General features: G+C 46.5%; 3 protein-coding genes and 1 long non-coding RNA gene across 7 annotated transcripts in view; all 4 read right to left on the bottom strand.

Moving 5' to 3' along the window:
* CDHR1 (cadherin related family member 1) overlaps window positions 1-21007 on the bottom strand; it is a 22537-nt gene extending 1530 nt beyond the window's left edge. The window contains exons 1-17 of one of the 2 annotated variants that reach the window (XM_029915733.1): window positions 20871-21007; window positions 20216-20311; window positions 19103-19248; window positions 18075-18125; window positions 16804-16893; window positions 15311-15397; window positions 14059-14175; window positions 12919-13062; window positions 11069-11147; window positions 9637-9737; window positions 6857-7060; window positions 6213-6365; window positions 4212-4376; window positions 3655-3722; window positions 2936-3164; window positions 1635-1892; window positions 1-903 (exon numbers count right to left, since the gene is read on the bottom strand). The exon at window positions 1-903 is cut by the window's left edge and continues 1530 nt beyond it. In XM_029915733.1, the coding sequence (XP_029771593.1) occupies window positions 367-903; window positions 1635-1892; window positions 2936-3164; window positions 3655-3722; window positions 4212-4376; window positions 6213-6365; window positions 6857-7060; window positions 9637-9737; window positions 11069-11147; window positions 12919-13062; window positions 14059-14175; window positions 15311-15397; window positions 16804-16893; window positions 18075-18125; window positions 19103-19248; window positions 20216-20311; window positions 20871-20925 (2580 nt within the window). In that variant the 5' untranslated portion in view covers window positions 20926-21007 and the 3' untranslated portion in view covers window positions 1-366. The remainder of the gene's footprint in view (window positions 904-1634; window positions 1893-2935; window positions 3165-3654; window positions 3723-4211; window positions 4377-6212; window positions 6366-6856; window positions 7061-9636; window positions 9738-11068; window positions 11148-12918; window positions 13063-14058; window positions 14176-15310; window positions 15398-16803; window positions 16894-18074; window positions 18126-19102; window positions 19249-20215; window positions 20312-20870) is intronic. The other variant, XM_029915729.1, reaches the window with a different exon arrangement.
* An 8416-nt stretch (window positions 21008-29423) lies between these two features.
* On the bottom strand, window positions 29424-37751 carry C2H10orf99 (chromosome 2 C10orf99 homolog). Its single transcript, XM_029915720.1, has 3 exons — window positions 37576-37751; window positions 35832-35921; window positions 29424-29682 (listed from the first exon to the last, which is right to left on the bottom strand). Exons 1-3 carry the CDS (start codon window positions 37643-37645, stop codon window positions 29597-29599), a joined length of 246 nt encoding a protein of 81 aa, XP_029771580.1. The 5' UTR covers window positions 37646-37751; the 3' UTR covers window positions 29424-29596.
* A 2800-nt stretch (window positions 37752-40551) lies between these two features.
* Window positions 40552-45110, bottom strand: LOC115272726. The gene is made up of 2 exons (XR_003900428.1): window positions 44801-45110; window positions 40552-42250 (listed from the first exon to the last, which is right to left on the bottom strand). It is a non-coding gene; the product is annotated as an uncharacterized LOC115272726 (long non-coding RNA).
* A 1392-nt stretch (window positions 45111-46502) lies between these two features.
* GHITM (growth hormone inducible transmembrane protein) lies at window positions 46503-65244 on the bottom strand. Of its 3 annotated transcripts, none has more exons than XM_029932044.1 (9): window positions 65117-65244; window positions 63521-63685; window positions 62190-62289; window positions 60819-60930; window positions 60064-60205; window positions 56496-56604; window positions 50535-50723; window positions 49735-49906; window positions 46503-47933 (listed from the first exon to the last, which is right to left on the bottom strand). In XM_029932044.1, exons 2-9 carry the CDS (start codon window positions 63647-63649, stop codon window positions 47849-47851), a joined length of 1038 nt encoding a protein of 345 aa, XP_029787904.1. In that variant the 5' UTR covers window positions 63650-63685; window positions 65117-65244; the 3' UTR covers window positions 46503-47848. The 3 variants fall into 3 exon arrangements, with proteins under 3 accessions (XP_029787904.1, XP_029787905.1, XP_029787906.1); XM_029932045.1 differs by having other exon boundaries at window positions 65133-65239; XM_029932046.1 differs by having other exon boundaries at window positions 65150-65213.
* Between the last annotated feature and the right edge of the window lie 4577 nt (window positions 65245-69821).

Here is a 69821-nt window from a genome sequence, read left to right as displayed (position 1 = left end):
TTGTCACATGTGGCCAGGGCCCTCTTCCTTGACTGAGGATGCTAAATCCCCAGGAGGACCTGAGAGACTGAGGTCTGAGGTTGGTGAGTAGAAGACACCTTAGAGCTGGCTCTTTGTCGATTCCCCGCCTCGGTGGAATGGGGAGCATCACAGCTGTGCCAATGATCTGGGTGATGAGAAAGTCTTTGCTAGTTGCACCCCATAAACAGAGAAATCCCTTGTCCAAGGCATGTCCAGAGCCGTGGATATAGGGTTTATATCATTATACAAAACAGAGGTGACCCTAGGGAGCAGACAGATGGTGGGGAGCATGGCCCAAGTAGTAGGACAGTTGGGGCTGGGAAATCAGGGTCCACAGGACACATGCTAGAAGTAAGCCTTGTTACCCACACTCTTCTTCTCAAACTTCTGCCTGAGCTCAGAGACCAGAGCTGACTGAATGGGGCTTCCCACCTTGGGTTTTGGTGACCGTTGGGGTTGCTGAGGAGTTAGTGAGCCAGAGACAGTAGGCACAGTCCAGTGGGCTGTGCCCATGTTGGACGCCACTGTGGGGAGTGGTGGGGGAGCTGGGGCTTTGGGGGGCAGTGTGCTTCCGAGGCTGTTGTTGTTGCAGTTCTCATTGGAAGGATCCTCTTGGAGCACAAACTTGGCAGCGGCCTTGGTCCTTTTGAACTTGAGCCATTCGATGCGGACAGCACGAGGAGCAGGGCTGGGCCGCTTACGGAGCACGCGCCGCACCGGCAGGACCTTGTTAGACTTCTTATTGCGCCAGAAGGTGGCGGTGGAGATGAGGATGGTTATGGCCACAATGATGGCCATGATGCCAGCCAGCACACCCACAGCCTTCATGGGGTTGTCTTTGGTCTGCATCAGGAAGGCAGCCATGGGGCTTCGGGACAGCATCTGGAAGAGAGAAGCCCCCCAACTGCATTCTGCTGTTCCTTCCTTGTCCCTGGAGGCAAGGGTCATGAGCTCCCCTTAACCCTGATGGTTTTTAACATTTCTGGGGTCATGCATCCCTTGAGAATCTGATGAGCACTTTGGGTTTCATTCCAGAAAAAAATGCACACAGAAAAAATGTGATGCATGCAGCTCTCCAGAAAAAGGAAGAGAGAGAGAGAGAGAGAGAGAGAGAGAGAGAGAGAGAGAGAAGGAGAGAGAGAGTGAGCAAGCATAATGCAAACAACTTCTTTCAGGTTAAAATCTCCTACATTAGTTGGGCTCTCTTATTGAGAGATTGGGGTGTTGCTTACCTTTAGTTCTGGAGGGCCTCATCTGCCCAAATGTATCAGGAACTCCTTAAGGGATGATTTTCTGCCAGATACTGAGCCGAGAACTGTACATAATGGTTTTACTTCTGCCTTTTAACACCCATGTGAAGGAACCATCACTATTCCCATTTTGTAGGAAAGGAAGTGGAGGCTTGACAAGCCCAAAGTCACACTGTCAGTGAGTATTAAAACTAAGATTTCAACTTGATTCCAAAGCCTATGTATCTGATGGCACAGGCAGCCTTTGTTAGCATTGAGTGTCTTTTGGAAGAAGGCTACAGATGGTCCTTCTCTTTCTGACCATGCCTCAGCGAGGCCTGAGCTGGCCTTCTGACCTCTTCGAGACCCAGACTTGGCACTCACCTCTGTGTCTGTGATGTCAATCTTGAGTAAGGCTGTGGTGCTGAAGGATGGGGAGCCACGGTCCTTGGCCTGCACCTCTAGGGACCACGTGAAGTCCCCACCAGCTGTAATGTTGTGCAGAGCATCAAGGGAGCTGATGGAGTTCTTGAGACGGATTTCCCCTGTGTGTGAGTCAATGTCGAACACGTTGCTTGGCTCTGCGTGGGTGATGGAATAGTCCACCAGGTTGTTGGGCTCCTCTGCATCCTGGTCTGTGGCCTGCATGTGAGGAGGGACAGACAGAGCTGTGATTTGAGAATGCTACTTGTGTGCCATGGCTAAACCAATGTGTCATATGTCGCTGGCTGGGTTGATGGGAAATGGTCCTAACCCTACTGTGAGTGGACTGGAGTTGAGGGAAGTACTGAGTGAGCCAGGGTCTGAGCCGAGTCCTCTACATGCATGAGTACATTTTACTTTCAGATGAAGTCTGGGCAGTAGTTATTGTGAGAAAACAGAAGCTTGAATGATAAGGACTTGTCTAAGGGTGGATACATAGAAGTCAAGTCTGTTGGGTTTCAGAGTTCTTGTTTTTTCCATATTTGGAAGACAGTGTAACAGAGCACTGCTTTGAAACAGGCCGACCAGTTGTGTGAACAAAGGCAAGCCGAGCAATTAAACTGCCTGAGCCTTGGGGAACCTGGGTGGCTCAGTCAGTTTAACGTCTGACTCTGTATTTTGGCTCAGGTCATGATCTCACTGTTTACGAGTGCAAGCCCCACGTCTGGCTCTGTGCTGACAGCATGGAGCCTGCTTGGGATTCTCTCTCTCTCCCTCGACCCTGATTATGCTCACACACTCTCTCTCTTTCAAAATAAATAAATAAACTTAAGAAAAAAACTGCCTGAGCCTCAATTGTTTCTTTCGTAAAGCAGCAAAAATATCTTTTTTCTTAGAGGCTATTTCTGGATTGAAGTGGGGTTGGGATATATAACATACCTTAAGATCCTTTACTCATAGAGGGAAACCAATAAAGTTTATTTTTTAAAGTTTACTTTTGAGAGCCAGAGAGAGACAGAGTTTGAGCAGAAGATGAGCAAACAGAGAGGGAGACACAGAATCTGAAGCAGGCTCCAGGCTTTCAGCTGTCAGTGCAGAGCCCAACGCGGGGCTTGAACTCATGAACCAAAGTCAGATGCTTAACTGACTGAGCCACCTAAGCAACCCTAACATTTATTTTAAAATAAATTCTTACACCACAGTGCTTCTTGTAGCAGCCAGAACAAGGCTTTTCGGGAGGCTTAGTTGCCTTCAAAGCTCACCTCAATTTTCACTGGGGACCCCAGCACCATTGTCTTCTCCTGGATACTCTTTCCAAACTGAGGGTAGTGGTCATTGACATCCAGCAGAGTGACAAACACCTCGGCCAGGCTGTATCTGCCCTCCATGTCCTCTGCTTTCACGTAGAAGTTGTACCTGGAGGTGGCCTCAGCATCCAGGCTGGCCCAGGGCTGGGTATAGATGATTCCGGTGGATGGGTGGATTAGGAAGCTGCAGGGCACAGGGAGCTCAGGCGCGGGTGTGCATAAGTGTGTGTGCGCATGTGCGCGCATGCACACACACACACACACACACACACACACACACACACACACTGGACTGCAGGAATGAGCTGCCTTTAACGTATTATGCAGCTTCCCCAAGGTGGCCTACCTGCTCCCGTCCTCAACCTTGCAGTCTGACTGAGGGTGCTGACCCACCCATCTACTCATCCACCTATTAACCCTGAACTTAACCCAACTCAGCCCTTCCCTCTCCTCCAGGGCCTGCCCTCCCTAGCTCCAGGCCATCATGGTGACCCTTCTTCACTCAGATCCCAGAACTTTTGCCCCAGGCTCTCCACTGCTTCCCATCACCCCTTGCCCTCCTGCTCATTTCTCCAACCCTTTCCTGCTTTCCACACAGATCCCCTCTGCCCCTCTGCCCCGCCCACCCCCAGTCCTTTGCCTGAGGCCCTGTCCAGCATTCTGGATCTACTTACGGGTCTGCTCCGGACCCATAGATGGAGTATTTGACTTCGCCCCATGGACCTGTGTCTGGATCTACAGCCTGGAAGAGAGAAATCTCTGATTGGCACCTGCCTTTTGTCAGGACATGTTGGCAGCTCATGTGCCTGATGGTTGCTTTCAAGGCAACACAGGGGAAATTGGGGTTTACCCAACTGGGGAGAAACTGATCTGGAGGCCTGCTCTGGAGCCTTAGTTTTCTGCCCAGGAGATCTCAACTGGGAAATACAAGGTTTAGATCTGAAAGGCATGTGTCCGTTCTTTGTAAATGAGGACGGAAAAGGAAATGAATCCTGTGCCCTGAGCTGAGGGTTTATGCCTATGTCCTCCTTATTGTCCTGGGTATTGTCATCCCCATTGTACAGGAGTGGAAACTGAGCCTCAGAGAGGTCAGTAGCTTGTCCAAGGACACAGTTAATGAGTTTGGGCTTTGCAATTCAAACTGGAACCCAGGTTTTTCTGACTTCATCAGGCCCCCTCTAGTGGGGGCTTCCCACCCCAGACCCAATTCCTGGGCCAGTCCCCAACCCACTGTGACAGCCACCACGTTGGAGCCCCCCGGGGTATTCTCAGGGATCCTGGCAATGTAGTAGTGGGAGGTAAACTTGGGGACATTGTCGTTGGTGTCCAGGAGCTGGATCACAACATCTGCTGTGGAGCTGAATTTCTCCGGAGTGTTCACTTCAATGGCCAGAAGCTGGGGAAGGAAGAAAAACAAGGACCTGTCTGGGTGGCAGTCACCAGGCAGAAAGCCTTCCCACTTCCTGTCTTGGCACAGGTCCCATACCACCTACCTGGCCCTTACTCTGAGCCACCAGCCTGTGATGCCCGCCACCACCTGCAGGGGGCACCTCTAAGGACCACTGTCTTGTAAAGCCTGCTTTCTTTTTTTTATTTTTTATTTTAATTTTTAATTAAATAGTTTATTACCAAGATGGTTTACATATAACACCCAGTGCTCTTCCCCACAAGTTCTTACAATTCTTACAGTTCTATTTGGGCCAATTTCTTTTGTCCCATTGATTTGCATATTCCTTTTTAGTTTCAAGTTCAAAAGTTACTTTGTCTTATAATATAAATTAATATTTGTTAGAGAAGTTCCTGCCTTATATTTTTTCTTTCTGTTTTCCTGACTATTCTTATAAATTTATTCCTCTAGATAAAAACCTATGTCATTACATCGAAGTTTCTCACCACCTCAAAGGAAATTCCAGGTAAGACTTAGTTGGGACAACATTGGATTCTTTATTCACTTAATGAGAATTTGCATCTTTAAACAGGTGCACCTTTACATGTCTTGCCTTCTTTATATCTTTTTGTTTAATTATTGTGTTCATTATCATTTAGGTGCTGCGTATTTCTTGTTAGCCTAATTCCTAGGAATTTTATCTTTTAATTGTTATTATAAGAGAGAACCTTTTATTCCATTATTCTCTTTGCTATTATTTATGTAGGAACACTCTTGAATTTTGTGTATTAAGTTTGTAATCAATCATGTTAGCAGCTTTAATGTGTTTCTGTTTTTCAAACATTTCCTAGATTTGTTTAAGCAAACAATAACACCACCCACAAATCATGATAATTTTGTCTCTTCCTTTCTAATATTCATATCTCTTATTTCCTTTCTTTATTCAGGAATAATGTTACTCCAGGAATAGTGTTAAATAACGGTGGTGATAGCAGGCGTCCTTATTTTGTTCCTGACTTCACAGACTGGTTTTAGAACTTCACTTTAAAGAATGATGTTGGCTGTAGCGTTATGTGTGTATAATTATAAATAATTATAACAGTTTGAATATAAAAGAAGCATATGTTTTTCATTTTTATTATTATATGTTATTTATATATTTATGTTATAATATGCATTACTTATATATGTTTATCATTTTAAATAATCACAGATACAAAAGAGTCCTTTTTCCCTCTTCTGCTAAAATTTTTATCAGAATTGATGACAGATATCAAATGCATATGAGGAATATGTTTATCTTTTTTTAAATGTTTATTTATTTTTGAGAGACAGAGTGTGAGCAGGGGAAGGGGCAGAGAGAGAGGGGGAGACACAGAATTTGAGGCTCCAGGCTCTGAGCTGTCAGCATAGAGCCTGATGCAGGACTCAAACCTATGAACCATGAGATGATGACTTGAGCTGTAGTAGGACACTTAACCAACTGAGCCACCCAGGTGCCCTGAGAAATATGTCTATCTTGATAATCAAATAGTTTTTCTCTCTCAATCTATTAACAGGGCACGTTGAACACCTTTGCATTCCTGGGGACAGTCGTAATTTAGAACTGGGAACTCAGTGAGGCTATGTGAGCAGTGGGAGCAGTCTCTTGCTCCCTCTTCTTCTCCCACACTCCTGGTCCCCCAGTCAGCAAGAGGGGCAGAGGGGCTGAGGAAAAATCAAGGGCCAGGAAGGGCAGAGGGTGATAGGGACCCGTCAAGAATGAATCTAGTAGCTGCTATGAGCAACCATGACCTTCCCCCGCCCCCACCTCACATTCAAGACTGTACAGAAAGTCTCACCTACCTTGAAGGTTAGCACTTGGAACTTTTCAAAGTCAATGGCAGCTGAGTTCTCCACAATGATGGTGACTTGCGCTTCATTTAGGACTGTCAGTGGGACCACTCGGAAGATGCCCCCAGGTCCCACCAGCCGCAGGTTGAATTTGGCATTGGCTCCCTGGGCAACAGTAATTGGAGAGGAAACAGGGAAGATGAATGAGAATAGAAACTCATTAGATAGTCATGCTAAGCAAGATGACTTCATATGCCCTTAGCTCTGGGAGCTGAGTACTATTATTTCTTTTCTAGGCCAGGCCATTAAAGATCAGAAGGATTTAGCAGGCTGTGAGAACAAAGCAAGGTAACAAACACTGACAGCTTGGCCCTCTGCTAGGTTTAGGAGGTGACAGGATTCATTCACAAATGTATCTCTGCAGGTTCAGATGCAGAGGGGCTTTTATTTGACCGGCTTTACTTTTTAATCAATTGTGAATGTCTTTAGGCTAACCTATATGTCTTTGGTTAGCTCTCACACATCTCTCTCTTGGTTTCACCATCATTTTATTCATTTTGTGACCTGCCAAGCCCCTAGGACATAAGCAGTGAAGGCTGATACACTCTCTCAGCTTTGGCTTCTTGGAAGACAGGGTGGAGGGCAGGACCACACACCTGGTCTGAGTCGTTGACAGTGATCTTAAGTCCCCGCAGGATCTCTCCCTGAGGTGGGTGCTCATACATGGACAGCTCAAATCTGTTCTGGGGTCCACTCTCTCCATAGAAGGTAGGAGGATGGTTGTTAAGGTCCACGATCCTGATGGTGACTGGGACCATGGCCTGGGCGGCTGGGATCCCTGCAGAGCTGACCTCGGTCACCTGCAGTAGGGACAGGTGGACACTGCTGTGTGGCAGACAACCTAGAGATGGCCCCATGGATCCCCAGCTTGAGGTATCCATGCCTTTGTGTAAATCCCTCTCATTAAGTATGACCTTCCTTGGCAACTTGCTTCTGACATCACATGGCAAAGGTGATGAGGTATACTAAGTGATTAGACCGTGAAGATTGTAACTTCTGTTTTCTAGCAGATTCTCTCCCTTGCTGGCTCTGATGAAACAAGGAGCTATGTTGTGGAGGCTTGTGTTTCAAGGAGCTAATGGTGACCTCTAGCCAGCAGCCCACTAGGAACTACATCCTGCCAATAACCATGTGAGCCTGGAAGCTGATCCTTCCCCAGTCAAGCCTTCAGATGAGAATCCAGCCCTGGCTAATAATCTGATGGTAGCTACCTGAGAGATCTTGAATCTGAAGACCCAACTAAGCTGAGTCTGGAATCCTGACCCACAGCAATTGTGAGATATAAATGTGTATCGTTTTAAGACACTAAGTTTGTGGTAATGTTACAACAGCCATAGGCAACAATACAGTGCTATCACTAATCCTGTTTTGTAGATGAGGCACAGAGGGGTGAAGCAGTCACCTGGGGTCACCCAGCTAGTGAGCAGAAGAACTGGACTGGGAAGAACTCACATGTGTCTGATTTCTTAATCAGTGGTCTCTCCATCTCACCACACTGGCCCCTCTATATAGCCAGACAGATCTGGGTTCAAACCTTAGTTCTGCCACATTCTATCCTGGTGTCCATTTGGCCAGGGGGAGTTTGCAGAGAGGGGAGGTGTGGAGATGCAGCAACCGATAACTAATACAGGCTGCAAAGCCAGGGCTGAGAATCCACAGGCTCTGTGTGAACCACGCCGTGTGACAGAGACAATCAAGAACCTCCCTTCCCTTGCTCTGTAAGCATTCTCTGGTCTTACTATGCTCCCTGGACACCACTCCATCACACCCTAGCTGCTGCCCTAACCCCCTTCTCAGAAGCCTACACCTGCTGTCTGTCTCCATTTCCTAATTCCTACTTGGTCCTCAGCCCATCCTCAACTGAAATACTTCACACTAAATTCCATGCTGCATGTAGCATTCTCAACTTCTTTTGCCTTCCCGAGGGTTCCAGCCCTCTGCTAATGGAACTCTGCTCTCTGCAGGCTCCCCGCCACCTCTCTGATCTCTCCTTGGTTTCCTCCACCTGCTCCTGCCCCCACTCCTCACTCAGCCTCTGAAGCTCCCACAGCTGCGTTCTTGGCCAGTGGCTCCTCTGTCCCCACAGCCATGCTCTGGGTGATCCGATTCCCCAAGTTCATTCTTCCGTAGACACTGTCTGCAGACACTGTCTTCCCAGGTTCCACACTTGTCCACCCAAGCTTGTGTGTTCCAACCTGAGCATCCCAGAGACAGCAGAATGCCCCATGCCTGTCCTACCTAACTTCTTCTCCTGCACCCCTGATGGCATGGTTCCACCCCAGAGCCCTCATCCTTCTCCTTTCCCTCACTCCTTACAGCCACATTCTGTGGAGTCTGCCTCCTCCATATTTGGCACTTTATCTATTCATGCCATTCCACCTCCCCTCGTCTGCACAGGCCCTCTCCATTTATCACCTTGATGAATAGCTCTGCCTCCCTGCCTCTCACCCAGTTCCCTCCAAACTCAAGTTGGGACCAGTGTTCTCAAACCCTCTCCTGGGACTGGTGCCAGAACCACTTGGGAGCTCAGAACATGCAGAGTCCTGCATTTCTCTGGACACACCCATTTCCCGTTGGCAGGAGTGGGTCTGGAAATCTTTGTTTGCCAAACTCTCTAAATCTGAGAATCACCTTGGTCTAAAGCAACCAGAGTGAGCTTTTCTCTAATCCTGCTCAAAACCCCTCAATGGCTCTTTACTGTTCTAGGGCTGGACCAGCTACATAAGGTGTAGACCTAGTATAAAATGAAAAGATGGGGCCCCTTTTTCAAAAAATTATTAAGAATTTCAAGACAGCAAGAGCAGAGCATTACACCCAACATGGGACTCTCCTAATGGTGGTCCCTGTGTGACTGCATAGGCTACACGCCCATAGAACTGGCCCTGTTCTGGGGAAAAACCTATACCTCGTATCTGAGGCTTTTGCTCCTCTGGCCCCAGCCTGGGATCCAACCATTTTATCTGTCTACATGTGGCCTAAACACTCTTTGCTGCCATCCCATGACTCCTTGCTGCTTCCCCAGCATATCACGTGTACATCACCTCCAGCCTTATCTCATGGGGCTTCTTAGTCCACAGTGCCTGCACTCTGCCCCCATCCCCGCCAGCGATGCCCTCCACCAGTCTCCGCCTTCTGGGTCTTACCCATACTCAAGGCATTGCTGATTCAGTGAATTCATGTCTCCCCTTGCCAGAGACTTTGTGTGTGTCTGCTGCAGCCTTCACTCAGGCTATGTGACATAGGTGCTCTTTGGAGCAACATCTAGCTCCCTCCCTGGGCCAAGGGTAGGGTGGTGGTGGGGATCCTGGGTTGCATCATCTTTGGGTCCTTCCAGGGTTGGAGGGCAGGAAGAAAGGCCAAGATAGAGGGAGGGTACCTGTACATGCAGCTCATACACCTCTCTCCTGAGCTGGGCAGGACTCTGCATGACGGAGATGACTCCAGACGTCTCATTAATTTCAAAGGCTCCATCAGTCCCTGTTGAGGAAAGATGTGCCCTGCAGCTCCACACATGGCCACGGGAGGCGCAGGGGAGCATTGCCAGGTAGCCTGCCCTGTGCTCCTCAGGCATTACCTCACTGAAGTCTCTATAGAATGTAATCCTATCATCTGTATTTTGCCAATGAGGAAACTGAATCTTAGAGGGGCTAAGTAACTTGTCTAAGATTACACATCAAGTGTAGAACTGAGACTTAAACTCACTTCTGAGTCTGGGTTCCGGTTCCACTTCTCTTCTGTGTTGTGTGTGTTCATGTGTGTATGCACATGTGTGTGTATGTGATAGAAAAAGAGAGGGAAAAATGGATACAGAGAAAGGGAGATAAGGAAGGGGAGGGAGAGGCGAGAAAGGGAGGGAGGGAAGAAAGAGGCCAGGGGCTACAGGCAGAGGAGCAGAAGAGGCAGAGGAGAGAAGAGATGGGGGTGGGGGGGATGCTTAGTAATTGTGTAAAGACTGCAGCAGTGTAGGGGAGGGGAAAGGAGGCAGTCAAGGGTCTGTGTGCCTGGGGAAAGGAGGCTGCATGTGATGGTGGCAAGTTCAGGCATGCATGAGCCACTGGAGGGAGTGTGTGCACCAGGCATATCCTACTGAAAGGGTTGGGGAGGCGATGGTGTCTGAATGAGAACACAGAGACATATGCATGTCTGCAATCAGGCACCAGGCACGATGACCCCACCGAGGGGCCTAGCTCTTCAGGGACCAGCTGCTGGAGGCTACAGAGCCCACCCGGGCCAGCCTGACCTGTTCCGTGGCTGCTCAGTTGTGCAAAGAGCACAGACTTGGAGCCAGAAGACTTAGGTTCAAGTTCAGTGGGAATGTGGGATGGTCCTTTAGCTTCTCTGAGCCTCAGTTTGCTCCTCCATAAACAGAGCTAGTAATAGGAAATGCCATATCATCGTTGCATTTAATTCTTTTAACTCACCTATATGCTCTAGGCCAGTTTTAAGTATGAGAATATAAAACACAGTAACTAAAAAGCACTAGAAATGTTGCCACTCCCTCTTGTAAATCAGCGTGTGCTTAGGGTAAAGGGACGCGAGTTGGTGGCTCACATGTTCCTCTCAGTTCCCCAACCCAACCCCATGCTTCTCCTTTTTTGCTGGATAGAGTGATAGGACAGGGGCTGGAGGACATGTCCAAGAAGACTCATCACCTCCTAGATAGACCCAGCCTGTCTCATGCATCTTGTACTTGTGGTTCTACAAATGAGGAAACAGAACCAGAGAGATCTGGGAAGCTTGCTGTGGTCACCCAGAGTGTAGGACACAGCCCAGAGATAGGCCTATCTCCAAAGTCCCCCCAGACTCACCATTCAAGAGGCTGTAAACAATTTGGTTGGGTTTGCCCCGATCTCCATCCATGGCAACCACCATCAGTACTTCCGAGCCCTTCGGGGAACAGAAGCAGCTGCCTGAGGCCAATGGGTGATGCTGGGGGTCCCCTCTCTCCAGATAACCGCCCCCATCAGAAAGGAGGTCCCACTGCCACCCAAGAAAAGGGCCAGGCCTCCGTGTGGTCCCGTGCCTGCTCTGCAGAGAGATCACAGCACCCACTGGACTCCCCAGGCTGGAGGGACAGACAGCCTGAGCCCGGCATCTCCCCACCACATAGGTTAGCACACGGCTGCCCAGGGACATGCAGGATCCTGAGTGGGCCTCCTCCTCACACTCCTCCACTCTCATACACCACACTCAGCTCTGGCCTCTACTGTCCTACCCTTGAGCTTCACTCTCGCTACCTCGTCCACCTTTTGCCTGCAGGGGTACATGGGGGGAGAGGTCAGACAGGTGAGAGGGAGGCTGGGCACAGAGGTCTAATGCAAAGCCCGGGAACCAGGATGTTCTCCTGTGGCCCTGGCTGGAGTGCCCTTTGACAGGTTTGGGCAGTGATGCCACAACTAACAAGCCTGTTCCCAAGTCGCCCCTTCTAGCCTCCTCCTCAGGCACTTCTCAGCCTGTCCATCCCCATGGCTGCTTCCTGACTGCCACATGCTGCCTAATCTCCCTGAGCAACACTGTTCCGCCTTAGATCCTGGCAGGACAGCTGGCCTCCCCCTGGCCTGTCTTCAGCGGCCCCTAGAGGATCCTGGCATGTCTCCCTCCACTCCGTGCTCCTCTCTGCCACTTGGCTTCCAGCTTCTGGAGAAGCGGTATCTTAGCTTGCCCCCAGCACATGAAGGGTCCTCAGTGAGCGTCTGTATTGTCTCATAAAGCCTACAATACTCAGAGCCTGGGAAGGAAAACTTCAGAATGAAATTCAGTTCCAGAGTCCTTCAGCTGCTGCTGTGTGAGGTTTAGCTCCTCCAGCCTAATCTCTGCCTAATGGTAGCTCATGGTCCGGCTGACCTGGGGGGCAGGTAAATACATGCACGTACCCCACGGAGGGGTGTGCATCGTGTGGGAGCAGAGTAGGGGAGCTCCCATCCCAACCAAAGATGTCAGGGAAAGCAGCACCCGGGCTGACCTGAGAAAGGCAGGGAGCATCAGGCCCCGCAGGCACCTATCAGCCAGAGGGCTAAGGGCACAGTGAGGAGATGGGCTGGGTGCTGGGGGAGCTGGTGAGGGCTCAGGAGTAGAGGAGAGGCCGGGCATCAGATGCCAGTCCCAGGGGCAGTACCCTTCCTGAGAGACTGGAAGACAAGCATAGTAGGCAAAACACCAGAGACAAAGACCACACTGAGCGGGAGGAATCCGAGGCTGGCCTTGGAGCCGGGCCCGCTGGACAATGACATCTAACAAGGGTTGTGGCAGGTCGGCAGCAAACTGTGGGAGAACTACTGGTCTGAAGGACCCCAGGCTATAGGCTTAGAGTCAGGGAGGCTCAAAGGAATCTCACCCCCCACATCACTCCCACAAGGTGTAGATAAGCCCCACCCAAACCATGGCCATGGGCCACCTGTCAGCCTCTCTTCTCAGCCCTTTGAGGGGCCGAATCTTTGCAGCTGGGTTTCTTGTCACAGTCTTGGCACCTGGCAGGTACTACACACCACACCTGCTTCTTCCCCCCTACACTTCCACAGGCAAAGGGACATGTTCATGGGCTGAGTGTGAGCCAACCCAGAGCCAGCCATGTGAAGCGGGTGACCCAGGGCCAAGCCACAGGGGACACAGGGGTAGTGGCATCTGGAGGGGACAATGGGATGGGGGAACAGCCACCTACCGGAAGGGTATCCTCATACACATAGCCATAGTAGGGTGCGCCCACGAAGACAGGGGCCATGTCCTGCACATCCTCCACGTTGACTGTGACCGTGGTGGTGGCTGAGAACACCACATCAGCCCCTCGGAGTCTCCCTCCGCCATCCTGGGGAAGTAGCAAAGAGTGAAGAGAGGTTAGGCTCTGGACTCTGGTAGAATCTGGCTTCTGTCACTTACTGGCCTCAAGATCAGCTGCCCTGCCTTTGCTCCTGTATCACCTAGAGATAATTCCCCCCTCATAAGGGTTATTTAAATGAGATGATGCACAGAGGTCTTTAGTCAGTGCCTGGTACGCAGCAGGCATTCAAAAGTGTTCCTTTGGAAAAGAGAGTTAGTTCTCTCTCCAGGGAAATCATGTCTGACAAATGGCAGAAGAGGAGCGGGGTCAGAGCCAAATTCCCCCTCCCACCAGGAACCACGCCTCAAACCCCTAAGGAGCTACTAAGAGCAAGATTTGGGCCCGTGCCTAAGTCTACGTGATGGTGTGTGCCCAGAGAGCCCAGTCCTCAGTGGAGTATGGGGCAGGTGGTGCAGGCTGGAGTGGGATGGCCTGTAGCCAATGTGTGACCAGCAAGGGCCTTTCTTTTCCTGGAAAAGAAAATGCTGGGTCTAGAGGGACAGCTGAGGTTTCCTGCCCTCAGGGGATGGAGCAGCCACCTTGGCTGAGCACCTGCCAACTTGCAGGTCCTACCCCATGCACTTTAGAAATATCCGTGGGTGGGCAGATGAGGAAACTGAAGCTCATAAAGAGTCACACAAAGAGGAATGGGTGAGGTGAGCAAGCCTAGGCAGAGAGAGGGAGGTGCCTGGAGGCCAGATCATGGGAAGTCTGAGGTAGCATGGGTTTCCAGGCCATGGCCACCTGGTCCTCCAGAGGGGACCCTGGCTTGTGAGTCCTATACCCTCTTCAACCTGCAGACTCCAGCCTCCCTGGAGACCATGTCCAACAGGGGTCTGAGCAGCCACATCCCTACCCCATCCCCATCCTACCTCCAGCCCTCCAAACTGCCCCCACTCCCTCAACTCTTTCAATCCAAGGGCAGCTTCCTCTGACAAAGGTTGAAAAAGGACCAGAAACTCCCTCCCCAGGCCTCCTCATTACCTTGGCAACCACGGTAACAAAATGGGCCTGAGCCTTCTCGTAGTCCAGGGTGGCCCCAGGTCGGAGGCGCAGCACACCACTGTGGCGGTCCATGGCAAATTTGGTGGCGTCCATATCCTGTAAAAGTGAGGGGCAGGCTGGTCCTCGGAGAGGGACCCAGGCTGGCCCAGAAATGCCCGTTTTGCTTTACTGAAAGGGCATCTCCACTGGCCTTCGTCACAGAAACTCCGGCCATGGGGTTGAGGTTAACCTTCAGGGTCTTCAGCTTTTTTGGTGCCTAGGGTTCCCCCCCCCCCACCCCTCAGCATCCTTCCTTAGCACTTCTTGCTGCTCAGCGTCTAGCTAGGCTCTGCCTGGAGGTTCCAGTAGGTCGAAATGGCCAGCAGAGTGCTGTTACCTAGAGGGAAGGGGGCTCTGAAACCACGGTGATGGAGAGAACCTTCAGGATCTTCCAGCCCCAGCAAATAAGTGCCAGTGAGCCAGTTCCAGGCAGCTTGGGGGGGGGGGGCGGGGTTTGAAGGTGGGTGGGGACAGAAGATGATCCTCAGTCTGGAAAAGGGTTCCTGTGTGTCACAGGCTATTTATCAGAGCTGCACGTGTATTTCATCCTCACAAGAATCCGTGAAGCTGTGCTTTCATCTTTCCCATTTTACACGGGAGGAAAGTGAGCTGGGAGGGCAGATAAGGGGCTGAAGGGCCCACGAGGAGGCAGTGGGATCTCTCCAGCAGACTTCTTCAGAACCCGTGTTGTTAGCCACCAAGCTGTACTGCCTGGACAACTGTGAGAGCAAGTGACTAAATGTGGAAAGTTACAGAAGCAGCAGCTGTGTGGAGGGCGGAGCCTGGAGAGAAAGGGGAGGTTCCTTTGGTGGGTCAGGGGGATGGATAGGGGTGTGGGGGTTGCAGCTCTGCTCCTCCTGACAGATCCCTCTTTTACTCTTTTTCCTCTCCACAATTCTAGGCCCAGGCAAGTTTCTTCTGCCTCATGTGGGTGCAATGTGCCCAGACCCTCTCCGGGGGAAGGGGTTGAGGGTGGAGAGCTGAGGGTCCCAGAGATAAAGGGAGAGGGTGGCAGAGGAACTTAGAGAGGGCCAGGGTGGGCTGGTCAGGGCCCTCTCATGTCCCTGTGAATCTGCTGTGACATCTCTGACAATCTTTGGGAATAGAAGAGACGCTGGTGATGGAGGCAGTGGCCATCCAGGTGTCCTCTGTAGTCCAGGCCTCTGGTTATGACCAGTATGCCCCTCCTTACCTGCAAGAAGTAGGTGACACTCCCTCCAGAACCTGTGTCCTTGTCTACCGCATGGACCTTAATGATACTGCTCCCAGTAGGTGTGTCCTGAGGGGTCACAGCCATGGGGGAGAGGGTCAGTCCTGGGGCAGTGACAGAATGCTCAGGGAACTGGGGGTAAAGGAGCCATGGAAAGGTGGGGTCAGGGCATGAAGGGCTAAAAAGAGGTGAAAACATGACGATTAACCAGGGTTGATTAACCCATGGAGGAGACAGGCCAACGTCCAAGCGAGTGCAGGAAAGAAGGAAGGGGAGAGGAGGAGCAAACAGACATCCTCCAAAACTAAGACTCCAAACAGACAAAGGGTTTAAATAGGAAATGGGGAAATGGGACATAAACAGACACATTCAGCATGACCAGGGATCACATATATATCGGTTAGAGTCAAAATGAAATATCTTCCTCCTACTGAATTAGCAAACATTACAAAAATTGGAGAATCCCCAGTGTTGGCGAGGGGTGTGGGAAGACAAACCCTCTCCCACACCCTAGGGGAGAGAGCAGATACGTGCCATTCTGGAAAGGCAATCTGGCAGCACCTCCCAGACTCTCCTGCTTTCAACCTCATCCTTTTGAATATTGGGCTATGTCTTAAGGAAATCATTCAAATTAGCCATATGGAAGTTTTATGTTCAGAATTTGATGTTTCTTATGACAGCAAAAATTTAAAGCATCTTAAGGAGCGCCTGGGTGGCTCAGTCGGTTAAGCATCTGACTTCAGCTCAGGTCATGTTCTCACGGTCTCTGGGTTCGTGCCCCGCATCGGGGTCTGTGCTGACAGCTCAGAGCCTGGAGCCTGTATCAGATTCTGTGTCTCTCTCTCTCTCTCTGCCCCTCCCTTGTTTGCACTCTGTCTCTGTCTTAAAAACAAATAAACATTAAAAAAAATTTTTTAAAGCATCTTAAATATCCAAACATAAAGGAATACTTTGGTAAATGATGGAATATGCCCTCAATGAAAACTATTAAGTTGACAGTTGCCTAAACTTTACAATTGTAAATTAAGTGAAAAATAGTATACAGAAAGCGTATGTTTAATGGAGTCACAGCAACGTAAATAAAACAAACAAAATAAATCCAATAAGCACAAAATGACTAGGAAGAACTACACCAAAAGTTAACAATGTTGTCTCACGCTGCGGGGGGGTGGTTGAGGGTGATTTTTGAGACTGTTTTCTACTTTACTACATATTTCACATTTCTACAATAAATGTACGTCATGATTATAATGGAAAATGATTAATGGACATTCCTTGGGATAAAAATGAATGTGGGAGGGGATGGTAACAGAGGTGGGGGGCATGTCGGGAAAGGGTTCTCCAGAGGGTAGGGAGCGATGGGTGCTCTTACTCTGGGGCCAGGTCCCCTTGGTCAGGTCACAGGGCAGCCCACAGGGCAGGCCATGGGTCTGGGCTGGGAGTGCACTGGCCTTGCCTCGGGGCCCCTTGCTTACCTCAGGAACCTGGACAACGTAGGGCTCCTGAATGAAACTGGGGGCCTCGTCATTGGCATCGGTCACCAGGATGGTGACTTTTTCTGTCACCTGAGAAGAGGCAAGGGGAACAAGAATCGGGGCAGTTGAGACTTTCTGGGCAATAAAGGGACGGTGGCCTCTAATGCCCCAGGTGTCTGTCTCTGCCCGGTGTCTCTCCTTCTTCACCTCCCTTTCTCTCCCTTCCTACCCTCCTTCCTGCTTTTCTTCATTCTTGTAACAAATCTTATTAAGCAACCACCTGGTCCTAAGCACTGTGTCCATCCCAGAGACAGAAGACACAATCTGATGGTGTGTGTTTTGCGGGATGTGATGGCAGGGTGAAGTCCATATATAACAGAAAGGTGGGGATCTCGTGCAGGGTGATAACAGTGGCGTGCCAGGGACTGTGGGCAGGGCCCATGCATTACACGTCTCTGGAGGCACCATGCACACCATGGCCTAGGTAAGTGCATCCCTTTTTGTGGGGTTGTGGGTGCATGGTCTAGGAGGCTGTCCCCAGAGGCCCTGAGAAGAGGGCCTCTAGCCCAGCCTCTGGTGGGGGACAACAGGGAGGCTTCACTCCACTTCAGCGGGAGTGAGCCTTAAGCTCTGCAGAGGTTTGCAGTGAAAGGGAAGAAGGTGGAAAAATATGCCAGGAAGAAGGAACAACACATGCAAAGGCAAAGAGGAGTGGAATGTAGAGTGAGTTCAGAGAATATAAGCAGCTGTATGGCTAGAGGGCTGGGAGGGTGAATGTGGGAGAGAAGGTGGGCGAGCAGACGCTGTCCGATGGAGAACCTGTGCATGTGAGACTGAGGCTTGGATTTCATCTTGAGGGAAGTGGCCTACGTAAGTGCTTCCTGAGCGGGACTGTGGCCAGGTCTAACATTTCATAGTGACGGCTCTGGTTGAAATTCAGACACGGACTGGGGTCAGGTAGTGTGGAAGCCGGGAAACCCCTGTGATCATCCTGGCAGGCACTGCTGAGGGCTGGGCGAAAGTGATGGCTGTGGGGAAGGAGGTGAGTGAGAAGCGAGAGTCTGGTGCCCACATGCTCATCCTGGGTGACTGGGCAGGAGCTGGTTGGAGGAGGCAGATGGGAAAGCATCCCCACTGGCCTCACTCCGTGCAGCCCTGTCTTGTGGGCTTGGGTTTGCCAGAGAGCCCCTAGGAGGCTGGAGGGGGAACTGTGGTCGGGCCCAGGGGGCTGGTGCTGCCGGGGGCCAGCTTGTGGGCACTGGGGCACCTACCAGATTCAGGCCGTCAGAAATGCTGATGATGGCTTCAATCTCATCCTCCCTCTGTAAAGCATAAAGATCGATGAGTGTCTGGGAATCTGACGTACCTGGGGACCCTGAGACTGGGGGAGCTCTCCCTGCCCTCCACTTAGCCCACCAGAGCAGACCTGGGCATTTCAAGGGAGTCAGGTGCAAGTCAGGGTAGCCAAAAGTTGCCTCTGGGCCATGCTTTAGACCTTGTTTCAGGTCTTGGCACATCAGGGGTTCTCCTAAACCCTCAGTATTATTGAGCCACCAAGAGAGAACGCTCCTCTTGCTAGACTGAGAACAGGTGCTAACCTAGTGTGCTGGAAGTTCCAGGGAGCTGGGGTTTTCCCTTTCTTTTCTTTCTTCCCCTTATCTCTCCCACACCTCTCTATTCCACGGTCCAGGTCTGCAGTGTTTCAAGCACTCTGGAGTCCATGGTGGGATCTCAATGAGGAAGAGTGTTGAGGTCACTAGGTCCCCGGGGATGCAAGGGAGCGGTGCACTGTCACACCTCCACCCCTGTGTCCCTACAGCAGTCTCTGAGACCAATCTTTTTGTTCTCTACCCTGGCCTGCGGCTGGTATAGTCTGCCATCGGACCAGAGCTGGCAGTAACCCCATGGTGGAGGTCCAATTATGTGGTCAGTTAGGCCCACCAGCCTGGTGTGGGGTCTCAAAAGAGAAATGTAGCCCATGTCCTAAAGGTTCAGAAAGATGCAGAGAGGTGGGGGGTAGAGTTTTACCAAACTCAGACCCTTTCTCTAAACCACTCTTTCCGGGCTGGCTCAGCCAGCAGAGCATGGGACTCTTGATTTCAGGGTCATGAGTCCGAGCCCCACGTTGGGCATAGAGCTTACATTAAAAAACAAAACAAAACACTCTTTCCAGCCCTGATCTGCTGTCAATTTTCTGTGGCTTATAAGACCTCTCCAGGAATGATCTCCAGAGAACCTTCTAGCCCACAGAGGTTTGTCTGCACACCGGGCAGGCAGCACTTCTCACACCTCCCCATACCTCTCTGTCCAGCTCTTCAACCAACGTGATATTTCCAAATTTGGGGTCAACAGAAAAGACGCTTCGGATGCTGGGGTCAAAGCTGATGTGGTAGGAGATGGGGTCTCCCTCAGGGTCTGTCCCATTTAGGGTGTATACATGAGAACCTGGAAGGAGACACAGAAGGGGAGACTAGAATCTGGGACTCAACTCTTCCTGAAAGTGATATCCATTCAGGAACAAGGATTCAACTAGTTCTAAAGTGGATATTCAATTTGGTGCCACAGGGACCGCCCAATGTGAGCAGTCCCTGCAGGCCTCACCCCTGCTGGCTGCTTCCCACTCTTTATGAGAACTCTTCCTAACTGTCAGTGAGATGTTAGGACCAGCCACTGTGCAGACTGTCATCTATATTACAGACTACACGGGAGCTTCAGGTCTGCTGTGCCCAACTCCAGGGCCTCTGTCTGGTATTGGTGACTGGGCCAGCAGCCAAGATTGGGGTTCCCTGGGTATGGCGGATGGGAGAAAAGGGAGAAGCCAGTAAGGCAGGACTGTGCAGCACTGTGCAGCACTGTGCCCCCATTGCCTGGATTAGCTCTTCAGGGATTTCTGAGTAGGTGCCTCATTTACACCACAATCCTTTTGCTCAGAGTTCCCAGCTCAGACAGAGAGAAAGGAGAATCTCCTCTTTCCCCTTTTCTCCCTTCCCCATGCATATCCCTGCAAGTTGGATGTTCTTAGGCCTCTTTAAAGCCTGAAGATCTGAGGTTCCGGGAGGTAAGTATATTTGCTCAAGGTCACACAGTGAGTCAGGGGCAGTGCTGTGGTCAACCCCAGGGGTTACCATCACGCTCCCTTACTGCCTGCTGTCTGGGGCAGCCCTGTCTCTGGGCCTGCAGCCGGGTCTCTAGGACTGGCCTGGCTTAGGTCTCCATGGCAGCCGTGACCTCCTTTTCTGCAGCTGCCCCGGGGAATTTAGAGCACAAACAGGGTGCCCCAGGAGAACCCACAGCCTGGCACTGGGTGTCTCCATAGGCTCAGAGGAGTCACGGGTTCAGTCCCTGTGTCCAGGGGAACGTGGGCCACCGCCCTCCGGGAGACCAATAGGAGGCTGGTGCCGGGGCTTCTCACCTACAGGGGTGTCCTCCGGGAGGCTGAACAGGGCCATGTTTCCGTTGGTGCTGCCCACTCCGTTGTCGAAGAAGTGCGGGGCAAAATTGGCCTGGGCTAGGAAGACAACAGACAGGCTTCGCAACAGTGTGGTCACACGTCTGGTCCCAGGCTGGTCAGGCTAGTAGTCTCTTTCCCAGTCCCAGCTCACCGACAGGCAGAGGCTGGGGAGCTGCGGGGAGGGTGCTCCACCACCTCCCTCACGCACAGGCTTTGCCCTGGCTTGCCAGGGATGCGCACCCTCTCGGCACTTAGAACCCAGGCAGCAGCCAGTCTCAACCCATCAAAGGACCGACTGGGAACCCGAGCCCATAGAGTAACGGTGCCCTGGCCAAGGTCACACTGGGAGCTGGGACACCTTCCCCAGCCCCAGCAGCCTTCAGAGAAGCCGCCAAACCTCCCAACCTGCTTCGGGGGAGGCGTGGGGTGAAAGCCGAGGGCAGCGGGCGGTCCTGGCCCCAGCAGCTGGAAGGATCTCCCCACCCCGCCTGGTCCCCTAGCCGGAGTCCCACGGTGGAAGTGAGCGGCCCGGAGCGCGGTCTCAGCGCTCACCCGGGCGGTGCCGGTCCCCACGCCTCGTCCCCCACCCCGGGCGCGGGGCCCCGCGGCCACTCACCCAGGCAGAAGCGCAGCAGCCCCAGCGCCAGGGCGGCCCGCGGGCCGCGCCTCATGTCTCCGCCGGCAGAGAGTGTCGCTGGCTGGGCCGGGCGCGGGAGCGCGGAGCATGCCCCGGGCCGCGCGGAGTGCGGATACGACAGCGGGGGCGGCGGCGGGAGGGGCGCGGGGCGGGAGCGCTGGGTGGCGCGAGGGCGCTAAGCGGATGACACCGCTCGGCTCCGCGCAGCTGGAGCGCACCCGCCGGCTGCCAGAAAAGACCAATTAGTGAGATATGAGCTCTGAGAACTGGTTCCCAGCCGCCGGCGGGCCGAGTGGGGTCACTGCGAGCTCCTCTTCCTACCACGCCCCCCTCGCTCAGGTCCGGAGCGCAGGCGCCAAGGGGTCCCCAGCTCTGCAACTGGGAGTCCTGGGGCAGGGGCTAGGTGTCTTCCCCTAGATGGCCCTGAGCAGGGCACTGGAAGCTAGGGCTTCTCGCGGTCCCCAAGTTCTGGAGGGCATGGGCTCTGCTGGAGTTTTCCCTTTTCATTAACTTCCACTGTGACTTTGAGGGGAGTTTGTCATTCTCTGGGCCTGAACGTTCCAGGCTGTAGAACAGAGGCAGGCAGGGAACAGCCCAGCCTGGGACTTGAGGGATCCCTCCGTAGAAGAGGAATGAGCAGGGGAGAAAAGCGGGTGGATCGGTTGAGGGTGGGGCTGCCCTCCAAGGGCAAACAGGCTCCTGGGATGGTGCCTCTAAAGACTTGGGGTGGGGAGAGGGAGGGCTGTGGAAGGGAAAGGAGCAGATGGGGAGGGGTTACCAGGCCCTCAGATCTTTCCGGCTCTCTCCCCTAGGCCAGGCCAGCTGTCCCAGTGGGTGGGGTCACTACTGTGATCCCTAGTGGGAGTTCACATATGTGGAGGGAGGGCACACAAGCAGGCAGGGCACACAAGTCTCCACTAAGGTGGAAGGTGAAAGTCACCAGGTAACAGGCTGGCCTCACTCCCTGTCCCCAGTGCCCAGTGGGTGACCATGGAGAGGCAGCAGACCCATTCAAGCCTTGTAAGGAAGGGTGAACAGCTTCAAGACAGAATCAAGCTCCATCCTGGACAGACTGGCTAACAGAGCTGGCCAGCAGAGGTACCGACTGCCCCAGGAGCAGTGAGCCCTGTATCCCTGAAGGACATTTAGGCAAAGCCAGGGCACTGCTATGAGGGTCCTGGATGCTGATAAGTAGGAAAAGCAGGTAAGCTCAGGAGCCTTCTTGTTGTTGGGAGAGTTCTCTGGGCTGGACCCTCATTCTCTTGCTATGACATTGGACTTCAGTTAGAGAAGCAGGTTGTCCCTCTTCTATTCATGGAGGGTGCAGGGAGGTCACTTTAGGCTGAAGCTTTGTCACTCAACCAGGATGGCTTTGGAGGGGTGTGTCCACAGAAAGAGGAGACCCCTTTGTGTACTTCCTGGTGAGGCCTCCACGGCTGGGGTCTTGATACTCCCCAGGAGCCTTCATAGGAGCAGAACAACCCCCACCCCCAAGGCCAAACCTCCTTGATCTACTGTTAGCAACATTGAGGGATTCAGGACAAGAGGATGAATCAGTATTCCCAGAGTATTGGACTATTTTCAGGCCCCGTTAACCAGAACCCTTCTTGTTGAATCCTCTCAGGCTTAGCCCTTGGCTGGAAAATGCACCTTAAATTGCACAGATATTCCTGCATCTTTCGATCTCAAAATGCTAGGCCAAGCCCAAGGCCGGCCATTCCACAGGTCCTACCTAGAGATGAGGAGACTGGGGCTTTTTGTAGATCACCCGCTGTGCTGGAGGCGGAGCCAGGGTTTCCTGGAGCAAGCATCTTATCAGCGTGCTGAGAAAAGCCAGCTTTTCCTGTGTCTCCTCATCACGAGGTTCTGGTGCCTTGACTTCTCTCTCCTCAGTTCACTCAGTCAACAGACTTTCACCGGACAGAGATAGTGAAGTAGTCCCTCCACATGCTGTGTGTTGGGGGGATGATCGCCCATATTATGTTGTGTAACCAGCACAACTTTTGGTGTGATTGTTCCTGCTTTGGAAAAGAAGAAGTAAAGCACAGAGAGGGTAAGTCACTTGCCAAACCTCACACAGCCAGTGACGTACAGAGCCTAGAGTCACATCCAGTTTCAGCTGGCTCCATAAAAAGCTGAAACATTCTGTAACAGAGGAAGATGATCATGCAGCTACTGAAGCCTCAGCTCCTGGGCCCCTTGTTCACACGTCCCTTCCATAGCGTTAATTTTGTGTTTGTAGTTTAATATACTTCTTTTCCCCTAAAGAGCCCACTCCCGCCCTTCAGTTGTACAGACTCAGATATGCTAGAATGGTTTTCCTGGGGCTGAGGGGGTTTCCAGGGATGTGGGACATTCAGTGCTAAAACTAGGAAGGTCTGAGATGACCTGGGACAGGCTGATCACATTAAATCTGCCCCTGTCTTCAAAGCATTTGAGAACCTAGGAAAAGAGCAGTTCCTCATAGAGGTTCTCAGCGTGGACCCTGATCTTGACCTTTAGTGCAGAGGAATGGGAGGCTATTTGGAAGGCTCGGTTCATCATACCTGGGAAGGGCTCACCTGCTGTGAGACAGGAGGGTTGGTCTTCACCTGCAGACCCTGGGCAATCCTGGACACATGTCACCTTGTCTTCCACATGTCTATCACCCCTGTAGGGTGATGAGCTCCCTCTTGTCTAACACCTCCTAGCCATGGCACCTGCTGTGAAATACCAAATCAATTTCAGCTCAAGGTCAGGTCCTGACAGCATTTCCTCAGGTAGATGTACAACGCTGGTCCAGCTGTCAGTAAATGAAGATTTAAGTTGCTGCCTGCCTGGGCATGCAAGTGTGTTCTAGCTCTGTCTGCCAGCACACCAACTCAAGCTCTTGTAACCTCTTTGCCCCTATCTGAGCTACCTGATTGGGCTGACCCACGGTGCCTTTGCTCATGTACACATGTTTACACGGACGCCACCCCCACAAGTTCTGGTCCCATTTGCACACATGCATGTGTATCCTCTATGTGTGAGTCCATTCCCATCTCCTTCTGTAAACATTCCTGCCCAGCACATGCACACGTACACCAAGAGATGTTGGGCAGGAGGCTCTCCAGGTTCCCCCTAGTGCTGAGGATGTGGTGAAGAGCAGGTGCCTGCTATCAGGCTCCCTTTCTAAGGACCCTGACCTAGGAGGGGACAAGGACAGGTCTCTAGCACCCTGCTTCTTCTCTGTCTGTGATAAGACCACGTTGCAGACTGACCTCTGCTGCACTACTGGGCATCCTGAGCTGTTCTGTCCAGTTGCTGAATTCCAGAACAATGACTGCTCATGACAGGGAAGCCCCTGTCCAGGGTGGGATTTGGTACTGAGCATGAAGGCATAGGGTCTGGGGATCCCGGTAGGCCTGGATATACCCTCTCTGGACATGACTGTGAAGTCCCATTTATCCCAGCTGAGGTGAGGTCCTGACAATTGTCCTCTGTGGTTGTGGACCTGGGTGTACTCACCTGGCTGGAATTTGGGAGTCTCTTCCCACAGCAGTGGGCTCTGGAGCTAGTAGCTCAGCAGGCCTGGGGAGCCCCAGACACTATCTACTCTGAAACATGTCCCCTTCATGTGTCCCCTTGCTGTGTCCAAGACAAAAATAAGGTGGCTGTCACCATTTCCTCTGACATGGAGCTGGGAGTCCTCCCTCTCTGTCTGAGGCCCTGCCTGTCCCCCTAACTAAGGTCCTATGCAGGAGTCTGGGGCTGTCCCCTGTCCCCCAGTACCCAGCTAGCTGGTACTAGAACCCACTGGTTCAGCCTCCTGGGTTGTAACGCTGGCTCTGGTCACTGTGGCGCCCACACAGGCGGGCAGAAGCTTTCACCCCGATGTGCCTGTTTGCACTCTGCAGTACTCTGCTTTGCTATCCAGCCCACCTCACAGCTGAGTCTAGGTAGGGGACACAGCAAAGAATATCTTCTGCTCCAGAATGATCCCCCCCCCCATCTTCTGCCCCCAAGAGGAATTGGTCCCTACTTGGGACCTTGACAGGATCCTTAAAAGACTTTAGTACTATAATCTGTCTGCTTTGGTGTCTCCTCCAAAGTGCTGTAAACCATTTAGGAAGGAGACCATTTCATGCATAGATTTCTTCAGTATCTACACATGAAGACATATATCTTGGTTCCTGGTTGTGGTCAGCAACTAATCGTCTGCGTGCCTTGACATGCTCCCTCCCCCCTCCATCCATCCTCAAGTTGAAGTTGATAGACTGGAGTAGCCCAGGGGTATAAGCTAAAAAGTCTGCTGAGCCCAGCAGGAGGCTGAAATGTGTGAAAAGGCTGAGTGAAACACAACAGGCAGTGAAGGAGACTGCTGCACACGAATACATGTTCATATTCACAATGTACTTAAACGTTGAGTTGAACAAACAAAATGGCTGCATTTTGATGTGGAAAGAACCTTGTTTTTCTGTTCTGATGTCTTGTAACTTGACACCTCCCACCTTCTGGTTCACACTTCGCAAATCTTGAGGGGCAGTTGCAGTCTGACAGATTAAACAACAGATGAGTCAAAGACCGTTTCCAGAGATGGGGCTGTTGGTAACAAGTCTGCCCATTGCCTCTGGACCTGTCCACCCGGTGCAAGGCTGCTGGCAAAGGGGAGCAGACTAGAGCCATTCACACATTCACACCCTAGAAGGTTTATGATGCTTCCAAAGCAGGGAAAATGGCTGTGAAGCCAGTCAGGGGAGTCATGCGGGATCCTGTGTGAACACTAACCAGCAAGGGCACGGCCCCTGCAGGCTCCAGAAAGTGGTCTACCCTGGACGGTTTACCCAAAAATAAGCTCGGAGATGGATCAGCAGAATGGGTGACCACACAGGGCTGTAAAGTGCATGTGGTGCCCACCTGGAGGTTTGATGATAGCTGGAGATGAAACGGGTCCAGGAGAACCTAATCTTGAATGGGGGTAGGGAGTGGGGAGAGGCCTGGATCCGTCTAGTTTGCTGGAAGCAGTCCTGTGACCACCATTTGGCTTCTATTTCAGAGCCAGGCGCTTCTCATGGTCTCATTTAGTCTCCCTGACAGCTCTCTGTGACAGCCTCTGTGACAGGTGGGGAATCTGGGGCTCTGGGAGGTCCCCTGACCTCCCTGATGTCACACAATAGGCATATGACAGAACCCTCACTTGAACCCAAATCTGTGAAGCTTGTGCACTGTCAACTACACCACGTGTCCCACCTAGTCAGAGTGTGGGCCCTTTTCGTTGCCATGGGGACTGCACACTTTCTCTAATGACACTAGTGTAGGCTGTCAATCAGTCTAGGTTCTTAGGGAGTCAAATAAGACCAAACTAAGAATTAAAGTTTTATAAATTGAAGTCACTTCTGGATGTTTGGAAGCCTCATGGGATCCTCAATAGCCTTGAATCACCTTAGTCATCAGACTTTCCCCATAGGCTCAGTCTACCTTTTGAGAGTGAATTCTCTCCACCAAATTTAAAATCTCTTGTTGTAACTTTTGGAGGTGACATCCCACAGGTGAGTGGGAAGGAAAGTTTTTCGCCTTTGGCCAGCCTCTAGCTCTGCACAGGCATCTCTGGGAACGTGTTGCAGGCTTTCCCTTACTTCCCAGAGGAAAGAGAGATGGGATTGGGGGGCGCGGAGGGGAGAGGGGTGGTGGTGAAGCAGGGGAGGGAAGGGAACAGAGTCCTCAGCCCCTCTTTGTGACTCCCACCTTCGGTCTGGGCTGTTTGGAGGGGCTGGCATCCCTGGAAGGTCCTGTGGAGTCACTGCCCTTCCTACCCAAGGCTGGTCTGCTGCACCCCAGTGGCTCAGAGCTGTGGGAACTGCATTCCTGCCCCACAGAGCCAGCATCCTCCTTTTCCCAATAGCCTGCTGTGTCCTTTTATTTGTGCACATTGAATGACTGGTCTTTCCTACCTGACAAAGAAGCTGAGGCTCCTAGGACTTGTGCTTACCTGAGCATAAGGCTAGACTTGGTTCAGGGGCCAGACACACAACCTCTGAATGGTTTTTCCTGGTTGACTTTCAAGTACATGTGTTTAGTTATATGTAAGTATTTTCTTTAGCTTTTCTGTTTGTGTGTGTAGTAGGGGCCAGGGGCTTGGTGGCGATGGAGAGGAGAAGGATTGGGAACAAGGATGTGGAACAGTCAGCTGTCACACTGCCAGTAACTGGGTGGGTCACCTTGCCAAGGGCGTTCCTGGTGAGGGTCTGACACAGCACGGGAATGTTTATCGTGGACTTGTCTCCATAGCTCCAGCTACCGAGTCTACAAGGCCACTCCACTGCGGCTCAGAAACCCCTCAAATTCCTCTTCTTCTGTGCCTTGCCCACAGCCCTGCCTTAGTTCCAGCTCATTCCATGTCCTCCTCATAGCCCTTCCTGCCTGCATTCCCTCCAGTTGCCGTGAATTCTCCACAGACCCTCACGTCTTCTGCCTGGCCTTTGGTGGTCCTCTTCTTCATCCAAACACACACGCGTGCGCGCGCGCACACACACACACACACACACACACACAGACACACACACACACACGCTTCTCCAGTTGGAACCCTTCCATAATTCAGCCCAAGCATCAGCTCATCTCTTTTCTCCTTCTCCTGTGCCCGGCTCTCTGTTTATGCTGTATCTGTTCATGTCTGAACCTCAGAAGCTGGTGAGGTCTGACCATTGCCAATCCTGGGAACAAGTGAGTGAGTGAATGAGCCAGCTCACGAATGCAGCTTCTGAATAGCGTTGAAAGGTCTGGCCTAGGACAAGGTAAGGACTCTCTCTGGCTTGCCCTGGGACCGCTGTCCTCAGAGCCCTCTGCCTGAGAACTTCTGAAACTAGTGGGCCTGGTGCTTGCAGACATGGACTGTGGGGCCGCATGGGGAGGGGCTTCTCACCTTCCGGGGAGAACCAGATTAGAAGGGAGCTTTACCTGAGAGATAAGCCTCTTAGGCCTGGCCATCTGTTCCTTCTCAGCCACAGCCCCAGCTCATTGCCGGCAGAAGTGTAGCCCTGAGGGGAGGGCAGGGAAGGCAGGGACTTCCCCGAACCATGTTCCTCTTTGTGCCAGGCCCTCTGTGGGCACTGTACATCCACCTGGGTGCTGGAGCCTCGTGTCGGTCCACTGAATGGGTCCTGGGCTCTCCATCTTACAAAAAAGGGACCCGACTTGCCAAGGTCACACAGACAATCCTGGGCAGGCCTGGGATTTGAATCCTGGTGGGTCAGACCAAGAACCTTGCCACTGTCAGAAGTTCTCCCTCTGCCTTCTCCCAGTTAGATTTTACTGTGATGAAGGAGTGGCCTTCAGGAGAGGCTTCGGGGCCCAGGTTTCCTCTAGCAGAAAGCTGTGGCTCAGGGCCTATTCCCTGACTTTCTTTCTTGCTTTCTTTCTTTCTTTCCTTTCTTTCAAAGTTTATTTATTTTGAGAAAGAGACTGTGTGAGAGCAGGGGAGGGGCAGAGAGAGAGGGTGAGAGAGGATCCCAAGCAGGCTGCCCACTGCCAGCCCTGATTCGGGGCTCAATCTCATGAACTGTGAGATTATGGCCTGAGCTGAAACCAAGAGTCGGATGCTTAACCAACTGAGCCACTCCAGGCTCGCCGTTCACCGACTTGTTCTTGTTGTTGTTTTAAATGTTTATTTTTGAGAGTGAGAAAGGGAGAGAGGGAGAGGGGCAGAGAGAGAGGGAGACAGAGTATCTGAAGCAGGCTCTGGTGCTGATAGCAGAGAGCTCAATGTGGGGCTCGAACTCACAAACAGGGAGATCATGACCTGAGCCCAAGTTGGATGCTTAACCGACTGAGGCACCCAGGCGCCCCCATCACTGACTTTCTTAAATGAGGATGTTGCACATACATTTTGTGTATTTATTTATTTATTATTTAGGGTTTTGTTGTTGTTATTGTTGTTGTTGTTGTTGTTTTTGTTATTTTTTCTTTCTAGCAGACTCACAGAAAGTTAGGAAGCGGTTCCTTCAGAGGCCATCGGACGTGGGACAGTTAGAGGTTGTGAGTGTCTCAGGATGCCTGAGCCTCTGCAGTCTTGGTTGCTTCTCTTGGGGTCCCATTACTTGCACCACAGTAGGCTCAGAATTGTCTGGATTTGTAGCTGTCACAAGTCACAGTGGAATCTTGACTGTCAGCACTGTAGAGACCAGGTAGGCTGAGCCTGAATAACTCTGAGAGTGGGTGGCATGATTGGGACTAGCATCTGGAATTCCGGAACTTTCTAAGGGCTCTTGCTGACTAAGGTGAAGCCCCCTCAACATCCCAGCTCACTGCCTGGAAGGTAGAAAAGGATTGTGAAACCCACTGGTGCCAGCGACTGATGGTCTTCCTTAGAGGGTTTTTTGTTCTCTGAACTTTACATCTCTGAAGCCAGCATGAACCCAGACAGGCTCAGTGACTTGTCCGAGGCCACACAGCAAGACAGGCATTCCAGAGTAATGACCTTTGTATCCATGTTGTGGTTTTCAGAAAATTCTGGCTCAGGCTTTTTTAAAAGGCAGCATGAGCACAATCCAACAGAGCATGGAAGGAGTATTGTATCTTTAGGAGGCTTATGGTTCATGGGCAGAGGCTTCCATGGGCCAAGGCTCTTGGCATCTTTGCTATCAGCCCCAGCTTCAGGAGGAGCATTCTGGGAGAGTCTGAGACTTCTCGTGCCTCAGGCACTGGGCATGAGGATCTCAACTGTGTCCAGCCTTGTTCCAGCAGCATTACACTTGCGGGAGAGCCCCGGGTACCACCCAAGTACGGGACCCTGACTTGACGCTGCACTGTCTGCAGATCCTCACGTGGCGCACTGGGAAGGAGCAATGGGCAGGGACGACAAGACAAGAGCCAGAGAGGCAGGCAGAGTGGGGGAGGAGAAAGGGGAGATCACAATTAAGGTTCATTTCTAGACACGAAGTGTTTTTAAAAATCAAGGCAAGAATCAGATCTTGTCTCCTTCCTGGAGGCCCAGAAGGGGTCCTTCATGGCAAATGTGACCAGCTCAGGTTATTTCAGCCCCATCAGGGAGAAATCCGATTTGCTGGCAGAAGATGGAGAGAAGGCGGCTTGGGTGCTAAACTGGCTCTGTCAAAAAGAGTCCACTAAAGTTAGGGTTTGGGTGGCCTGCTTCTGATGGCCACAGTAGGAGGGTCCAGTAGGCCCTTGGACCCCTCGGGCTATTTCCTCCTGGACTGCACGTTGCAGGCAATGTGTGTCTCAATGCTATGTTTTCATCTTGACAGACCAGTCCCATTTACGGGAGGAATAATCCACCAGAAAAAATAACCGGCACACATTAAGCTATTCATCATAGTTTTGTTTTTAATACCAGAAAAACAATTTCTGGAAACAATCTGAATATTCTATGATAGAGAAACGGTAAGTTAGTAATGGTATCTCCTCATGATGGAAATGTTTAATGGTGATAAAATCCTGTGATTATGAAGACTGTAGCAAGAGGAAGAAAAACACTCACAATGTAACAGTAATATTAAAAGTGAAAAAATAAGGTGCAATTAAAAAAACTGGATAAACATGGTGGCTTGAAAAAAAATAAAAGAAACACAAATGAAAGTGAAGATTACTAAATTGCTGTGATGAGACTATTCTTTTTGTTTCTCCTTCTGTTTCCAGATCATTACTGTATGCAAAGTGGTGTGATAGTTAGAGTCTGGAGCCCGAGTGTTTGGATTCAAAGCCCAGCTCTCCCACTTACTTACTAGCTGTGTGACCTTCACCAAGTCACTTAACCTTTCTGTGCTTTGGCACCTCATCTGTAAAAATGGGGATAGTAATAGTATCTAACTCTTAATGACTGTGAGGATTAAATGAGTTAGCAGATGTGTTAGACAATAATTGCTATATAACCACCAGTTATAAAAATAAACTTAATTATCATAATTTATCCATAGCTTCATGTCTCAATCATAAATAAGTGCTGATACTGGCATAGTTGTCTTTGTATTTTTTTCTTCCTATTTGAAAGTGCTTTCGTCTTCCAATAGTAATAGTCATAGTAATATACAGTGTAAAGTACTCTGTTCTATTAATATCATGTCGTGAGAAGTTTTCACTAGCATTTTTGATGAAGGACCATGGTTTAAGCACTGCTTGCACCCCCTGTCCACCCCTCTCACACCTGCAGACTCTCTTCTCTGGGCTCCTTCAAGAAATACTGACTTATTGAAAATATAGTCACAATTTTCCACCCTGGTTTTGCAGTGTGACTTTGTAGCTCCTTCCACCAAAATATGGGGTCTATTTCTCCGTCCCTTCAATCTGAACTGCCCTGGTGACGGGCTTTGTCTAACGGAATGCCGTGCAGGTAAAGGCGGGCCAGTTCTGAGGTGCTGAGGTGCTTTCGCTCACATAGGTGGAACCATACAGCTTCTGTGAAGAAGTTTGGGCTGGCCTGTGGGAAGATGTGAGACCATGTGGAAGAAAGTCCAGTTGTCCAACTGAGACTCTTCTAGGCTTTCAGACCACTGGCCCCCAAACCTGTGAGAGAGCCCAGCCAAGATCAGCAAATGGTGTCTCCAACCCCTGGAAGAATACATGAGGCCAGCTAATAGGTGAACTGTTCAGCTGACCTGTAGATTCGTGAAAAATAAGAAATACTGGTAGCTTGGGCCACCGAAGTTGGGAGTGTTTTGTTATGCAGCCATGGCTAATGGATATAAATCTGAGGAGAAAGGCTACTGATATGAGACCCTTTGATTGGTCCACTGAACAGGATGTGTGGGGCATCCTCTTCACCTCTTCCCTTCCAGGGTCCATTGTACTGGCCCTATGTCAACCCAGGTGTCATGCAAAGCTGCCAAAACCCTCAAGTCATTGCACTGGTGGTCTTCAATGGGTAGTCTTTGTCTCTGTAGTCTGGGTCCCTTTCTGAAGACACGGACAACCCCATGGTGGGGGAGGAATCTCTCTGGGCCCCTTTGACCCCACCTCCCACTGTGGGTCAAGTAATTTTGCTTGTCTTCAAAACAAGGAGGGTGGCACAGAGCTCTTAAGTCCCAGGAAGCCTGTGGGAGGGGCAGGGAATCTGCCAGACTCCAGGGGTCTTCAAATAAGACCTCCCCAGTCTTGCCCAAGAGCTTCCTCACCGACAACCTCAGGACACCTGGAAAAAGGGAGACCTGACAGAGGTCCCAGGTGGGGTCTGTTATTCTGCCCCCAGCCTAAGCTTGATGCCTGTCCAGCGCTAACGGAGTTAACAAATTGAACACATCATTACAAAAATATGCTGCTATGACATGCCACTATACAGATTGATAAAAAGCTTTTCCAATACTTTGGAGAAAGCTTTGTTTAGCAAACTGGTAAATGTGGTAAATTCAGCTCAATGACTTTTTGCTGGGAGTCGCATTGGCCTTGCTGTATGACATGATCACAAAAGGAAATGGCAGACGTTTGCATGGCTCCTGCCATGAGAGGCGAAACTGATATCTCATTCTGCTACTACTGCTCATGTGAAATTAAGCCTGTTGCTGTTGATGAGGCCTCTCAATGTTCCAAATCAGGCCGATATTTCCCACACAGTTACCGCATAAGAAAAGGCATTTTCCTGTCCCTGCATTTTGATTTTGGATCAAAACATGAATATTTGACAAAAACTCTTCTAAGGAGTTTTGCAGACCCAAAACATAAGGGGGGCTAAGAACACAAGAGTTACAATTAACTCTGGCCCAGAAAAGAAGAGCCTAACTTAGAGATAAGAAACAGACAAGGACCGGACATAAGTTGCTGCATATACCTTTGCTAATTGGAGCCACAACTACCCTCCTTTGTACTGACTTCAGCTATGAGGATGGATAAAAATTAAAAACCCAGGTGCAAGGTCAACACACACAGGGCCCCCATTATGCTTACATCAAGGAAAGGGCTTTCTCTAGCAACTTGTTAACAAACATTCTTTCTCTCATGGTTAATGAGCTAGATAAAATAACTCCCAGCCTATCTATATACAATTTAACCTGTTTTAATTTTAGCGTTACTAACTTAAATGATATGTATATTATCCTGTTTTTTACTAAAAACATCTTGCCATTCTCTTGGTTGTAAAATTTACTTAACCTTACTGTAAGTGTATTACATGACTTGGTTATAACTTGTTAAATAAAAACAAAGTCATAATTATTGCCCCCAAACCAACCCATACAAAATAAGATAGGTTTGTTACTTTCTTAATCTTGGGGACTGATGCCAAAAATAAATTGGGATGGTTCTACAAAAATATTTCTGTAAAACTTGTTTCTGTACACCTTTGATGTTTAAAGCACCTTATCACTAAGAGTTAGAAACTGTCAATTTTTATTTTCTGATGTCATGTTATTGCTTAACCAATAAAAAAGACACCAAAGCAGACTGAACAGAGATGCCTGCCTGGTGACCAAGAAAGAAACGTGTGGCTCTCTCATCACTCTCTTGTGCCGACACTGTCCATCCTTTCAGGGACCCCTGGACCTGCTGGAGCTGGACTCTGGCAACTTTTGGTGATGGTTTTGGCTAACGGACCCCGAGTCCTGTGCCAGCCACATCCTGTCATCCCCAAGGGCCTAACACTACACTTAGGTGTAAAGCAAAGCTCAGGAAAGACACTTTACATTGAAGAGTCCTCACACTGGCATGTGAGTGTCATAACTGGTGTTGTCAGCTCAGGGACATCCTCTAGGCACCCTTGGTTATTTTCTCTTTGGACAGTTGTGCAGACACTCTTATACGTCAGAGGACCAGAGTACAGAGGCCGCGTTCCCAGAGTTTGGCACACCCAGCCTCTCTGCTGTTGATGACAGGGCCCGAGGGTCAGGCCTGGTAAATGGTGGGCGGAACCATCAAGCCCGGGCAAGAAGACACCTGCCTTGGTTTTCAGGGTTGAAATCACTGGCCTCCTGCTTCAGGCATCCTGGCAAGGCTCTGACTTCCTCAGCAGGCATGTTCATGGGGGTAATGCCTGGTTATAGTCATGACTTCTCTGACTCCTTACCATAGCCTGGCAAGGTAGAGTCTATGATCAGACCCTTTCACAGGTGAGGAGACTGAGGCTGAGCAGAGGAGGGCAACCTGCTCAAGGGCACACAGCTAGCAGGTGGTGGAGCTGGGATTCCAACCCAGATGGTGCTTTGCTCTGGGGAAGTCTGAGGTCTTAGAAATGCGCCTGTCTTCATCAGCAGGCTGCAGGACACCTGCTCTCTACAGAGGAGGCAGTTTATCGTAGTGGAAAGAAGTAGAACAGATACGGGCTCCTGGCTCTGCCTCAGAGTCTTTCTGAGCCTCAGTTTCTCAGTCTGTAAAATGGTGAAAATGCTTCCTTGATGTGGTTCCAACGATTTAAATGAGATTGTATAACAAGGACCCAATAAAAAAGTTTTTCTCTTTTTGTTCTAAGTTGTTTGCAAATTTCAACAACGGAATTAAAAATATGTATGTACACTGAAAGGAATCCAGAGTCAACATGGAATCCATGCACCTTGATTATTCTAAAGCATTGAGTGACTAACAAAACAGCTGCCCTTGTACTGGGCACAAGGAGTTAACCTGGCCCCGTGTTTCCCAGGATCTGCGTATGCGTGTGTGTGTGTGTGTGTGTGTGTGTGTGTGTGTGTGCGCGCACATGCACATCCTTAACATCTTTTTACTTCCTGTGAGTGCATCCATGCCGGGGAGGGGTTTGGGGACAGACTCACTCCGCAGGGAGGGACTCCACCTCTCCCTTCCCTAGGCTTTGCCTTACTTCTTTCATGGAAACACTCCTCCTCCTTCACCAGGCTGGGGCCTCAAAAGGAGAGCGAGCTGCAGTCAGCCAGACAGTGCCCTTCCTCTCACCTTTCCCAAGCGGGTGCTTCACACTTGGGTGCGGTGTGTGAGGATGGGTTATTTTTACCACAGCTGGATGTGATGCCTGTCTGGAGGGAGGGGCTGTCAACCTCTCCAGAGAGGTGGCCCGGAGCTAAGTAGTGCTGTCTCTCTCCCTCCCTCTCCTTCATATCCAAGCTCTCCCTTGTGTACAGGACTCTCGGTAGTTGGTAGCATTGGGTGGGGGGGGGGGTGGGTGTTGGAGGATTTGGCTCTGGTCGTGGTCTCCCTGGTCCATGGTCCCAGAGGAACCAGCAGGACTGGGTCCTTCTCAGACCCCTGGGAAGGGCCTTAGCTGTGGATAGTTGGAGACAGGAGCCCTGGGTTAGTGTCAAGTCTGGCTGGTTCTAGGCTCTGCAGCTTTCCCTGGGGGCTCTGCCTGCCCCAGGCTGTGGGGCCCTCCTACCCAAGGCCTGCAGAAGTCTGCTAGTGCTAACTTCACACCTGGGCCAGGTGATCATGCACCAGCTGGCCCTCAGCCTGGGCTGGTGCTGGGAGCTGGGAGCCTGCAACCTCCTTTGGACCTGTCTCCCTTACCAGCTGGGGGGCCCCCGGGGCCTTGTGGGAGAGGGCAGTCTTGTTCCTCCAGGCCTCACCCTGGCTTTGCACCTCCAGCCTGGCTCCTGGGACTCATGCTGCCTGGCTACATCTCTGGTCCCCTTTCCTCATGTGGCAGCTCACAAGGCCAGCCCCACCTTGGGTAATAGCTTCCATGAACACCTTCCTACCCACCAGCCTCTCTGTCTTCCGTGGCTTCCTCTTGCCCATCTCAGGCCTCCATGTCTGTTTCTTCCCCTGCCGGAACCCTCCCCTCTGTCTCCCTGCCTTTTTTCAGGTCTCAAACGTGGCCTCCACCCTGGGTGGGAGGTGTTCCCCGTACCATTTTCTAACTGCATCCTGTTCTTCTCTTGACAGAACATATTCAGTTCAAAATGATTAATTTGGGGGGTCGTTTTCCTGCACTAGATCGGAAGCTCTATGAGGCCAAGATCACATCTGTTGTGGCCCCTCCTTGCCAGGCACAGGTGAGGGCTGATCCATATATACGGCCTGTCCCATGGCCTCCCCAGAGCCTCTTCTTACCATCTGGACAAGGGTGCTTACCTTTCTGGGTGGTCAGGCCAGGACTAGGAACTCGGGAGCAGCAGAGCTTGCTTTTCCTGGGCTTGGCGAGATGCCTAGAATGCCTTCTCCCTGAGGGTAGACACAGAGGGGCGGAGACCCTTCCTTAGTGTGTTTCGGGACGCCATGAGGTTGGATCTGTGTACCAATGAGTTGAGAGAGCCTCCATTCTCAAGGTATAAAGGTCAGGAATATGTATTCAAGGAAACTCACGATGAGCCAGGCTGTGGGAGTGCCTGGGGAAGGGGTGGGTCTGGAGGTGATTTATTTTTCAGAAATAACGAAGTCATTGTGGGTAGATACTGTCTTCCTCACGTCCCTGTCCAAAACACAGCAGCCTCAGTCAAAGTGTCTGTGCCTTTTGACATAGTATTCTCCCTTTGGCAATCTAGCCTAAAAAATAATCTTAAATATAAGGAATGTTTTATATACATATGCTTTTACCACATACTTAAGCTAGTGCAAAATTATGAACCGTCTAAATGTCTAAGCATGAAATTCATCATAGCACATTCACTTGATGGCAAGTTACACCTAAAAATATTACTTAAATAACACTATTTGGAGAATATGCCAGAGGTGTTCCTATATGTGTTAGAAACTTTACTGGGAAAGGTATTCATATTCATTGAATTGTCAGTAAGGTAACAGTGGCAACGTCTAACATGCCCCCAAATTAGGGGTCTGATAAATTGCACTGCTTTGGACTGTGTTTATGAGGAATTCTAATCACTGTTTTCTGTATTACACATGCAGCAATGTTCACTGCAGAAACTTCAGAAAACAAATACTTCCTATCATCCTCCTGCTCAGAGATGATTGCTGTTGACACTCTGGTGTAAATGCTTCCAGAATGATTTCAATAATAAGTATTTTTGGTGATTATATAATAATACAGTGATTTTAAAAATATACAATGTTGCACATATAGAGATATATCAATTACCAAAAATGCTTCTCTGCAATGTTGAAAAGAAATAAAATGTTGAACATGACGATTCTTGAGTCATAAAGAAAGGTATGGGTGTTTTTCACCCCCGTCTATAATATGTCTGTACTCCCAACTCCAATAAATGTTAAAATAACCATAATTGCTTTAAAAAATAATAAAAGTAGGCAGTGTCTAGAGAGTTGGGCAAGAGAGAAAGTTCAAAATAGCTACCTGAATGAAAGGAGGCAAGAGCCCCAAATATTCATATCCACAGAGGTGCAGGGAACATCTCCCCCACTTCCAAACATATGCACACATGTCCCTCCGCCCACGGCCACCACGCAAGACTCATCTGCTGCAGCTGTTTGCTGGGATGTTCAGACTCAGTCTACCAATTAACGCATTCCTTCACTCAGCGCAAGTTGTACCACACTGCAGGCATGATACAAGTACAGGAGAGTGGCTCTAGAATTTCTAGCTAGGTAGACTTAGGTCCAAGAATCCATGTTGCCAGGAGGTTGCACGTTTGCATGGTACACACATCACCTTCACATAGCTGGTGTGTGGGTTTGGGGGAGCAGGGGCTGTGGATGGAGATCGTGGGGTCTAAGGTTCCCAGGCCACCCCTTGGTGCTGCCACGGTGCACAGACATGCTACAGATTCAGGAGTGAGAGCCTGTCTTCCCAGGCCCAGAACTGCCTGCAGGGGCCTGCCCTCCAATATTTTCTGATTCCAACCTTCCCAGGCCCTGCATTCCCAGCTCAGGACCCACCCCCCTGGGGGGACAGCCATACCTTCCACGGAGAAGATGGAGAAGCAGAGGAGCAAGATGCAGAACAACCTGGAGAGGACTGCCAACCTCATGGCGGAGTGCTGGGAACTTCACGTCCTGAGGAGACAGCTGTGAGGCTCAAGTCCTCCCTTGGGGCCACCTCAGACATTTATAGAGTGACAGAGTGAGGTGTTTCCCAATGGGCAGGGCACCAGCAGCTCTGTAATTCTCATAAAGGGTAGAGCCAGCCGCTCCCAAGAGGAAAAAACCAGCTTTTGACAAGTTAAGAGTATTTAGTGAACTGTAACACACAGAGCTATAAATGCCCAACCCCGGGAGCTCCCAGAGCTGGTCTCAGTGGTCAGACTGGCAAACCTCTGCCAGGTAAGGGCCACTTCCCAGTGTTGAACGTTAACTTTTAGTGTCAGTAATAATGCCATCACACAGATCTTCCTGCTCATTCCTAAGATGTGACAGGAGGACAATAAAACTCTGCAAAGCCTCAGGGAGGACTTCTAAGCAATTGGTGAAATGTAGGGAGCAGAGAGCCTGGAAGCAGATGGCGTGGGTTTGAGTTCTTGCTTTGCATAGGACATATCAGCAGTGTGACCTTGGAACTTGCCATTGAATGCTTCTGAGTCTGCTTCCCATCTGTGAAATGGGTTCAAGTGTGAGCGAGGGCATGTGAGAGGCCGTGTGCGACACAGTAGATATTGATAAAGCTGTTAAGTAGGTGGGGCTGGACCTCGATGGATGTGCATGATGAAAGGAAAGGGTACTTCAGGTACAGGATCAGCGTGAGCAAATGTGTGGAGGAAGCAAACATCTCACAAGGGTGGCCATAGGGGAAGAATCTGCCAGTGGGTGCAGAAGGCTGCTCGTCACCTACTCACTGAACATATTCTGTGGGCTAGTTCATGTGCTTGGCCCAGGTGACATGGTAGACACTGGGCCTGGCCTCAGGGAGCTTCTGTTGGTAGAGGCAAGCCATGCAGATACTCAGAATTTGTGTTTGCCCCTGTGGTGTCATGGCCGTCTGTCCTTCATGAGTGTGCCCTTCTAGCCAACTGCCTATCTGGTTTCCAGCTTCAAAGAGCACATGGGAAGATGCCAGTATCTGGTTCAGCTCCCCCAGGATCTTGCTGGTTCCCGGCAGTCAATTCAGACATTCCCTGCTTCCCAAGACTGGCCAACAGTGCACTCCACAGGCCTTCCTCTCTTGCTAGAGATTAAGAGATACAATTTAGACCAAGTGTTTGGACAACTTGGTGAGCAAATCCGTGGTTGGGGAGATCCTTTTAAAGTCAGCTTTTATGGGGGTACCTGGGTGGCTCAGTCAGTTGAGTGTCCGACTTCAGCTCAGGTCATGATCTCATGGTTTGTGGGTTCGAGCCCTGCATCAGGCTCTGTGCTGACAGCTCAGAGCCTGCAGCCTGCTTCAGATTCTGTATCTCCCTCTCTCTCTGACCCTCCCCTGCTCACACTGTCTCTGTCTCTCTCTCAAAAAAAAATTAAAGTCAGCTTTTATGCATTTACAAGAACTATAAAAGCAATCCATACAAAGAAACGGGTTGGGCCGCTGGGCTTATGAACTGGGTTTATGTTGTGTCATGTTAGTCAACTCTGCCTGATTCCCTTTCCAAAGCTGTGTTCTGAATCCTGACGCCTGTGCTGAGCATGCAGAGTCTGTAACAGAGGGTGTGATCGGGAAGACCCGGGGGGCCTCCAGGTGCCTTATGAGAGACTCTTTTGGAAAGGGCAGGAAGAGGACGGGACTTGCCTTCAGGTTGCATTTGACAGCCAGCACACTGCTCTCAGACGGCATGTTACTGGTCCATAAAATCAGCACAGTTTCCTAATGATGCTTCCTATTAGGATTGCACCCATGGTCCACATCAAGGACTAATGCCACTGTTTTACTTATTTTTATGTGAGGTCATTTGGGGGCGTCACCAACGAGTTGGTCAACAGTTTACCTTTGACTACCACTCACCTGTTACCTGCTGTCTTTGCATTGGCATGGTTCCTCTTTGCTTCTGGCAAACTGATATCAGAGGAGAAAAGAGCAAACTATCTGCCAAAGGGGACAAAGGATTAGGCCAAATCTGAACTCTAACTGCTTAGCAATGGTGGAGAAATTAGACTTTCAGCGAAGAGGGAGATTTGTCGATTGCTCAGGACTCTGCCACTCAGCCGTGGAGTCAGAAACAGATGTTAGGTTCTCAACTGTTTTTCTCACCACAGATCAGAGCTGTAAGGGTAGCTACTGCACAGCTAAGGGCCAGCAGAACTGGCTGTCTCTAGGCCTCTGGTCCTTAGCCACTCCCACATATGATTCACAGATTTGCAGGTGTCCCTGGGACCGTATGTTTAAACAGGAGGAGTACATTCAGATGTCAGAATTCCACTCTGCTTTTTGAATGCTTATGAGAAATTACTGAAGAAATCTATGCCTGCACTAATTTAAATAACACCAGGCATAAACTATCAGTTTCCTCCAAAACTCCACTCCCTAGAGACCATCACTGCACACAAATTTTCACCTGCTTTTTTTAACATTTCAAAGATAGTTGTCAACTTCTTACTTTAAAAAAGGAAGAAACACCTCTGGCTCTTTAGAATATTTGAAATCTCATGTTGGGTTGTGAGAAGTGAAAATGAGAAGCATTTTAACAAGAGCACCTGTTAGTTTTAAGCATATTCAGTTTGGGCACAAAAAATAAGATTTGAGGCTTTGAATAAATCATCTAAAGATGATTTTGAAACACTTGGAAGCCTTCCTGAGAAGTCTCCAGAGACATGTCCAACACAAGGAAATTTACAAGGAAGAAAAAATTTTCAAGTCGAATTTGTGATTTCTAAGCCCAATTAGGAAAATGCCTGAAGCATCCCCACCCTTTACAGGTAGAACATTTTTGGCCTGTGTCCCACCCTTTACTCTTGGCTGTCACGCTACTTTTTCCAAAGGTGTTTTATGAATCCTGTAATTGATCAGAAATGACTTTCACTCCTTTATTTGCTTAGCAAATTGCAGATCAGTTTACAATAGAGGGAGGAGCCAGATCCTGGAGTGATCGCTCAGCTTAATCCTCCCCCCACCAGCCCCAGGGAGGCAGGCCTTGCAACAGGGGAGAGCAAGGTTTTCTTTCCCCTCAGGAAAACACTCATGGCAATTCTCACCTGGATCCAGCTCGGCCTGAGTCAAGCTGAGGTTTTTCCCTAATGGTTCCATAAGAGCTCATGAATAGTTTAACCCACATTGCTATTTCACTTACCTGCCACCCCCATATTGTACAATAAACTAATAGCTCTATTTCTTACAGTTAATCTGAACTTCCTCATAAGCCTCCAACTCACTGCCTCTTGCTAGTGGAATAAGACTGGTAAATCCAGGGAGTGTTCTTTCTACCTCTGCCCTCACTGGTCCCCTGGGTTCTCACCGATGCCATACTTCTACCCACTGTCCTCTCTTCTCTGGGGTGGGCTACCCTGCCTCACCACGGTGGCCGCCCGCAGGCCTGGGGCTCCTCCATGGGAGTCATGCTGGAATGTCACCCTCTCCACACCACAAAGGCACGTGGGGAAACTAGAAGGCAAGGTCTTTTTTTCTTTATGCCGTGGCCACTCACGTGAGTACTAGAATACCTGTGAGGCCACCGCCTGATGGGTAAAATCCTTTGGCTGCTTTCATGTCTGTCTCTGAAGTTCCGGGCCTTTTACCCCCATCACCTCAGACCCACCCCACGGTTTCAGCCTGGAGCAGGGGACTCAGGACCCCTCTCTGCAATTTCTGTCTTCCTACCTCCCCTATACTCTAGAGCCTTGGGGTCCATGCTCTAACCAGAGCTCTGCCACGTTTAGCCTCTGCGAACCTGGACAAATTGCTCAATTTCTCTGTTCCTTAGTAAAAGAGTAGCTGAAGCTGGAGAGAAACGGATTCTTTGGATGAGGGGGTAATGCTAAAGTGTCGTGCTACATGAAAATAACTGTTAGATTAGGTGGACCGTTCCCATAAGGCAGGTGCCTAGATTTCCTTCCCTTTGTTGACAGCATCTGGTCTCCAAAACAATACCAGCCTTCCGCTTGTGTTCAAGGATGTATGATGCTTTTTAAATGCAGAACAATGGTTGTCTTTTCTTGCTTCAATTCAGATTAAAAAAAAAACACTTAAATTCAGGTCTAAATGACTGACAACAGGCCCATTACAAACGTGAAGCTTGACCAAGAGGGTGAGGACTGGGCAAGCAATTGCGAGAGACTTGGGCAGCAGGGAGGAAGGGCAATGCCAAGGTTGTCCACTTTTGCCAGTGCTTAGAGCTGCAGAGCCGCAGTTGGGATGGATCCTGTTTGTCAGTGTCTGCTCTGGGCCTTGCAGGTTTGGCAGCAGGCTTCCCAGAAGAGGTGTGTCACCTTCCCGTGCTCTCATCCCCACATCCAGCACCACCGGGAAAGGGCGGATGTTCGAGGTGCAGCTGGAGCCCATCATCCCGGCCCCAGCCTCACGCCTGTTGTGGCAGATGCAGCGTCAGGGCCACAGGGACCCTGAAGGCTCTGGGTCCAGCTCATCTGAGAGGACATGTGCCGAAGGCCACAGGGTGGAGAGATGTTCTGCTTTCTGAGTCTTTCCACTAAGTTCCTAAAATCTGAAAAGCTTCTTTTAAGGTGTTCCAATGTACTTTCTTTCCATATGTACTTTCCTTTTGAAAAAAAAAAAAAAAAAGGCTTAAGAGCAGCTATTTTGACAAAGATGCCATTTTTTTTCCTACTCAGAATTAACACGTGAAAATCTTGTCATGATTTCTCCAACTTCTTTGTACATGACTCTTGTACTTAAATGAAGTAGGTGACCATACTCTCATCTTTTCTGAGGCACCCAGTGTGGCAAGGGGTTTGCAGAGTCACACACGTCTGGCTTCCGAGTGGAGTGGGCTGGGTTCCCAGCAAGCAGGCTGGGTACCTCCCATGCTGCTGCATGCTGGGGCCGCCGAGACAGCCAGCCCCCTTCCCTCAGAAGCAAGGGGCCTCCTCCAGGCACCTAGCGGACACCTACATTCCTGTGGGCACTCACACAACTGCCCCCTTTCTCTGAACTCCTGTAGCGATTAGTCTGGATGATGTTTTTGTCGTTTCTAGATAATGACTTCACAATTACCTTGCGTCATTTGTTTGTTGCTATTTCTCATATTTAAACTACATGGTACCTAATACAGGGCACTGTTGACTTAATCTTTTAGAAGAGTGGCTTGTGTTTGGGCCCTGAATTCCCCACCAGAGACCTTCTGCCTCCAACACTCACCGTGCAAAGGTCAGCAGGGCCAGTGGCCTTCCCTCACCATCAGCTCTCTCCTGGCTACTACCCACTGCTTCTGTCCATCAGATGCGGTTTTACAGACTTTTAAGCCCAGCTATGAGGCCAAGGCATAAAGTTTCTCATCCATCTTTGTTTCTCCCCACAGTTGGTGTGGAGTTCATTCCTTCAGAGCAGCAATCTGAACAAATCTATCAAATCCCTTGCTCTCCTTTATGAAGTCAGATCACACCACACCACTAATGCTTTCTCAACTCTCACGGGTCCTCCTGCTTTGGAGTCATGTCTGCATTGCTGGGAAATCAGTCCGTTCAACCTGCATGACTTACATAACTGGGTGGAGCTAGTCTGTATCCTCTGGTGGAAGATTCCCTCTAAGTCAGCAGTAAAAGTTGCTACAATTATGGAAACATAATCTTTCAGTTAACTGTTCTTAAAGGACAACGAACTATTAGAAATGGGAAAACCAACTACTAGAAAATAACATATGCTTTATTCTAAAATACTATTGATTTTAAAATAATTTAGTTTTGCAAAAAGCCCATGAAACTCAGAAATGAAGTGCAAAATACCTCTTTGAATTGAGATAATATGACTAATATGTAAAAATTAAAACACAGAACACCCTTCCTATGAAGTTAACCCCTGACCCTGTTTCATGCAGCTCGGTGATGCTGTGTTAAACTCTGGGGCACACAGGTGAGCAGCCCAGGCGGTCCACATACAGGGAAAGCTAGCACGGTGGTGGCTCACTGACCTGTACAGGTGATCGGGCCGCTTTTACGAAGCACTCAGTGGAAAGCATTTGTCTTAAATTGTCAAAAACTGTTCCTAAACTTGTGTGCTCATGTGTGAGCAAGAATGTTAATTTAGTCCTGCTAGAAAATATCAATTCTCTATTTCTAGATCCAATGAGGCTGCGATACAGACTCCCACCACCTGCCTCAGCAGCCCCTTAGGAGCACTGACACCCCACCAGGGAGGAAGCAATACAAGCTAAGAATGAGGCCAAACAAAATGCTGAGGCAGAAGAGGAGAGCCTGCAAACCGGCCCTCAGGCTAACTGGCTAAAATGGCCCCTATAATCCCTCTTTCCCCTCTGATTTCATCTTTGCTTCTGGCACAATATGTTCCTTTTGCAATTTTTGAATAACACTGGGGGAACTTTCTCCAGCTTCCTGAACTCCTTCACCAAAGGCCAAGTCTTCAAGGTCATAGCTTTCATCTTTTCTGAAAAATGACTTTCATTCTGACTGCTAGCTAAACTGAGTATACTTAGGGAGGACTCCACCTTACTGATTACACTGACCTTAAAAAAATCGTTTGACCAGGCAATTGAGAAAAGGAGTTTCTGGTACTAGATGTAAGAAATAGGATCTGGGGAAGTAAAACATGATTACCAATTATTCTTCAGATACTGGACCCAATCTCTTTTGATAAACACTAAAATTCTAACACTCTTAGGCATTTTTAGCAAAATCTCAACCTAATCTCAACAGCACCTTTGATTCTCAAACAGGATTTCAGCTCTGGGGTATCCATCGAACTTTCCAGCTTGACTAAGATGTTTAACTCTACCCTTCTTTCCAGGCATATGACCTTGTGCAGATATTGAACTTTTGTGGGCTTCAGCTTACTCCCTGGCAAAATGAGGATAGCAAGTACCTAGCCCAAAAAAATGTTATGATTTATGCAAAGGACTTAGCATACAATAAGCAAACAATTCAATTGAATATTGGCAATTATCAGCATATCTGGACCCTCCTACCATACCAGAATGACACAAATCTTGGGTATCACTCAGTCTCAAGAAGATGGACACACATCCTCTATCCAGATGAACAATTTTAAAGGAAACATGCCTTTCTTCCAATGTTGTAATATTTTCAGGTACACAGAAAACATTCAAGGGTTCAAGGTCCTAGCACAGAACACACACCTGTTAAGTAGGAAATCAGGCTTCAAGGGAACTGCCATTTCTTCCGATGCTTCTCTTTCTCTCACCATACTCAGGCTGTGTCAAACACTTTCCTGCCTTTACTATGTGCTGAAACAATTGTTTAGTCTTGGAACACTTCCTTCTGGCACACCTTAGAAACATAAAAGTTTGTTCACTTAGAATACTCATCCTAATGGCCCATGATGGTTTTTCCCTGGGTTCAGGCAGCATGGTACCAGCCACACTCATGTTTTGGTCCTTTTTTTTAGTATTTTGAAAAAGAGCGTGTGTGCAAGTGGAAGAGGGGCAGAAAGAGAGGGAATTCCAAGCAGGCTCCATGCTGTCCGCACAAAGCCCGTGAACCATGAGATCATGACCCGAGCTGAAATCGAGAGTCAGATGCTTAACCAAGCTTAACCAGGTGCCCCACCACACTCGTTTTCTGAATGTTTACGATACCATCCGAAGCAAACCAGAAGAGCCTTATTTTTTATTTATTTTTTTTTTTTGAGAGAGGGTACAAATGAGCAAGGAGGGAAGGGAGGGAAGGACGGACACACGGACACACACACAGAAGCAGGGCTCAAGCCCACCTGATAGGAGACTTGAACTCACAAATAAGGAAATCATGACCTGAGCTAAAATCAGATGCTTGGCATACTTGAGCCACCCAGATGCCTTGTGATTATTATTATTATTTTAATGTTTATTTTATTGGAGGGAGGAGGGGCAGAGAGAGAGAATCCAAGGCCGGCTCCATGCTATTTCCTTGCACTGTGAGATCATGATCTAAGTTAAAATCAATAGTCGGATGCTTAACCAACTGAGCCATCCACATGCCCCATGTGTGATTATTTTCAAATACATATCTCAGTTCTCCTGTAACGCCTCAGGGGATGTTTTAGAACACAAGAAACAGATACTTTTCTTTTTTGCCTAAAGCCTATCCATGTGTAGGTCTTCACTCTTCCCAGTGAGAGATGTGAAGTAAAGACCTTGATGGCATGTTAATGGAGCCTCGGAACTAGTGATTATTTTGTTATTGTTTTAAATTATAATATTTTTATTTTGTAAGTATTCTCATTTTATACAACTCACTTTTTATACTACAGTCTTCCTTGTCTTAGCAAAGTCAGAAAAAGTGCCATAATAAACTAAAAATAAATTAAAAACAAAAAACAAACATAAAACTCACACACCTTGTTTTTCTAAATAAGTTTCTGTCTGATACCCATTGTTGAAATTATAGCATTTTGTTTGGTGTGATACCATCCAAACATAGGTATATAAACTTTGGATTCTAAAATGTGACTGAAGACAAGACCTTTGAGATCACACAAACATTGTTCAGGGACTAACGTAGAAAAGGGAAAAAAACAGAAGCTTGGCACTTAAGATTTTTCTCAGGACAACCATATATAGTGCTAAATGCCCACACATTTCACCTCAATCCTAGGAGAGATTCTGTTAAACCATCTTCATTTTATTGTTAAGAAAATCAGCAGAGAGCTTAAGTAATTTGCCCAACGTCACATAAGAAATAAGTGGAAAAGGTGGAGTTCAAATAAAGGCTGTGTGGCTGTGTAGTCCTGTGGTCATAAACACACTGTACTCTACATACTAGGGTCAGTGAGAGAGTGCATGACACAAGTCCTCTTCAAATGGTATGCATATGGCTCAGCTGGAAAAATTACAGACCAAATCGCTATTTGGCTGGAACCTTTATTACTTCAGAAATAAGCATTCTATGTAATGTGAGGGGGTGAGAATAGTTACTTCTGGATTACTGTAATAAATATGTCAAAAACCCCAATCATCTCAATAATCATACACACTTATTTCATTCATTAAGAACATCCAAAAATAACTTTTCTGTATCAAAAACTTACAAACATCACAATAGAGTCAACTAATCGTCCATGCAGGAGAGAAGCTAAAGTCTGCTGGGCGAACTCTAATGAAACACTTTGCCCATTAGAGTTTTTGATCGATACAGTTCATGAAGAAAGACTAGCTATGCTCCCCTGAGGTTTTAGTGCTTAGTCTGAGAGGAATGCAGGGAAGCAGGAAACCAAGTCTTGGGGAAAAAACTGCTTTCATAATCTTAAGTGTTAGCCACAAACAGGCTTCAAAGCCTGAAGAGGTGAAGAAAGGCAAGCATGTGTTCTCTTAAACATTTCAATAAATACACAAAAAAATTTCAGCAATTAGGAATGCCATTTTTGTATATTTGAAAATGTAACAGTTTTCATGCTTTGAATATTTCATCCTGAGAAGAGTTTTAAGGATATTTTGTTCTACAAGGTTTAAAAGTAATACTTAAAAATATACAACTACGTATCAGGAATTCTCCATATGATTAACATTCTGGACTGTCCTAATAATGTCAAACAATGAAAAGCCAAACACAATCACTTCTACATTGTAAAGAAAGCATTGAGAAAGAAAGGAACATTGAGAGAATGTATCTATACATCTTTGTTTATGCTCAATGCTTTTGCTAAGTGCAAGATGAATGTGAAAACAGCAATGATTTGTTTCCAAAGAGCCAGACCCCTCTCACTGACTCACCACCAATGACAGAAGTACTAAGTATTCAAAGGAAGACTGAAGGTGATCCTTTGCCTCTGTTTGGTCCCTTTACCAAACTTCTACATCACTTATGACATTATTTGTTAATATTTCTCATTTCAAAAAATATGCAGCAAAAGAAAGTCTGCTAATTTTCACTTAAATAAGTTTTAAAATAGAACAGTTAAATCCTTACAACACAAACCTTAGTTTTCACATTCATTAAAACATTTTAGAATTACTCACACTTGAGAATTGGAAATGTGTGTACTTATTTGGAAGAGAACAAGTCAATTTATTCTTCAGAAGGAAAAGCAGACCTGAAGCATCATATCAATGGAACATCTGAAACCTCCTGACAAGTCTTATCTTCTACACTTCAATGAAAGCTGCTTGTACAAACTACTTAGTGATCACCTGCCCCTATTAAACCAGCAAGATACCCAAGGTACTGGGGAGGTCCGAAGCTGAGTCACTTCACTTCTTCCTGTTGTTTCCAGTTGCTAGAATAGTGGCAACTCGCATAAATATATTTAATGTATCCATGTAGATTCTCAGCATCCTGGAAAAGAAAATGATGACCTATTACAGACGATGTAACTCTAATAACGACTATAAAAGAACAATCTCTTCACCTAGAAAAGAAAAAGCAATACTATGTGTCATAGGTACAGCATATGCAACGGAAATCAAAAAAAGAAGATGCCAACTAGGAAGGCCCAGACAATAGTCAAGATTTTCTTTGGCAGATTAGTCTCTGAAATGTGAAAGGGCAGCTTTAAAAATCATTATTCTACCCTCTGACCCTCTCTTATGAGTATTGTGTCTTGCAAACAGCCCGGGAGACAGACCATGAAATAATTAAAACAAAACTAAAGTAACACTTTCACAAAAATGTGTTAGACACAAGTCTGGCATTTTTAAATATAATATGCACCCTCAAGGTAACCCCCCACCACCAACCAAAGAAAACTGTTACAAATCTGTGTTACAGCAGCATTTTAAAAAAAATCATTAAATTTTAGTTTCAAAGAAACAAAAAACAAATTACTTTGAAAAACATGATAGACAACATGAAACTCAACGAAGTTGTTTAAATAAAATAACCTACTTTAATGGAGAGGTCAAGGGGAAAAAAGTGTTGTTATACAACAATTGCACCACAGAGCTAATTAACAAAAACCGATAAATATTTGAACCTAATTGAATACCTAAGTATTAAACTTTGTTACCATATAATCAAATGTTCTGTGGATACGCAGTTTACTAAGGAGATAAAACAGACCAAACAGCAACAGAAATCGTAAAATTTGGCAAACCCATTACTGTGGGTTGAATTAAAAAGATATGTTGACATCCCAATCCCTGTACCTGTAAGTGTGGATGCCTTCCACAAAATACCTTATTTGCAAATAGGGTCTTTGCAAATATAATATAGGAGAGAAGATGAGGTTTGTCAGAGCCACCAAGTTTTCTGGCTGCCTCAGGCAAGGATTATCACTCTCCGGGGAGTGAACCAGTAAACAAGATTTGCATCTGGAGGCTGGAGATTGCCGTTTCCTGGTCAAAATAATTTTGGCGACTGTCTTGCTGCGCCAGACGTAGATTTGGCCAAGGTGCACAAAAGATCAAAACCTTATTTCGGTATGCAGCGCTAGGCTTCACCTCCCCAGCGTTGCAGATGCAAGTCTGCGCGCTTCCCTTTGAAGCTGTGTCCGGAGTTTGCAGTTTCGGTTTTTCCTTTTCTCTAATATTCATGTGACTCTGTTACCTGACAACTGACCCGGGGCAGTTCCCCGCCCCAAAACCATATATAAAATAAGAGTGTTTTCTGGGGGGGAAAAGGAAGGAGAGGAAGAAGAATAAAGGAAGAAGCTAGAGGCTTGATCGGAAACCATGTGCTGTCTTCACTCTCTGCGCTCCCCTCGCCTGCCCTGCTTTCTCTCCCTCCCTCAGGAAAAGAACCCGCGGGGCCAGGGCGGACACGACAGAGGTTAATACTGGAATGAGGTGGGCCTCCATCCAAAATGACTGACTGGTGTCCTTCTAATGCCATGTGAAGACAGAGGGAGAGATTGATGGATCTACAAGCCAAGGAATGCTGAGGACAGCTGGCCAAAACAAGAAGCTAGAAGAGAGGCCGGGAGATTCTCTTAGAGCCCTCAGAAGGCACCAACCCTGATGACACCTTGATTTCAGACTTCTGGCCTCCAGAACTGCAAGAGTGTAGACTTCCATAGTTTGAACCATTCAGTATGTACTATTTGTTACATTAGCCCTAGGAAACTAGTATGACCATAAAACAAAACAGACCATCTACAAATGTCCTATGTAACAAAGATAAGACGCTGAACACTACTTACGAATTGATGGGATCATATTTTTGGACTCCATACGGTGGCACTATTTCTGCACGCTTGATTACTTTCTGGGTATCATACAGAAGAAACATGCTGAAAAGAACTAATCCACCATAAATTGCCACTGAGTACAGAGTGGCACCAGCCACAGTGGTGGGTGGAAGAAACATAGATCCTAGGAGGAAAAAAAAAAAAAGAACTCTAACTGGATATATGATTGACATTTCTTTAAAAAAAATGTTTAGTGTCCTGCATAGATAGGAAAAGGACTGATTATATGTACTGAGGAATTTTATGCATATTTAGTTCCAAACCAATGATATTTATTCCTGTAATGGGTTACTTGCCCACATTACAGAAAAGCCCTCGTATCAAGAGCAATTTTTATGTTTTCCAGACCAACTTTCCTATTTTAGATATATTTTGTAAAATCAAAAATAATAGTTTTACCATGATGCTAAATAAGAAAATATAGTCTAAAAGTGTTAAAAATAACTCTTGGACCTGGGCAGCTCAGTCAGTTAAAATGTCTGACTTCGGCTCAGGTCATGATCTTGCAGTTAACAAGTTTGAGCCCCACATCGGGCTCCATGGTGACGGCTGAGCCTGGAGCCTGCTTCAGATTCTGTGTCTCCCTCTCTCTCTGCCCCTCCCCCACCCATGCTCTGTCTCTGTCTCAAAAATAAACAAACATTTAAAAATTTCTTTTAAATAACTCTTACTAGGTTCCCTCCATTAGGATAGCTGAGAACATTAAAGGTTTTAGGATACCAAGAAACGAGTGTCAAAGCGCAGCAGCTCACCCAGCGATGACACAAAGACGACACCCAGGCCCACGCCCAGGGGCGCTCCCATGTTCAGAAACTTCTCACTAGGTGCGCACATGGCCACAGTGGAGAGGCCTCCCACGATGCCCGCTGTGTACCATGCAGCTCTGACGAGAAGAGGGCCCCCTAGCATTGTCAGTGGGGCCACCACTGCACCCATCACACCTGGAGAAAGAGCAAGTAGTTAAGTACTGACTAAATAATAACCAGGAAGGAAATGCCGCTTCTAACTCACACCCCATCTGAACATCATGTGTCTTACTGTTAAACACCAGGACTACAAGGTCTCGCCCTTATTTAGGCAATACTACCCCCAAATTCCACACCCCAAAGTTGTGGCTATCTAAGTTCAAAATCACAACACTACTGCCTAGTTACACAGTCTCAACTCAAAACCACAAACATTAATTTGGAGTTTTAATAACTTTATCAAATTCTGTATGTGAAGTCTACTGGTATTGCTCATAACATTCGTATATATAGAAAAATAGAGATAAAAAGGCTTAAAATGAATAACTCAAGGTTAAACATGCTGCTGCCAAAAGGGAATAAAGTAAAACAATAGAACGCGTATATGACGCTCATCTTAAGATGCAGGAACTTCAAGGACAGGCACTGCTGTTTCCTTGTGTAATGGGGAATGTCATCTCAGTTTGTAAATAGTAATTTTAGTGGTCAGACATTTACAAACAAGTTCAGAAAAATTACAGTAAAAGGCACCAGTAATTTAATCAGCAAAGGTGAATAGAAATCCTTACTTTAAAAAATAAATCTCAAAGAAGGCATTATTTCAATACTCAGTAGAATGTTACCCTCTTCTTACACATTAAATGGACAGAGTTTAACTCAGAAAAGGCAGAGCTATCTTCATACTAAAATTTCAACAGTGTCTCTTCTGTGAGAATAACATTTGTAGATCAAGTAATAAGATATTATTGCATGGTAACGAACAATGAAAAATATCTTTTGCTGTAAGAAAGACAATGAATAAAAATTCCCATGACATTTCTATTAGGATTCCCATCAGTTTTGCAACGGATGGCAAAATTTTTAGCACCCACCGAAAAAACCCTTATTCTTTATCATGCTCCCCACTTTACTTGCCCCAGGTAACTGTCCCAGAATTTGGATTAAGGCACAGGTAGAGGATGAAAAAGTGTCCTTCCCCCCTCCCTCCCTATACTGGTGCCAGCTCTTTGCTCCAGGTTCTTTTGACCCCATTAGGCACCAACAGCCAGGAGCAGGAGGCAGAGCTAGAATGAGGGAGGAAGAATGAGGCCCTGCCTCCCTCATCGTGCTTTCACAGCACCTTCTCTGTGGAACCTGATCCTCCCCTGGCTCCCCAGGGTCTAGCCTGGTGGCCCTGTTTCCCACGGTCTGCCCCTCCAGTGGTCCTCTCCTGTGTGGGCTGACCCCGTCAAAGACAGTTTCTCAGGTGGCCTCGAAGGCCATGATACACTTCTTTGGTTTTTCCATTCTGCATGGTTAGGTTCACTGGAGGTTCTATCTCTGGAGCTTTTATCACTGGGGATCTGGCCCCTGGTGGCTTAGTCTTCCAGAGATCCTGGCCACCATGCTATACCAAGGTCTTATCCCAGACGCCATGGTCCTCTGGGAGATCCAACTCTCATGGCATAGCTCTTTGGCAATGAGGCTCCTTATGTCCTAGCCTTCTGGGAGACTTATCTTCAATATCTGGTCCTCAAAGACTGTGGGCACCTGATTCTTGGCCTTTTCAGAATAGTAGCCCCTAAATTTGAGGCCTTTGGGGGTCTGGTCCTCCAGGACTTTTTGTCAGCTCTGGGGAGGTCCCTCCAAAGGCCTGCTCCCCATGGTCTGTCTCTTTGGTGAGCCTGTTCTGTAAGGCCTAGTTATCTGATGGTATGGGCAGCTGTGGAGGGCAGCTTCCTATAGCTTTAGCAAACTTTTAAGTTTATTCGGAGATATTTCAATGATACTTTCTCATAAAAATCTTAAATGGTAATAGATGTCTGCTGCTAAAGGACATTATCAATCACAAAACTAACAAAGATAGCTCAACATTATTATTGTGAACAAAAACTAGCAGTCACTGAACTGGTACAGCCACTATGGAAAAGAAGTATGGAGGTTCCTTAAAAAATTAAAACTACAGGGGCGCCTGGGTGGCTGTTGGCTAGGTGTCCAACTTCGGCTCAGGTCATGATCTTGCGATCTGTGGGTTTGAGTCCTGCATTGAGTTCTCTGTGCTGACAGCTCAGAGCCTGGAGCCTGTTTCCGATTCTGTGTCTCCCTCTCTCTCTGCCCCTCCCCCACTCATGCTCTGTCTCAAAAATAAAATTTAAAAAAATACAAAAAAAATTAAAACTATAACTATCATGTGATTCAGCAATCCCACTTCTGGGTTTATAACCAACAGAACTGAAACCTAGATCTCATACAGATGCCTGTACTCGCATTTTCACTGTAGCATTACTTAGAATTTCCAAGATGCAAAAACCAAATTGTCCTTCAAAGGGTGAACGGATAGATGATGTGGTGTATATACACAAAGGAGTAGTATTCGGCAGTAAAAAAGAATGGAAACTTGCCATTTTTGACAACATGAATGGACCCTGAGGGCATGACACTGAGAACAAATACCACACGATCTCACTTCTACGTGCAATTTAAAAAAGTCAGACTCAGAGAAACAGAGTGTAGAGTGGTGGTTACCAGGGGAAATGGAGTGATACTGGTCAAAGGGTATAAACTTCCAGTTATAAGAAAAATTGGAGGACCTAATATACATCATGGTAATTACAACTATTAATTACTCTATCACCTACTTGAATGCTAAGAGACCAGATCTTAAATGTTCTCTCACCACAAAAAAGAAATGGTAAATATGAAATGGAAGTGTTAGCATATGGTATGGTGGTAATCATTATGCAATATATACTCTTTTTTAAATGTTTACTTAATTTTGAAAGAGAGAGACAGAGTGTGAGCAGGGGAGGGGCAGCAAGAAAGGGAAACAAAGAATCCAAAGCAGGCTTCGGGATCTCAGCGACAGCACAAAGCTGAATGTGGGGCTCGAACTCACAACCATGAGTTCATGACCTGAGCTAAAGTCGGGCACTTAACCAATTGAGCCACCCAGGTGCCCCATCATTATACAATGTATAAATGTATCAAATCAACCACATGTACATCTGAAAACTTGGTGTTATATGTCAATTATGTCCTGATAATACTGGGGGGAAAACACAATTAGAATAGTTTCCCAATGATCATTTCAGTAATTTCTTTATAGTATCATTTAGTCCTGATTAAGACTACAGCTCTATCTACATAGTGCTAAACATCTAGATGAAAAATGAAAATGGAATGCCTGGGATGTTAATATTAGCCAAAAGACAACTCTGAGGGGTTGACTTTGGGTCATCCAAACTTTCTTCAGGTCTCATCTCAATCGTTCCAGTGAATGAAAGAATGGACATGGGGCACCTGGTTGGCTCAGCTGGTTAAGTGTCTGACTCCAGCTCAGGTCAAGATCTCATGGTTCATGAGTTCGAGCCCCACATCAGGCTCTCTGCTATCAGCACCGAGCCTGTTTCAGATCCTTTCTCTCTCCTTCTGTCTCTGGCCCTCCCCAGCTCATGCTCTCTGGCAAAATAAATAAACTTCAAAATTAAAAAAAAGAGTGGATAGAGGGTTAGACTTGAAGAAATAAAGCACTTCTTGGCATGTTCACCTCAAATAGCTTCAATTTCCTCATCCACAAAACAGAAATACTAATGCCTACCTGCACAGCTTAAAATACATAAATACATATAAAGTGTAAAACAAAAATTGGCATTCATGTTGTGCAGTGACGGTTTAACAGAGCAGGCCTAAGGTTATCTTTATGTAGACTTGCTTGCAGAGCTGATCCTTGGCTGGTATTTAAGGATATGGCACTTGAAGCAGTCTCTGACTGCTTGTGCAAACAATAGGAGTTATGCTGAAAGACTGTTTTCCTTCTGGAAATTTGTATTTTGGTAGTTGTTAGGAGGGTCCCTACATGATTAGCCCTTAATAAAGCCCATGGGCAGCAAGTCTCTGTGATGGGCTTCCCTGGACAGAAACACTGCACGTTACCGCTCTTTACACATCCTCACTGTGTCCCCTCAGAGGAAGGAGGGAGCACTGAAAGCCTGTGGATGGCTTTCTCCAGATTCTGTCATGTGTTCTTTTGTCGTCCTTAGCTCTGAGTACAACTATATACTGAGGCCTAGGACTCCGAATAAATGGGTAGTCTTGGAGGCCCCCTCTAACACAAAAAATACCGCGATTCAAGTAATTTATACACCACAGTATCAGATTAAAAGGAGTTTTTCTAAGCAACCCAGATAGAAAGCCCTTAAGTTTGAGCTCAAATTAAAATGACTATTTTAATTCAACAAGTCACTAAGTATCTACCATTTATCAGAGATAAAAACACTGAACCTGTTTTCTCAAGAAACTCAAGTGTCAAAAATGGGAAACAGGTGCAAAACTCCATTCATTGGACAAGATACTACAATCCAGAGAATTATAAACGTAATGTAAATGCTAAACTCAGATGGTGAGGATTTTGGTGTTTTAATAAAGGGATATACACTTCATACTTAAAACAAACAAACAAAAAAACCCAAAAAGCTCTGTATACTACTGTGATATGCAGTTGTAACAAAGCTGAGTAATCCTTAAATATTTACAGATAATACTAAAGAGGTATTAAGTTTTATAGAAGTACATGTATTCTTATATATTTGATAAATTTTTTTTAAAGTGGATTATTGCTACTAGAAAATAATGACATAGTTTGCACCAGAAATCTGTCATATTAGGTGCCAGAAACCCAACTTCCGTTTACTAACCCATGTTACAAACATTTCAGAGCCTGTTTCCATGGAAGTTTCAAGGAAATGCTCATAAAATTTGTCTTAATAAAAAAAAAAAGCAGAAAACATCCATTAAAATAGAGAACAGATTGTTGCCAGAGGGGAGGTGGCAGGATGGGCAAAATGGATGAAAGGGAAGGGGAGATACAGGCTTCAGTTACAGGGTGAGTCACAGCATAGTAAATGCAGTCACTGACACTGTAACGGTGCTGTTATGATGACAGATGGTGGCATAACGTACAGAGAACTGGAACTACTATCTTGTTCACCTGCAACTACTGTAACATTGTTTAACACCTACACTCAAAAACAGAAAAAATAAAATCTGTCTTGTTTTGCAGTAGAGAACATGTATCTAAGATCCACTTTTGTTTCTGGATGTAGTTGGTTCTTTAGTCAACCCACAAATATGGAAAACACCTTATCTAAACTTTAAAATATTTGTGTCTCCAGAATGAAGGGAGGTATTAGATCATATACCTAAAAGGATATTAAAACTGTCCTGCAATACCAGGCGGCAGACTGCCTTTGCCCTGTCCGTGGTACTCTGTGCTCAGACCTATCTAAATAATGACCCAGTTAACCGTATCAGAGACAAAGTGTATTTCCAAAGATCTTTTTTACGGTTTTCCTTCTTCCAATGCTCCATCACAAAATTTTGTATTCCTATTCTTTCTTGTGACTTACTGCCCCTTTCCTTCTCCACCCTCATTTTAAAATTTTTCTCAAGATACACAAGAACAATTTTCAAGTAATATGTATCAGGTTTGAAATGCTTCCAGTATTAGACAAAATGCATAAGGAAAGCTACATAGATAAGACTGTCACAGGAGGCCAAGTATAATATTGGGGATGTCCGTGGTCTTAGTATCTGAATCATTAACTTTTCAGAGTAGAAATCTGGCAATAATATAACCAGTATTAAGTACAAAAAACTCTGTTTTCTAAACATGAGTCTTTATTAAATTATGCATAAATAATTTACAATTGTAAAGAACCACCAAAGAACATAGTAAACATTGTTTAATAAAAATTTAAAATTAGAACATACCAGAATGTAGTAACCAAGCAAGATGCTTTGGGCCTGGGCTCTGGTCATATGGTATTGACTGTACCAGCATTCCAGCTCCAATCATGGCTGCAAAGGTTGCACCAATTGTCTGAAACGCACATATTATTAAGAAAAATCAATCCTTATATACAACAAAGGAAAAACCCTCCCTCAAGTTCCAAGTTAAACAATAAACTTTGTTTAAAAAATTAAGGATAGGGAAACGGGATGGCTCAGTCGGTTAAGCGTCTAACTTCAGCTCACATCATGATCTTGCAGTTTGTGGGTTTGAGACCTGTGTTGGGCTCTGTGCTGATAGTTCAGAGCCTGGAGCCTACTTCAGATTCTGTGTCTCCCTTTCTCTGCCCCTCCCCCACTGTATGTTAATCTCTCTCACTCTCAAAAATAAATGAACATTAAAAAAAAAATTAAGGATAATGAACTGATCCTAGGAGGAGAAAAGAGTGCCCCCTACTGTCACACAAAGTTTTGCTGATACCTCCAAGTGAATACACTGAACTTTGATTGAGACCATCATCTTTTAAAAATTTTATTCTTCCTAGACAGAGGCCTAACAAAACGTCTTTAAGAGTGCCCAAATAATTATTTTTAATTGTATTTATTTTTGCATAGCAAACTGCATTAAAAATTAATCATAATACACCAATTAGAATATATATATAGCACACTGCCTGGAACTCCATTATTTGCTTAACAAAAACCTAAAAAACAGAAGCATATGGAAATGAGAGTAAGATTCTACGTCTCTATCTTCTTAGTTTTCTAGCTGACTTGGTCCCCCATCTCCTTGGTCTTAGATTTCCATTGTTATGACATATAGAAAGAAATGTACATAGTAGAGGATGTGCATATACAAAGAAATGTACACAGTAGAGAAAGATGATAATGAACCTTTAGGAAACTCAAAAGAGAAACTGCATACTTGCTATTCTTAGAAACAGCAGGTATCTCGTAGCCCAACTATTCAAAAAACAATGGGTTGTGAATACTTTTGTAATGCTTTTGCTTAGAAGTCACTAATCCCAGGTGTGACCTAAGGCCTGCCTCCCTCCTTTGCATTATCTGACCCACAGGCATGTGAATGTTCAACCTCAGATGTAAAGTACAGATAAAAGACAAAACTGCTGTTTTTGCTGAGAATGGGAAAGCCTTTACTCATTAATAGAAAAAAGTACACTAAGTTCTATTAGATCACTTTCCAATGAAGAAGTAATTACTAAAATCCACTTTGTGCATTTCTTCATATTTCACACAAATGCAAGGCACTTTCAGGATATTTATCACAACTGCACTTTTTTTCTTTTAAGGTCCTTCTTGTTCATGACCCACCTCCATTCTTTGCCTTTTACCTTTCCATACTCTACACTCCAGCTACACTGAAATAGTAGGGATGCAAATATGACTGCATTTCATGCCTCTTTAATTCTTTTCACTCTGCCTAATTCATTTGACTTATTCAAGGATTACCTCCTCGTCACCTAGAAATTATTCTGGGAGGTACCCTGACTGCCATAAGCAGTGTTAGAAGCCTCTCCTCTGGGGCGCCTGGTGGCTCAGTCGGTTGAGGCTCCAACTTCAGCTCAGGTCAGATCTCATGTTCGTGGGTTCGAGTCCCGCATCAGGCTCTGTGCTGACAGCTAGCTCAGAGCCTGGAGCCTGCTTCCGGTTCTGTGTCTCCTTCTCTCTCTGCCCCTCCCCCTCTCATGCTCTGTCTCTCTATCAAAAATAAATAAAACATTATTAAAAAATTAAAAAAAAAAAAAAAAAGAAGCAGCAGCCTCTCCTCTGTTCCAGAATCACTTGGTACCAACTTTGACATTATTTATGTGTATGTCTGTCACCCCCAAAAAAGCTTCACCTTCCTCTGGGTAGCACCTGAATGGCTTTCCAAACTATTTTATTTAAGTAGCTCTAACAGCTGGTAAGAGTGATCTTATGCCCATAGGAAGTGAGAATATGGCCCAAGCACAAAACTTCTTTGAAGTCTTATTTTAGGTGCTAAACTCTTTCATATAGCCATGTTGCTTTGTTAAAAAGCACTGCTTTAAATTATTTACTTGATTAAAATGTACATTCCTGGGACTATGCACCATACTTACTCTGTGCCTTCACGAAGTTCCAGGCTAGGAGATTCAGGACACCCATCAGAGAAATAAGATCCTAATAACAGTGAAGTGTCCAAATGGCCACGCTACCCTAAATGGTTCTCCTTTAGAAAGTACAGTGGAAACATCACAGATTTGGAAATCTGTAGGATATAAACTGTCCCATCCCCCCTTTCCCTTCCAGTCTCAAACTCACATTCTTGTAGTCCTTCATTTCAGTCCCTGAAAAGCCCCAGCTGGTATGTTTGCTTCTTGTCTCTTCCATTTGAGTTCTTAGAACTCAGAGACGAATCATACTTCCTGCTGTTCCAGTCCCTGCAATCGCCTGACTGCTTAGGCACTCTCCTAACCCTGTCTGATTCTATCTTCTTCACAGTCTAGACCTCAAATACTTGAAGTCCACTCTGATTTTTTTTTTTTTAATGTTTATTTCAGAGAGAGAGAGCACGAGAGTGCATGAGGATGAGGGGCAGGGAGAGAATCCCAAGAAGGGATTCTGACATGGGAGGCTGGATCCCAAGATCAGGAGATCATGAGCTTAGCTGATATCAACAGTCAGACACTTAACTGACTGAGCCACCGACCCCTCGACCCCGGCCCCCACTTAATGTTCATTTACTTGAGAGAGAGAGTGAGAGAGTGAGAGAGTGAGAGAGAGAGAGAGAGAGAGCGAGCGAGCGAGCGCACGCGCGTACTCTGACACTACTGCGAAGCCGGTTTTAACGACTACCTCTTTTCTTTTGCTCAAGCTGCTCTGTAAACCTAGACTACCTTTATTCTCTCCTAAAATAAAAAAACGACAGCCTCCAACAGTTCTGATGAAATCAATGTTTCTTTCATGGAACTAGTCCAAGATAAAAACAGTCTTTCAACGGATTTTACGTTTTCTACTTTTCCTTGCACATCCTTCAACACTTACTCAAGTTCATCTCTTCAACCAGACAGTAGAAAAACAGCTACCACTTTTGAAATAATTTTTTCTTTTGTTTTGTATCCAGCAAAACAACAAGTGCTCATGAAACACTCACTGAATGTAAAACCTTACACAGGGTCAGGAAAGTTCAGAATGTCGGCGATAAATATTCTCTACTGAACTTCTAAGATGGTTTTGCATTTGACCCATCTTTTTTTTTTTTTTAAACAAAATCGCTACAAAATACAAGCCGTTTGATATCTGTTGCTAGGTAAGTAGGATATTCCTGTATATTTGGTTTTCAACCCCTTTGCCAGTATTTAAATACATGCTCAACAAAGAATGATTGCTGATTTACCTCAGAATGTACTTCCTACTTTGTCTCAGCTGCGCTACTAATTCACAGATTTGAACAGCTTGTCAATATACTAAGGGATTCTTTCCATTTAACCCAACCCCCTCCACCAGTATTTTTTGCCTAATCTTTTGATATTTAGTGGAAAAGGAAAACAAAAACAAGCTGACTTACCACCCAAGAGCCTCTCATCATGAAGTTCATGAGCACAGGAGTTCTGCTCACTGCCAGGGCGGACAAAGCTGTTAAACCAATACTCCCTGCTAAGTACATATAGGTAGAATGAATTCTATCCTTCACATACTGAGGCCAAACTCTGTAAGAAACACAACATGGTTCATTTATAGAAGCATGGATATAAATTTTGGTTCAATCGTTTATTTGCTGGGAAACTTTAGGCAGTATCAATTTATTGCTCCAATCTTATTCACTTCATTTATCATGGAAATCATCCTGCATACGTTGGAGCTATCATAAAAATTGAATGATATAAAAGAAAAGAACTTCGGGGCCCTGGGGTGGTTCAGTCAATTAAGTGTCTGACTTTTGATTTTAGCTCAGGTCATGATCTCCCAGTTCGTGAGATGGAGCCCCACTTCAGAATCTGTGCTGGAATTCTCTCTCCTCCTCTTTCTGTACTTTCCCAACTTGCACTCTCTCCCTCTCTCAAAACAAAGTTTAAAAAATAAAAACAAGACATAAACACTTGGCACATTTACAAACACATTTTCTCCTTGCCTAAATACATATAACCTTGGTAAAAGATTTTTATTTAAGTTTGAACAGATGCCAAAAGATCTTATTTTTATTCATGTATATTTCTATACAGTTGGAAGATTAGATATAAAACATTCCAAAAGTGGCAAGAGAAGGATGAAAGCCAAATCGGAACCTTGAAGATTAGAAATGTTTGGGAACAATTTACTCACACAGCCTTTTCGATAGCTCCAATCTCATTAGACATTCCCAAGCCATAGTAGCACAACGCTCCAAGACCAACAGCAGCCCCTCCAGCAATAAACCATCTTCCCATCTGATCAACTGCAGAGCATGGAAGGAACTGCACATTAATACAGTCATATCTGGACTAAATTAAAATGTGGATGGTAAGCCCTTTCTAATATTTATAGGAAGAAAATCAAGCTATATACCGTATTCCTTTGTAACAACCATAATTAGCACATATGGGGGTATAGAAATGGCCTTAAAATTAGGGGACCAGTAAAAAAGGACAATGCTAAAACCTAAGTGTAATAATACAAAAAGATCAAATTGACTGGTCTTTAATTCACTCCAATGAACTTTAAGGAGGCAGTGGATATGGGAATACTTCCGTAATACATAGTATTTTACTCATAAGAATCTGGGGTATGTTCTCAAGATATTCTTAGAAAGTAAAGATGAAAATGAAATGTTATTAATCATACCACGCTGTGTCTAAAGTGCTATTAACAAAGATGATGCTTAACAGAGAAAGAAAAAGGAACCAAAACTATAATCAGGGTTTATGCGGCAGAATCAAGGGAGAAAGTACTCTGAAGTAAGAGCAAGAGAAACAAATAGCTTATCAATTCTAACTGGCTGGAGGTATTCATAAAGAGCATCTTACCCCCTTTAGTATAAATTTGTTCACTAAGAATATCACTATGCTGTACCTGTAGGATTTATATAATTTGGTTTTCAGGGCAAACTTATGTATCAGAAAGAAATGCCCTGAAGGACACGGATTACTGCCCTTTCTCATTATAATATATTGACATTTTGTAAAGTTGTTAAAAAGCAATAGTATTCCTGGACTCTAAGTGGGTAGATTAACAATCTGGTTAACCTTGCAAAGCTGAAATTCAAACTGACTTCGTTAGATTTGGTTTCCAGGGAGGTCATATATCAGTTAAGAGGACTCTTCTTGAACATCTAGGCTTTCATTAGTTTCTGGTTTAGTGATTTTCTCTTAGCTTGAAACATACAAAAATATGATATACTTGAATGAAGATTCTAGGCAACTTCAAATGAACTTCCTTAATGATTATATCTTTTTAAACCATGGCATATTAACTATCAATCCTTTCTTAAAAATGTTAAAAGTAACATTTTCTCTGGAAGAAATATGAATAGAAACCAATGGACCCAGTGTGAAGTATTAATTTTTTTCTGGGTCATGAGATCCTGAAAAATGACTGATTGTCTTTCTTCCCAGAAAATGATCATATACGTAAGTTGGTACATATGTTTAGGAGGCTGTTCATGGACTTAAAATGTATTCGCAAACTCCAGTTCACAAACTTAAGAGTACTGCCTACTTTTGAATATTTTTTCCATTGATGGCTCCAATGCTGCCTCCTTAAGTTCTTGGCCAGTTCTCCCACGCCGGATCCCAACTCTTGTCTTGGTGGCATATTCCTGACATACATGAAACAAAGACACACAGTACAGACACACCAAAACAGAAGGTTACCAATAAAATAAAACGAAATCTCATTGCATTAGAAAACCCTATACTAATTTGGTACTTTCTATGTATGTACTTTCAGTATAAAAGTATGTTAGCTAAGCTAAAAAATTAAATGTAGTAGACCCTACCTGTGGTCTATCTTTGAAATGATTCACTTCTTAGTTTATAACTTTACTTCTTAAAGTTTCAGAATAATTGTCTATTTCATAAACTACAGATATGTATCTCTAGAATTACATTTCAAGCACTAACTTCTAAAAAATCTGCATTCAGTATGTATTAACTGCTTTAAAAAATTGTTTTTGGGGGGCGTCTGAGTGGCTCAGTCGGTTAAGCGTCCGACTTTGGCTCAGGTCATGATCTCACGGTTCTTAGGTTCAAGCCCCACGTCGGGCTCTGTGCTGACTGCTAGCTCAGAGCCTGGAGCCTGCTTCGGATGCTGTCTCCCCCTCTCTCTGACCCTCCCCTGCTCGCGCTGTCTCTCTCTGTCTCTCAAAAATAAATAAAAATAGCCCCAAGCTGTATTTTTTAAAATCTAGAGAATGGGGCTCAAGAAAGTTACCTTTGCTGAACACAAAGCCAAAGGGAGGGATGACTACTACTTCTCTCTATTTTAGCTCTTTTCAACAGGGGAACAGTTAATTCAAGAGAAAACAGCTGTCTCTTTTAGGTTGTATGTATTTCCTAATCTACCTCACATTTCTAATTTGAATGATGAAGGATAACTCTATTATAAAAGAAAAGGGCTCACTCTCTCTAACCTAAAGGATTTTACCACTCTCTAATCAAAAGCTGAAATGACATTTTTAGTAACGTTTCTAGCTACTACTGGCCAACTGGTAATATTCCTGGGTTCTTCAGCTTTTAACTACAGGCTCCACAATCTCTTGTGCCATAGAGCACTCAATCTCTCACAAATTACTATAAATTCTCTGAACGGAACTCCAAAAGCTGTAAGAGAAAATGATAAGAGGTCTTTCATACATGGTAAGGAGTAACAAAACGATACAAAACTAATGGGGAGAAAGAGTTGATTTGGGGCATTATCAGGGCTAACTGTTTCAGTGCATCACTAATGGTAAAATATGGAACATCATACTATCAAAAAAAAAAAAAAAGAAAAGAAAAGATCCCAGGGCACAAAGAGACACAACACAATAATATTCAGATTATCTTTACCCTGCTGGGTGTTAAGAGCCATTGATGCTTCGTGATGGAATTCTTCACAACAGGGGAGGCCTTAGTGAAAGCTGGTTGGAAAACCCTGGAAGGTAGTGTCCGAAGACACACGAGTCGTGCGGCCAGCATGGTGGTGCACCAGGTTTACCAAGCAGATCTGAAATGCTAGTTAGAAACAGACAAAAAAGAGCCCTTTAGCTGAGTGAGGGAATAACACAGAACTACTGAAATATGAAAGGGCTAATCTTATTTTAGGAGAAAAATGGAATAGTGACCTTTTAAATGATAAGGATGAATTCTCTGCTTATTCCTTGTTATTTCAAGAAATCTATCTCACAGAAACCAGTATGGGATGGATCACCAAAAGAGAATTAAATCTCAGTTTGAACAATAAGGTGTAGGACTCTGTAGAGGTTAGGTGTCTAATACAAAGTGAATGTTAATTTCTTACAGGGTGTGTGATGGCTTTTATGGATGTGGGTTTAAGGTTTATACCAGCATTCAATAGGAAAATTTGTAACAAGACTGTACAACTTCTGAGCAGAAGAAAAATGTCATCCGAGGAAGAAATGACTAACTCTTGAAGGTTATACTGCACTGTAAGGCTTCAGGACGTCAACAGTAAGGACGCATTATAAACTTTCGCTAAACACGCCAAATATTATGTCCTTTCAAAATGTAACAGAAGTATTCCTTTCAAAATGTAACAGAAGTATTCAAGGTACTGAAACCATCTGGGATGTATCTTAAAATGTGGATCCTGGGTCTTAACTCTGGTCCCAATAATTCAATCTCCAGGAATGGGGCCTAGGAACAGGTTTTACCTAGCACACCAAAAGCTAGGAATCCCTGCTAATTACTTAACCGAGTGTACTTCCAGCTCTGCCACTGCATCTATAAGGGGGTGTGCAACACTGGGAAAATGCCGAGTCCTTCTAGTACTTTCACGTCGTTACGTCATCTCAGTACGTTGCTGCTGTTTATTCCACTCAGTCACGACACATGGATTGGGAAAGAGGCTCAGCCGAGTGGACACCACGTCGCGTCACAGAACAAGGTCGAAATCTTGCTTCTGTCACATGCTAGAAATGGCCTCTTAACAGTTTGCCCTCTGAGACTCCAGTGAGTTAGTTATAAAATGGATAAGGTGTCACCGACCCCAAACCCCAAACGCTTCTGTAAGCGTTGATGCGTTCGAGAGCCTGGTCCCCTGAGCAAGTTCACCCAAGCTCTCTAGGCTAGATTTCGGTTTAGAACTCGCAGCAAGCCTCCAGTCTCCCAGCATCAACGCACAACCCTTATCAAGCCCCGCCTTATCTGAGCGGGCGGTGGCTGTGCGGGCCGGCCGCTGGGTGATTCAGCACCTCGCTGCCCAGGCAGAAGAGGGCAGCGGGGCGAGCCCCTGCCAGCCTATCCCAGGCCCTGCAGCCGTCGCCCCCATTCACCCGGTCACCCACAGGACGGTGACTCGTAAAACGCCGCAGGCCGTGACGCAGCCAGCAGCGCCGCCGCCTTCAGCTCTCCTCGGATGCACCGCGAGGCTGGTCGTCATGACAGCGGATCTGCGGTGTCACAGGCGGCCCTGGGTACCCATACCTCAGTCCCCGGTCACCTTAACCGCGCAGTTACCCTTCCGGGCCGGCGAAACGCAAACGCGCACACCCCGCTGGACCTCCGCCCGCTCGCTACTGTCGGTGCGCGCGCAGTCTCCTCGACTCCCTGCGTGACGCAACATCCGGAGACTCGCCAAACACTAGGGGCACCCAATCATGAGCGGATCCCTGACGGAAGGGCGGGCACGGTACGGAGGAGGGGTTCCGAGCTAGAGGGGCGGGGCCAGCAAGAGTTGTCGGGGGCGTCATAGTCGGCGTCCATTTTGGGTGTGGGCAGCGAAGGCATATTGGTCCTGTTAGCTATGGATAGCGGAGCTGGTCTCCGTTTTTGCCTCAACACTTTCATAGCGGCAGTTACAAAAATTACGTAAAAATGGAAAAGGAATTAAGTGAGAATTAAAAATTATTCCATTGTCCTTTTCTTTCCTCATGTCGCCTTTTTTCGCCTTCTCAAGAATGTATGTGAGGTGAATACCGTGCCAAACGTGGTAGTTTCAAAGGGGAGCAAGTCGGTTTCTTGGATCTGATACCTAAAATTGGCTCATGAAATGTAGGAAAGGGTATAAATCACCCAAGGTCACCGGGCCAGATTTTAGCAGGTTTTTTTCTCCACCACTGCTCTTCCCAGGGTACATTTTCAAGCACAGTGTATACATACATGGTAGAACAGAACTACTAACAAGAGTCTCCATCTCTTACCTTGTCCTGAGGACTGTTAAGATGTTTTCATTACTCGTAATTTGTGAAGTGAAAAGCCATTTCTCAGCTACACCACAGAGGTTTTGTTTTTCTTTCACTTCCTTTTATTTATTACACAAATATTTGCTGAGGCTCACTTTGTACCAATCCCAGAACAAGGGATATTTACAAATGAGCAAAACACAACTAATATTGTTTGGGCAAAACAAAGCCCTTGCCCTGAAGGCATTTACTTTCTGGTGGAGCCAAAAAAAAAATAGAGAAAATGTGTGGTGGTAAGTACTATGCAGAAAAATAAAGCTGACTGAAGCCCTGGAGGGGTGCTATTTTAGATAAAATAACTAACAACATGTAAAATTCATGAGCCCTATCTTCTAAGCTATTGTTAATTGTGATTTATGATAATCCACTAACCATGTAAATCTTGACAAACATAAAGGTTTACATTTTATGTGGATAATGAAACGGTTTGGCAGCAGGCAATTTTTCTTTACTCTGGAAATAGCAGGAAAACACTGTAGAGAAATCTGTCACGATAGTGAACGGGTCAAGCAAGATCAATTTAATCTTTAGATCCTCACCCAATTTGATTAGCTAGCAAATGGATTCTTTGTTTAGCTCCCTTAGTATGTATTTTTTTCTCCCTACAAGCTTTTGTTATCAGCAAAGGAGAAGGGATTCACAGCACAGTACCTGAAAAAACAATATGCCCTTTTAAGTGATTTATAAGATTCTTATTAATTAAAGCTTATGGTCTTCAGAAAGGAAAATAAAATTTCTGATGCATATTCTCTCCAGTATGGGACTTGCATTGTTTACGAGGTGTCAAATGTTTTGAAAAAGGAGAGTTAATTGGTCACATCATTGGGAAGAAATGCTCAGTGTAGGGTAGGGAGAGATTTCATTGACTGGAAACTAATTAGGAATTTATTGCAATTGTTTAAACAAAAGGTGTTGAAGGCTGGAATTAAGATAGTGGAGAGACAGAGAAGGGGTTTCTGACAGAGATATATGACTAAGGAGGAATTTACAAGATTTAATGACAGATTGAATATAGCTGATAAATATGAGGGAGGCACCCAGGTTAGTCCCAGTGTTCTGAATTGAGTAAAACTGGGTGGATAATTACACCATTAATTTAGAGATAGGATACAGAAAGAGATACAGATGAGGAGGAAGTAGGTAAGTAAAAGTCAATTTTGAGACAGGGAAATTGAAGGACTCCATGAAAATCTGTTTTTGCTCCTTTCCCTGCTTCTATTCTTGCAGGGACTGCACTCCTACCCCACTTTACACATGCCTCACAATGTCCTTCCTGTAAGGGGCAAAGAGATAATAATTTCTTTAAAACAGATAATATCTAAGGAAGGATTGGGTGAAAGTGAATGGACAAAGCTATCATTTGCGTATTCCAGACCATTGGCACGAGACATCTAGATGCCAAGGCCCCCTGGCTGCAAGGAATAAAACCTGGGCCCTTTTCTTTGTTCTAACCAGTTCCTGGATCCCCGAGGGGACATATATACCAGACCATCATCCTCAGTGAAAACTCCAAGACCTGGAACAAAGATGAGACTCATGTTCCTTTCCTTTCAGAGTCTCTTAGACACTCCATCTATATCTGCTCTCCATATCTTTCATAAACACTGCTTTCACTTCCTGCTGGCTTACATTGTATTTCCATTCCACGCAAAGCCAAGGAACCTCTTGGCTGGTTCTGCAGGAGCCCCTCTCCTGTTAGGACCCTGAAGCTGGCCTGTTGGCATCAGTATGAAGTGTTAAATTGTAAATTCTCTGCTTCTAAGGCCTTGGAGCATAGGACAGAAAACAGAAAAAGACATGAATCACAATTCCTAATGCTGGATGTCCACCACAATGTTTGTTAGTGGCTGATGACTGGTTCCTTATCCTCTATCTGCTAGCTAAGTGGAAAGTGCTGGGTTATAGATGAGCAAAATGAGCACCAAGGACTAAAGAAAGTTATTTTATTTCTGTTTAGTTAAAATAAATTCCCCTACCTTGCCTCACTAAACATTTTTATCAGGAGATATGGGGTTGATGAAAGAAAGTTGAAAGGGGAGTTTGTGAGGGCTTTACCTATGCCCTCCCCGATGGGGTCTTATGTGCTCACTATGTCTCCGAACAGAGGGAAGGTGCTCCTCCCTGAAAGGTTGGAGATGTTTGTGAATGTGGGGAACCGACTGTTAGCTGCTTTTCATATGGTGTTTATTAAGTGGCATAAAACAAAGCAGGTGGGAAGGAATCAATATCTTCTTGTTTTTCCTTGCATTTAAAATTTGCTGCGTTGGAGATTCCTAGACTCTCTGAGACCTGGATAAGCCCAAGAATATAACTATGAGTGTCAACCAGCTCATTTGCACCGTTCAAGACATTGCCCAGTAGTGAGGGAGTCACCTGAAATATGCATGGGCGAGGCACTCACATGGGCATCAACAGACCGTGGTGTGTGCTACACGACAGAGCCAGCATCTGACTCCAAGTGAGAGACCAAACAGTGCCAACCACAATTGAAGAAAAATGAAGTCATAGCCAAGAAGGAACTGCTCCCTCCTCTGGGTCCTGCTGAAGGTACCACTTGGGAGCTGGTACATTGGCCATAGAGTGCAGGAATAGAAAGCAGGCCACACCTGTTTCCTCTTGTTTTATATAATATTTCTAAGCCAGATGGGGCCAAGAAGAGGAGAAACGGCTTTGAACTACAAAGCAACTGATTGTGATAAGTCCTAAATCTGACTGATAAATTGTCCTGAGCTTGCCAGAATGGAATAAATGAAGCTACCCTTGTAGGGCTGACTGGGGGCTCTAAAGTGCCAGAGTCCAACTCCAGCAGGTCCAGGGTTCCCTGAAGGATGGACAGTGTCAGTGAGAGAGAGTGAGGGAGCTTCAAGTTTCTTTCTGATCACCAGGCAGGCATCTCTGCTCTGTCTGTTTTTGTGTCTTTATTTATAGGTCAAATGATAACATGACATCAGAAAATAGAATTTTTACAGTGGCTAATTTTTTTGATAAGACGCTTTGATCAGCAAAAGTGTACAAACAGGTTTTACAGAAGTATTTTTTGTAGAACCTCCTCTTCATTCTTCATGTCAGTCCCCTAGAACAAGAAAGTAACAAACTGAAGTTATTTTGCACAGGTTGTTTTTTTGCCAATATTTGTGACTTTGTTTTTAATTAACAAGTTACAAACAAGTAACGCTAAAATTAAAACATAGGTTAAATTGTATATAGATAGGCTATGAGTTATTTTATTCGGCTCATTAACCACAAGAGAAAAAATGTTAACAAGTTGCTAGAGAAGGCCCTTTCTTTAATGTAAGCACAAGGGGGCTCTATGTGCGTTAGTCTTGCACCTGGGTTTCTATTTTCTTATCCATCCTCATAACTGAAGTCAGTACAAGGGAGGGTATCTGTAGAATGTGGACCTTGGGAAGGGACTATGTTCTGTCCTTGTCTTCTATTTCTTATCTCCAAATTAGTCTCTTTTTCTCCAGGCCAGACATAAATACAACTCTTGTGTTTTTAACCCCTTCATAGTCTATGTTTCAAATCTACAGGGGCCTATTGGAAGAGTCTTTCGACGAACATCTACAGTGCTTTGATCTAAAATATCCTTTGTAGGGGTAGAATATGTTTCTTCTCATGAGATATCTGTGTGGGGAATATCGGTCTGATTTGGAACATTGTGAGGCCTAATCAATAACCAATTCCAATATGAGCCAGTAGTGGAAGTGAAGGGACACAGGTCTGAACCAAACTGACTCCATGGCATGCTTTAAGTTTCCCCTCTGAGCTTAAAGGCCTAAGTTTCGGTTTCCCAGAATCGTTAGACAATAGCAGGAAAAGGGCATATTGCTCAACAAGCGACCACCCTCGCAGCACCCAATCAAAAGCAGCCAGCTAACACATTTAACATTCTTAAGGACAGGCCTGGAGATGGAAACTATAGATAGTTACCTGTTGTTTAATGC

Source organism: Suricata suricatta, chromosome 2 (assembly GCF_006229205.1).
Source record: "Suricata suricatta isolate VVHF042 chromosome 2, meerkat_22Aug2017_6uvM2_HiC, whole genome shotgun sequence".
Lineage (NCBI taxonomy): Eukaryota > Metazoa > Chordata > Mammalia > Carnivora > Herpestidae > Suricata > Suricata suricatta.
The sequence above is the reverse complement of the archived record's forward strand: the minus strand, read 5'-3'. Positions and strand labels throughout refer to the sequence as shown.

Excerpts from the sequence above, each read along its gene's own strand:
- GHITM (XM_029932044.1), bottom strand. The coding sequence starts at position 63,649 with ATGCTGGCCGCACGACTCGTGTGTCTTCGGACACTACCTTCCAGGGTT. Across the intron at positions 60,931-62,189 it reads AATGGAAAAAATATTCAAAA|TTGATCAGATGGGAAGATGG; the intron begins GTAGGCAGTACT and ends CATGCTCTGCAG. Across the intron at positions 49,907-50,534 it reads CGTCTTTGTGTCATCGCTGG|GATCTATGTTTCTTCCACCC; the intron begins GTGAGCTGCTGC and ends TTTTCCTCCTAG.
- C2H10orf99 (XM_029915720.1), bottom strand. The coding sequence starts at position 37,645 with ATGAGGTTGGCAGTCCTCTCCAGGTTGTTCTGCATCTTGCTCCTCTGC. Across the intron at positions 35,922-37,575 it reads CTCCATCTTCTCCGTGGAAG|GGAGAAGGCATTCTAGGCAT; the intron begins GTATGGCTGTCC and ends GTCTACCCTCAG. Across the intron at positions 29,683-35,831 it reads TGGCCTGACCACCCAGAAAG|TGCGCCACGTGAGGATCTGC; the intron begins GTAAGCACCCTT and ends GCTCCTTCCCAG.